Source organism: Megascapheus bottae, chromosome 14 (genome assembly GCF_031878675.1).
Source record: "Megascapheus bottae isolate mThoBot1 chromosome 14, mThoBot2.hap1, whole genome shotgun sequence".
Classification (NCBI taxonomy): Eukaryota; Metazoa; Chordata; class Mammalia; order Rodentia; family Geomyidae; genus Megascapheus; species Megascapheus bottae.
The window spans coordinates 35,826,298-35,898,386 of NC_143522.1; the positions used below are offsets into that span (position 1 = coordinate 35,826,298).

General features: G+C 35.0%; 1 pseudogene; it reads left to right on the forward strand.

Moving 5' to 3' along the window:
• The first annotated feature begins 24,534 nt into the window (after positions 1-24,534).
• LOC150055065 (heat shock protein HSP 90-alpha pseudogene) lies at positions 24,535-25,581 on the forward strand (annotated as a pseudogene).
• The last annotated feature ends 46,508 nt before the right edge of the window (positions 25,582-72,089 follow it).

Genomic DNA, 72,089 nt, shown 5'->3' on the forward strand with positions numbered 1-72,089 from the left:
ATGTCTTTGTTTCTGGATGATTGGGTAAATCCCAAGTAGTGGAATTGCTGGGTCCCTCAGTTGATGAACTTCTCGAAATGCCTCCCAATTTATACTGCTTTGTACAAAGAGTGACATGATGGGAAATGTTTTAGCACATTGTTCTGGGTGCTACATTGAGGACAAGGGAGGAAGGACAGAAGTAGTCACAGACCAATGTTGATTATTGTAGTCACCTAAGAAAGAAGTAGATGAGGACTTGGGGCTCATGATAGTGGCCATGGTGAACTTTGAAATGATTATTCAGGTATTTTGAAGGTGAGGCCAAGAAGACTGGCTGTAGATTTGTGAGGCAAAGATAAGAGTCCAAGGTAAGCCTGTACTCTTGGTCTGAGCAACAGCAAGGTTAAAATCCTTTCATTTTTATTATTTCTTTGGAACCTTAAAAGCTGTATAATGGGATTACAATTTAACATGTCCATTTAATTGTCCAGTGATTCTTGATTAGAGACATGTGTTCCGTCATTTACCTCCATCCCAATTTCCTAGAGTGGTTAAGTTACTATACCTGAGAGAGGATTTCAGAAGTGGGGTCAGTCAATAAAAGGCTGAGTAGACAAATGAAGAGAATCATAAAATTCAAAACATAACCTACACATTAAGAAAACTCAGAGAAAGGGTGAGGTTAGGAGGGATGATGGAGAATAATGAATGGAATAACATTGATCAAGATACAGGATATTAACTGCTTTGTTGAATGCCAAATCCTTTGTACGACTATGTAAAAATAATTTTAAAATAAAGTAAATAAAATAGAATAAAATAATAAATATGTAAATAAATAATATTGGGTCATAAATATCTGTGATTCTGAAATTTCATGTTGAACTGGTTGGGTAGTTTGCATATATTATTTTATATGTTACTCACAAGGATTCTATAAATTGTTTTTTTTCTGTTTCACAGAGAAAGAAACATTTCCACTCCTGTCCCAGGAAAAGGATGAAAATGCTAATGGCTCCCTTCATACTTGGACTAATGAAAATGAGAGAGTGCCTATATCATTCCCTGTGACAATTCCTTAAAGTAACAAAATGCTGCCTTTCCCTATTTGGTTGTGAGGGCACTTCTGTATATCCCAGTGTTGTGAAATGCTTTCTAGTATGTAAGATATCCTGGAAGAAAATGCCTGGAGTTTTACTGTCTTCCGTCTGCAGTTGGTAAAACACTGAAACATGCTTGCCATCACAAACCCTCCTTCTCCATTCAATATTACAGAACGATACTTATCTACTTCTGCTTTCCTTGCAATGTTTTTGATTGATTAGGTAATAACTTAATTTCTCATTTTGTCATCTGCAGATTTTTTGTGCTAATTGTATCTAATGGACTGTGAGCTACTGAAATATTTAGAGTTATGGCTAGTAAATGCAAAATATGCTTACGGATAGAAAGTAAAAATAAGCAACTGGTAAACCAATGAAGATGTACATTATCTGGGATCATTGAGCTTATAAAAGTTTAATGAAGGTTAGAAGAAATATAACATTACCATTCCATGATGCTAAAAATGTGGTTGGAGATTGATGCAGCAAACTAATATTTGAAGATGTTGAAAGTATCTTGTTACTCACTGGTAAGTTTTAAATTTATTACAGTGAAGATTAATATCTTCTCCTGGTTCATTGATTTTAAAACTCAAACTCATCAAACTTGACTATATCAGGAGCTAATTTTCTCTTGTGTTACTTTTCCTATCCTTTCAGGCATCTGTTCTGAATGTTTATTGGCATTATTATACATTACTTCTGTCCAAGTAGTGATTCTGATCATTTACCTTTGTCATTATGTATTTTAAATGTAAACAAAGCTACTTCAGTTCATTATTTTTGTTTAGTTGTTTTTTGAATGATTTAATTATCCTTAGGAGTTGTACAACGGAGTTGCCAGTTGACAAAGATTCTATGAATACTGATCACTGTCAACCTTTTCAATATTCTCACTCATCCTCCCCAACCCTCCACTTCCTTCATAATTCTTAATATTTTTCCGGTAGAACTTTCTAAATCAGAGTTCTCAAAGATATTTCATGTGAACTTACAAAAATTTATTCATTTATTTTTTATTTTTGGTGGGTCATGGGGCTTGAACTCTGGGCCTGGTTTCTGTCCCTGAGCTCCTCAACTCATGGCTACCATCCTACCCCTGGAGCCATAGCCCCACTTAAAGTTATTCATTTCTTTGTCTCCAATGTTTCTGTGTTTGTAGGACATAAAATAAAGAATGTAGGCAAATGAGGGATATATAAATATATATATAAATAAATGTCTACCTATCTAAATAGACTATACATCTACACATACACATATATAGATATGTATACATCCATATCAATAAATCTATTCATATAATACATATTTATTAAATTATATCAATAAAACAATCTAATACTACATAACAGAAAATAAAATTTCTCCATAAATAAGAATTAGAACTGCTTATTTATTGAGTATAACATTTTATTCAATAATATAATTATTTAAAATAATTTTGTGGGTTAAGTATAATTTCTTTGTTTTATAACCAAGTTATCAGTAGATACCTCACAGCACAAAGAGATGTGGGGGTTTTACTGAATCATCTGGAAGCATGTTGACTGGTTTTCATAGTACCCACTCTTGACTCTTTAAGTTGAAACAATTCATGCTGCCAAGACAGCTGGAAAGTAGGACATAAATGTTGGAGGCATTTGGATTAGGAAGTCACATGATCCTCAGGGTTTGAAGAGGGTTAATTTGCTCACAGTGCCCAGTTTGATATAGAGGTGAGGACAGAGGGAAAAAGCAGCTACATGATTGTTATTCCACTCTGCTCTACTGGAAGTTGATAATTACGTTAGATACAAGGCTCATAATGTAAATAGAGAGTAAGAATATATTGAGAGATATTTAAATGAAATAGAAACAGTACATAACAATTTTAAGGCATTGCTTCAAATTATCTGAATTCTATATTTTGATGGTTTTTAGGGAATTCTTGTTATAATTATACAATTATACAAACATATATACATATTCATGCATATATAAGGTCCCCCAAACTATAAGTGTCTTGTAGTATGACTTTAAAAATTTCCAAGGTATAAACAAAAATGAGATTGCCACCACTCCAGCAATGGTAGGTAGTGAGTAATTGGATATTTTGCTAAATCTCCCAAATTAAATACAACAAAGAAGATACTTCCCCAGTGTTCTCTTTCTTCATCGTGGAGACACAAAAAGTAAATTTATTTTACAGTCTAAAATAAAATTAATTCAACCAAAAATCTCTGAATTAAAATTAGAAACAATATTTCACATTCTATCTATATCTATTTGGTGAAGATAATAAATGATTATTTAATATTGGGCTTAATATTGATCAGAAATATTACATTAAAATTATACACATAGTTAAAATATTATCATATAAGGTTTTCAAGATTCTTATCTGTTAAAAATAAGTCCATATCACTGAACCACATGTGTTAATTTTCTAGGTGTGAAAGAGCCCCTAATTTAATTAACCCAATGCACTTTTGTGCCACTCCCGGGACTTGAATACAGGGGCTGAGCGTTGGATTTTCTCAAGGTTAAAGCTCTACCACTTGAACAACCGTACCACTTTTGGCTTTTTCTATGCATGGGTACAGAAGAATTGAACCCAGGTCTTCATGCACTCTACCATTGGGCAAAACTGCCCCGACCAGTACTTTTTTTAAAACAATGTTTACAGACACATTGGGAGGATGAGTAGTTGTAGATGAAGTTGTAAGGGCATACACTGGGAGAAACTTATTCTGAATTAAAATATTGATAGTGTAGGATTCAATAAGCCACAAGCTTCAAATGATGGATGGCATGCACTGGAGATGAGAAGCATGAGGCATCCTGTCCAGCTATTTACTAACTGAGAAAGGGCCTCTCCACTTTTTTACCCCCAGACTAGCCTCAAATCATGAGCCTCTGTGTTTTTAACCATGTACGTCTAAAAGGGGACTGTTAAACTTTGAACTAGTCTGCAAAACTATGACCTAAAGTAATTCTTTTCTTGTGAATGAAACTATATTCTACATTTTGCAATGATGGCTTGAGCTGACATTCACAAATGTCCATTAAAAGCTTTTGTTCTCTTTAAGCTATGCTTATATACCCAAGAAAATTTCAAAGAAAATTTATCCACTTAATTGTCTTATTTTTTAATGAATATCTAATTAGCTCTTATTTACCTCAAAGTCCAGATTCTCCTTAATTATGGTATTTACATGCAATAAACCTATCAGGGTTTGAAAATATTTTTTAAGTTAAAAGTGCATTGGATTTACCTAACCTTCTGAGCATCAGAACCTGGCAATAGACTAGACTATAGAGTACACATGAGGTATCATGACTGAAGGGTCAGGGCGGGAAGCATAGCCTAGTAGTAGAATGCTCACCTAGCATGCATAAATCCCTGGGATTGATCCCTCAGTACCACATACACAGAAAAAGACAGAAGTGGCACTGTGACTTAAGTGGCAGAGCACTAGCCTTGGGCAAAAAAAAAGTGACCAAGAGCAGAGGCCAGGCCCTGTGTTCAAGACCTAAGACTGTCAAAAAATGTACTATGTGAAGTTGTGAAATTATTAGTTTTCTTCTTTCCTCTCTATGGTTTATTCCCTATTGTCACTATATTTGATTCGTTACCCATTGTATACAAGGGGTACAACAAAATGGTGAGACAAAAGACAAAAGGCAAACCAATGCAACAGAGATACTCCCAAGACAATATGTTGGAAATGAATTTTACAACTTGTGGGGAAGGCTAGGGAGAGGGAAAGTGGGAGAAAAATGTGGGAAGGGGTAACAGTATTTGACAATAAATATACTCACTACCTTATGTATATAATTGTAGATCCTCTATAGTAACAATAAAATTAAATTTAAAAAGCTAATAAATGTTTTATAAAACATTGTACATTATCTCAAATATTAAATATTTCCTTAAAATGATCTTTTAATTTTTATTCTGTTATTAGACATATTTTGATTACTTTTCCATATAACTCATATTTTCATTTGTTATATTTGGTTAGAGTTGTTTTTTCCTACCTTTCTGTGATTAATCTCATCTTCATTGATGTTTAACTTTGGATATGGTATTTCCAGTGATCTGGCTTTGAACTGTGGTTCAAAGTGATTCAACAGTGGTGTGGATATAATATTTCTTTCTAGTGGGCTGGCTTTGAACCATAATCCTCAGATTTCAGCCTCCTGGGTAGCTAAGAATACAAGCATGAGCCACCTCACTTGTTTTTGACAGTTTTTTTTCTTTATAGCTTTTCTTACATTTTCTATTTCTTTAAATATTTGCATGCTGTTCCTTGTGTGTATTACATCTGATATTGGTAACATCTAAACCATTATTGACATTGGACTATAGTTTACTGTTTTATTTTTTTAAGTTTTGTAAATTTATCTTATTCTATTTTTTAATCTAAAGATGAGGAAGTCATCTTTAACTCAAGTCAAAGCTGAGGTTGTCCTTATCTACTACCATATGATTCTCTATCTGCAGACTCAGAAGTAAATTGAAAGCAGCTAACACACACTGGATAATTACCCATGCATCTGACATATCCTAAATAGTTTCTCTAAAAGTTTTTATTCTCTTTTAGTTGGCATGAGATATGAGAAGGGATGCAGATGACAGGAAAATGAACTTTACTCTTTAAGACAGATATACATTATCTTAATCCTTCTAAAGGAAAAGTGGATTACCAGAAACTTTCCCAAATTATGTGGTATAAGTGAGAATTTCCACTATTTTTGACAACTTCAGGAACCAAATTTTGGGATGGAATAATTGAGACTAAAGTAAATTTTTACTAAGAAAAGAGAAAGGAAAACAGAGAGGTAGGGCCAGTAGAGCTGCAATTCTTCTGAAGGGATATGTAGGAAATTCGTGATCTCCCAGTAATCTGAATTATAGTACATAATCTATCAACAGATGACATTACATTTGAAGAGATAAAAGGTACTTTAAAGAGATGAGCTGTTTACTCACTTAAAAAGCTTAAGTTCATTCATTTAGGAAAGCAAAAATTCAGAAGTTTCAAGTATTAATTAAAAATTGAATCTATTGAGAATAGTGGAAATGCATCGCAGAGTAATAACAGATAGCAGGGCTTTCAAAGAAATCTATGGAGGTAAGAACTGAGACAACAAAGAAATAAAAATATAGAAGAAATGATGCCACAGACTCAATATAAAACTGAAGTATTGTGAGAAGTTTCAACCAGATACATAAAAACTATTAAACTATTACTAGTGACTCTTGTGAAGGACCAAATAATCATCTAGGAAACAATAAAATTAGATTAATTTTTTAAAATATCATTTTAATGCAAATACTTTCATGATTGAATTTTATAACCAAGATGAATATTCAGGTAGAATATAATGTCAGTTAACTTTTAATATAGAAATAGAGTTCATTCCATTTTCTGCTGTAGCTGAGATTCTCTTTCGTTCTTTTCATAAAAAGGTTGAAGTAGTATCTATTGATTGTGTGACTATAATTGATCTGGCAGTGAAAGTGGAATTTTTCCAGTGGTGCAGTGATTAGAATTGATTTAGTAGTAGAACTCATACAAAGGTCAATAAAATATAAAGAATAAGGCAATGCCCTACTTTTGGAAAAGAATATAGTTCATTTACTTCAAACAGTTCATCCTACCTTGATTAATATAGTCAGCATGTAGTAAGGAGGGTGAAGTTGTTCTTTTATTTAGTTGGGCTGTTCAAAAATCAGTATAAACTTGTAAGAGGGCTTCTATAGTGTTTTGCAAGTCTGGTCACATATTTACTGTGTTTTTAAAGCTCATTTTCATCTTAGATATAGTCTCCTAAAAATAATAAGCCATATGTTTGCTATAAAAATTAGGACTTGTAAGCCAGGAACAGTGGCTCACGCCTGTAATCTTAGCTATTCAGGAAGCTAAAATCTGAGGATCAAGGTTCAAAGCCAGCCCAGGCACAAAAGGACCCGAGACTCTTCTCTCTAATTAACCTCTAGAAAACAGGAAGTGGGGCTTGACTTAGGGGGAGGGTGGTAATAGTGAGCTGAAGAGCTCAGGGACAGTACCCACACCCAGGGTTAGGATGGTAGCCTTGAGCTGAAGAGCTTAGGGACAGTACCCAGGCCAAGTTCAATCCCCATGACTTCCCCCCAAACCCCCCCAAAAAATAAAAAAATTTGTAAATATGCAAATATACTACAGTACACATTGTATGAAAGTTAATATTTATGAGGTTCTTCATAGTTATTTACAAATAATATCATATTTATACTTCACATATGTAAAATGCATGTTCCCAATATCTTACTGTTATGTCCAAAATTATAGGATCTATTTCATTTATTAACTTTCTTTGTGTTTCTTTTTATTTATATCTCTCCTTAATCTCTGTGGTTTTTTTTTTTACCAGTCCTCGGGCTCGAACTCAGGGCCTGAGCACTGACCGTGGGCTTTCTCACTTGAGGCACAATAGTACTTCTGGCTTTTTCTATGTATGTGGTACCCAGGAATCAAACCTGGGTTTTTGTGCGTGCTAGGCAAGCACTCTACCACTCGGCCAAACTCCTGACCCTCTTTCTGTAGTTTATATGTTCTTCTCTCTAACATTACTTCTTTTCCTTCATTACCTATTAATTCAATTTTCAATCTGATTACTTTTTTATTATCAATTATGACCTCAAAGATTTTGTATGTAGTTTGATTAGCTCTGTTTGCTTCTTAAATCATTTAGACCTCAGAAAAGTATATCATTTTCCATATGTATGAAATTATGTGATCAGAAACCAGTCCTTAATGGATTCTATAATTCTTTTCAACTCCTTTACTTGAAGTCGTACCAGCTTGTGGCATATACAGTTAAAGATACATGAATGTCACACAGCTTACAATGAAGTAAAATGAAAAGACATGTCCTGTCCCTAAGTACCTCTTGTTTGCAAATGCACACAATATCAGCATCTTTAGCTTTCCAAAACGTTACATTAATGTATCTCAAGACATTTCTGATATTGTTATTCATGGTGCATATAGTTTTGGTATATTTTAGTTTCCTGGAATAAAAATAGAAAATAGAGGGGCAAGGAGTGTGGCCTAGTGGTAGAGTGCTTGACTAGCATGCATATAGCCTTAGGTTCGATTCCTTAGAATCACATATGCAGAAAATGCCAGTAGTGTTGCTGTGGCTCAAGAGGCAGAGCGTTATCCTTGAGCAAAAAGTGCCCAAGACAGTGCGAGGCCCTGAGTTCAAGGCCCAGGACTGACAAAAAAAATAGAAACTAGGATTCTTGCTCTAATAGCCATTTTGGGTTCTTCTGCTCCCAATCTTAGTAGAACTTTTGTCATAACCTGAGTTTAAACTAATGATGAGTAAGCTTTACTGACATCAGCATGCTTAAACTACCCAGCCAGCAGCAGAGTAAGTTCCCAAAGAAAACCAATATAACTCTTCCTTCCTAGAAATAATCTTGCATGAATAAAGGAATAAAGGTAAAGCAAAATTTGTGCTTAAAAATTTATATTGTAGTTTGAAATGCTTATCTCTTCGCTAAACCAGAAACCCAAAACGTTAGTGAGACTATATCCCAACAAACAATGCTGGATATGGTGGCACATACCTGCAATCTCTCCTATGTGGGAAGTGTAAATAGAATGGCAGTGCATGCAAGCTAGTCCTGGCCAAAACATAAGATTTACCTGAAAAATAACAAAAGGCAGAAATGACTGGGATATGGCTCAAGTGGCAGAGCACTTGCCTGGAGAGTATACTGACCTCAGTTCAAACTATATGGCTACTAAATTAAAATAAGATAAAAAGTATAATAAAAGTAATTAAACAAATATAACCACAAAATGGTATGTGGTGTCATGTCTAACTTGCCATCAGTCATGAAAATTTAAGTTACTGCCCTTTTCTTCACAGAATAATTAACTAGGCTGATTATTCATATGGAAACTTGGAAGTGAATAAATGTATTAAAATATTATATGAATTCATTTATGTTTGTATCTATAGAAACTACGGGAATTTTTTTCAATTGTACTTTATTGTCAGGGTGATGTAAAGAGGGGTTACAGTTACATTTGTCAGGTAGTGAGTACAGTACTTCTTGAACACTGATACCAGTTCTAATGTTTGTGTCCAAGTTTCTCTCTCCCCACACCCTCCATATCATCTTGGTTTTCCTTGTCCTTTCCCTATTTCAAATAAATAAGTAAAAGCATATACAATAATATATCAGGTACCAAAGTCAGACCAAACTCAAAGGGGATGGGAATGAGAGAGAGAGAGAGAGAGAGAGAGAGAGAGAGAGAGAGAGAGAGAGAGAGAGAGAGACAGAGACAGAGACAGAGAGACAGAGAGAGAGACAGAGAGAGACAGAGAGAGAGAGACAGAGAGAGAGACAGAGAGAGACAGAGAGAGACAGAGAGAGAGACAGAGAGAGAGACAGAGAGAGAGAGACAGAGAGGAAGGGAGAGGGAGGGAGGGAGGGAGGGAGAGAGAGGAAGAAGAACAAGAAGAACAAGAAGTAGAAGAGTAAATAACCTCATACAGTAGGTTTTGAGCAGAAAACACAAAAATCAAGTTGTTGTTTCCATATCCTGGAGTACATTTCATTTATTCTCATCATGTATGGCCATATCCACATATTTTTTATAAGCTACTTTTATCTTTGAAAATTTCTTGCATTTTCTCTAACAAAACCCTTTTCAATAGAAAAGTAAAGTTTATTCTTTTCATGTATGAAAAAAGGCTATTGAAGACACTTATCCATTTGTTACATAATCTTCATAAAATTTTATATTTGCCATTAAATATTTGGCAAAGTTTAGAGTAATTATTCTTTCTTGGCTCAAGATAGAACTGCAGCTTAATTGATTATAAATTCAGGAAGAAAGAATACCTCAATAATAGGCAGCACTGAGTCAAACAGTGGAGGAGTTAATTCTAGATTTTAATTTCCCATGTAGCATAATTGTCTTCACCAGTCACCGAGCCTTTAACACAAAAGATGTCTCTGAAGTTTCAGAGTTAGAGGAGGGGAAAGTATTTTGGAAGGGGTGAGAATAATTAATATGCATCATAGGTATAACTGGACATGTGGAATCAAAATCTTCTTGTTCAACTATTTAAACACAATAAAAAAATAGAAAAACAAATTCCTGAAAGAGCTCCCCAAGAGCTTGTTACAATAAACACACAATGGTTGTTATTTAGATTAGGCCCTGCTTCTGACGACTATCCAGAAAATGTAGGGGTATATTTCAGAGATTCCTAAAATATGCTTCCTGAAAACATGTATGCATGGACAAATTATATATGCATGGAAATATATATAAATATATATATGTAGAGAGAGAGAGGGAGCTACATCTAAGTACACAGAGAATTTTATGGAGGTATAAAATAGTTGCAGTCTTAAGAGTGTTCAAATTATTTTACTTCATAGAGCTTCAATTAAGGGTAAAGTCGGGCACTGTGGCTCAATGCCTGTAATCCTAGCTACTCAGGAGGCTGACATCTGAGGATTGTGGTTCAAAGTCACCCACGGAACTAAAGTCCATAAGACTCTTCTCTCCGATTAACCACTAGAAAACAGGAAGAGCGGCTGTGGCTCAGGGGTAGGGCAGTGGCCTTGAACTGAAGAGCTCAGGTAGAAGGCCAGCTCCAGTGTTCAAGGCCCCAACTGAAAAAATATTAAGGATAAATAATTATGAATATTGAAGCAAGTGCTCTACATTGAAAAGATAGAGTTGATGCTTTAGAATCTAGACCAAAATTTTATACTGTATTTATCAAATCAGATAACTTGGATTAGTTAATAATGTGGTGTGATATTCTCAAAATTGATTATAGAGAAGACAAACTTTAGCAATTTTGTTGTTTATTCATATTCTACTTATATAAAGTAAAATATTTCAGAAACTTGCTATAAGTACTTTTGGTTATTAGCTTTAGAGACAGAAAATTAAAATCTCTATAATTCAACTTTGCCAGCAGAAATGAAAGAAAACATATACAGGATTAAAAATAATAATAATGAAATTACAAGTGTTTGATTTTTTTTCTACATAGAGTATAACAGAGGTTTGGCCTAGTGGTAGAGTGCTTGCGTAGCTTGCACGAAGACCTGGGTTTGATTCTTCAGTACCACATACATAGCAAAAAGCCAGAAGTGGTGCTGTGATTCAACTGGTAGAGCTCTAGCCTTGAGAAAGTCCAAGGACAGTACTCAGGCCCTGAGCTCAAGCCCAGGACTGCAAAAAATAAATAAGAAAAAAAATCATTTCTATAACTCAGTTATTGAAAATATTTTATAATTTAAGTTTATATAAGCTTATTATTGAATTGATTTTATAATTATTGAAATTACTTTATTATAATACATAATAAAATTTTCTAATAAAATTATTTATATTGTTTAATCATTAAATTGCATAACATGATTAAACTGAGTTTTATATGACATAATAAAATTAGATAATTATTTTAATAACATACATATAACTCAGTGAATTTTCATAAAATTCTTTTTTTTTGCTAGCCCTGGGCCTTGAACTCAGGGCATGGGCACTGTCCTTGAGCTTTCTCAAGGCTAGAGCCCTACCACTTGAGCACAGCACCACTTATGGCTTTTCTTCTATGTATATGGTTCCAAGGAATAGAACCAAGGTTTTCATTCATGCTAGGCAAGCACTCTACTACTATGCCAATCTCATGAGTGTATAACAATTCTTTATCACTTAATGCAACAAGTAATAAATTTTCTTGAAGATGTAGCTAATCCTATGGCTAACGTACAATATATGCTGATAATCTGGTAGCACCTTAGGTGTCAAAAGCAAAGTTCATAAATTAAGATCCTTTAAAAAGGTATAGGAAGTAGCATCATTTAAAAGTCCGAGTCACGTTGCCAAATGTATGAAGATTTATTCAGTGAAACATTAATGATTTTAGCTTATAAAAGCACATGAAAAGTGAAAAGTATGCAAGGACATAGTTAAGAAATAAATAATGAGAATATCTTGTTGAGACAAAAATAGATTTATTAATCTTTAAATTTTGTTACTTATGTACATATTTCCTACTAACTTTTTAGATCAGTGAAAAATACAGAAAGTAATCAATGCTAGAAGATAAATCAAAGATATTTTTCTCAATAGAAATTCAGTAAAATGTGATTTAATAGAAATCTCATATTATATTCAAATGACAATTATACAGCATCACAAATATCTTTAAAAGATTATCATATTATTATCATACTAACATAATATTAGAATGAAATATAAAAATGCATCAAATTCTGGAATGATATAAAATGTGAAATGATCATTTAAATTTCCATTAACATAGAAAAATTTCATATATTTTATCTTATGCCAATATCAAGGCTTGAACTCATAGTCTCAAACTCACAGCTGTTGCACCACTGTTTTTCTTTTTCTTTTTTTTGTTGTAATTAGTAAAAGGGTTACATGATATTTGCCAGATAGAAAGTGCATTAATTCACGTACATTGATACCCTTTCACTTGTCTTGGTACCCATTTCCCTCCCCCCCACAACCCCCCCCATCTTGGTTTTCCCCCCTTCCCTATCAAATCTCAAATAACCAAATACAAATAAATTCAATATATCAGATAACAAAGTGAGATACTATAACAATATGAGATACCCAAGGGACAGCAAAGGAGATGAGAGACAACATAGTACATTAAGGACAACAATCATTCATTATATGGCTTTTGTTTCACTATCCTGGAGGTCCTTTCAATTAGCTTTATACTATATGGACTTATGTATCAAGATTTTGCTTTATTGCAGATCTCTGCTAGTAGAGCCCAAGGTTTCTACTGATTATGACAAATGAGGGAAACCATTGAGCCTAAGTTCCTCTGAGTCTGGTTTACTTCACTTAATATGATTTTTTCTAAGTCTTTCCATTTCCTAACAAATGGGGCGATGTCATTCTTTCTGACAGCAGCATAGAATTCCATTGTGTACAAATACCACATCTTGTTGATCCACTCATCAACTGAGGGACATCTAGGTTGGTTCCATATCTTTGCTATGGTGAATAATGCTGCAATGAACATTGTTGTGCTAGTGGATTTAGTATGCCCTTGTTTCTGGATGGTTGGGTGAATGCCAAGTAGTGGAATTGCTGGGTCATAGGGGAGCTCTATGTTTAGCCTTTTGAGGCACTGCCACACTGCTTTCCACAGTGGTTGAATGAGCTTGCACTCCCACCAACAGTGTAGTAGTGATCCCTCCTGGCCACATCCCCTCCAGCATCTGTTGTTATTAGTTTTCTTGATCCAGGCCATTCTAACTGGAGTGAGGTGGAATCTTAGAGTTGTTTTGATTTGCATTTCTTTTATGACCAGAGATGTTAAGCATTTCTTCATGTGTCTATAGGCCATTTTTGTTTCTTCTTCAGAGAAGACTTTCTTTAAGTCTTTGGCCCATTTTTTAATGGGATGGTTGTTTCTTTGGAGATTAGTTTTGGAGTGATTCAATTTTTTGAGTTCTTGATATATTTTAGATATGAGGCCTTTGTCCGTTGTTTGGTTGGTGAAGATCTTCTCCCACTCTGTAGGCTTCCTAATTAATTTACTAGGTATGTCCTTTGCCATACAAAAGCTCTGCAGATTAATGCAGTCCCACTTATCCAGCCTTTCTCTGATTTGTTGTGATTCTTGGTCCTTATTAAGAAAGTTTCTACCTGTGCCAAGGAGGCCTAGTGTATCTCCTATTCCTTCTTGTAAAGTTTTCAGTGTGTCAGCTTTTACCTCCAGGTCTTTGATCCATTCGGGGTTAATTCTAGTGCAAGGTGACAAAGAAGGATCCAACTTTATTTTTCTGCAGGTGCTTAACCAGTTCTGCCAGCACAACTTGTTGAAGAGGCTATCTTTCTTCCATTCTATTTTTTTTTGGCTTCCTTGTCAAAGATTAGGTGGCCATAGGTCTGTGGTTTAATATCTGGGTCCTCAGTTCTATTCCATTGGTCTTCAGGCCTGTTCTTGTGCCAGTACCAAGGTGTTTTGATAATTATAGCTCTGTAATAGAGTCTAAAGTTTGGAATTGAAATTCCTCCGGCGCTGTTCTTTCTGCTAAGAAGTGTTTTTGCTATATGGGGTCTTTTATTATTCCATATGAAATTTTGAATTGCCTCTTCTATTTCTTCAAAGAATGCCATTGGAATATTGATGGGTATTGCGTTGAATTTGTAGATAGCTCTTGGCAAGATTGTCATTTTCACAATGTTGATTCTTCCAATCCAGGAGCATGGGAGGTTTTTCCATTTCCTTAGTTCTGCTTTAATTACCTTTTTTAGGGTTTTCAAGTTTTCATCAAAAAGGTCCTTTACATTGTTAGTTAAGCTAATTCCTAGGTACTTTATTTTCTTTGAGGCTATTGTGAAAGGAGTTTCTTTCCTGATTGTTGCCTCATTTCTCTCACTGTTGGCGTAAAGGAAGGCAGTTGATTTTTGAGGGTTGATTTTATAGCCTGCTACAAAGTTTTGAATCAGCTCAAGGAGCTTGGGAGTAGAGTCTATAGGATTCTTTAAATACAGAATCATGTCATCTGCAAAGAGGGAAAGTTTTACTTCCTCTTTCCCTACTTGGATCCCCTTTATGATTGCTTCTTGCCTTATTGCACTGGCTAGGAATTCTAGTACTGTGTTAAAGAGTAGTGCAGAGAGTGGGCATCTTTGTCTCCTTCCTGATTTTAGAGGGAATGGCTTTAGATTTTCACCCTTAAGTGTAATACTAGCAGTGGGTTTCTCATACACAGCCTTTATTACATTGAGGAATGTTCCATGGATTCCTAGTTTCTCCAGAGCTTTTAACACAAAGGGGTGTTGGATCTTGTCAAATGCCTTTTCTGCGTCTTTTGAGACAATCATGTGATTTTTGTCCTTGCTCCTGTTGATGTGTTGAATTATATTAATTGATTTGCGTATGTTGAACCAGCTTTGCCTCCCCGTGATGAATCCAGTTTGATCATAGTGTATAATTTTTTTGATGAGTTGTTGTAGATGGTTGGCCAGTATTTTGTTGAGAAGTTTTGCATCGATGTTCATCAAAGATATAGGTCTATAGTTCTCTTTCTTTGATGAATCTTTGTCTAGTTTGGGGATGAGGGTTATACTGGCTTCATAGAATGAGTTTGGTAAGGAAGCTTCATTTTCAATTTCGTTGAAGAGCTTGAGGAGTATTGGTGTGAGCTCTGCTTTGAAGACCTTATAGAATTCAGCTGTCAATCCATCTGGCCCTGGGCTTTTCTTAGGTGGAAGTTCTCTTATTGCCATTTCTATTTCAGAGCTTGAATTAGGCCTGTTGAGTTGGCTTAGTTCTTCTTGGTTCAGTGTGGGTATTTAATATTGGCTAGGAATTCATCCATTTCTTCTAGATTCTCAAATTTGTTGGCATAAAGGTTTGAGAAGTATTCCCTCATGATGTTCTGGATCTTGGTAATTTCTGTCGTGATATTACCATTTTCATCTGCGATTTTGTTTATTTCGATATGCTCTCTTCTTTTTTGGTAAGATTTGCTAAGGGCTTGTCAATTTTGTTAATTCTTTCAAGGAACCAACTCTTTGTTTTGTTGATTCTTTCTATAGTTTTTTTGGATTCCAAATCATTTAATTCTGCTTTGATTTTAATAATTTGCTTCCTTCTACTGGGATTAGGGTTGGTTTGTTGCTCTTTTTCCAGAAGCTTAAGGTGACACATTAACTTGTTGGTTTGCTATTTTCCCAACTTGTTGCTGTAGGCACTCAGCGTTATAAATTTTTCTCTGAGTACTGCCTTTGCTGTGTCCCAAAGGAGTTAGTATTTTGTGTGCTCCTTACTGTTAAATTTCATAAACTGTTCGATTTCTATTCTGATCTCTTCGATGACCCATTGGTGATTCAACAATGTGTTGTTCAGTCTCCATGAGTTACAGGGTTTTTGTTGGTGGAGATGTGTGTTCAGTTCCAGTTTGATGCCTTTGTGGTCTGAGAGTGTGCAGGGAACAATTTCAGTGTTTCTGAATCTGACCAGGTTTGTTTTATGGCCTAAGATGTGGTCTATTTTGGAAAATGTTCCATGTGCTGCTGAGAAAAACGTATATTGTGTTGTTGCTGGGTGGAATATTCTGCAGATGTCTGTTAGATCTAGTTGGTCTATATAGTTGTTCAATTCTAAGGTTTCTCTGTTGAGTTTTTGCCTTGTTGATCTGTCCATAGGTGAGAGTGGTGTGTTAAAGTCACCGACAATCACTGTATTTTGATCTATGTATGGTTTCAGTGTAAGTAAAGTTTGCTTTTGAAGTACGGAGCTCCGGGATTGGGTGTGTAAATATTTAGGATCGTTATGTCTTCCTGGAGGAAAGATCCCTTTAGTAGTATGTAGTATGTCTTTTCTCACTAATTTTAGTTTGAAGTCTATTTTATCTGATATGAGGATGGCAACTCCAGCCTGTTTATGGGGGCCGTTAGCATGATAGAGTTTATTCCAACCTCTCACTTTCAAAAGATGATTGTTTTTTTGGGTAAGATGTGTCTCTTGAAGACAGCAGAACGATGGCTCTTGCTTTTTGATCCAACTAGACAGCCTATGCCGTTTAATTGGAGAGCTAAGTCCATTGATATTGAGAGTTAGGATTGAGAGATATTTATTAGTTCCTACCATTTTTAAAAGCTTTTGTTAGGGCCTGTGTCTTGACAGTTCTTGTGGTCCTTAGGTGGTATGATGCTTAGGTGCCATTTCTTTCCCTATATTGCATTTATTTTGGTTTTCTATGTATAGAACATCTTTGAGAATTCTCTGTAGTGTTGGTTTTATTGCGACATATTGTTGCAGCTTTTCCCTGAAATGGAATGTTTTTCTTGTTCCCTCAGTTATGAATGAGAGCTTAGCTGGGTACAGTATTCTTGGTTGGTAGTTATTTGACTTAAGGGCATGACATATATGCTTCCAGTCACTTCTTGCTTGCATGGTCTCTGCTGAGAAATCTGGGGTTATTCTGATTGGTTTGCCTTTATAGGTGATTGATCCCTTCTCCCTGGCTGCCTTTAGGATCCTTATTTTGGTATCTATTGATCCAGTTCTAAGCTGCTATCAAAGCTATCTACTTTATTTTTCATCTCCCTTGCTTCTAATTGCTCATTTTTGATGCCTTGCATCTCTTCTTTTAGATCATGTATGGATTTCTTTAGCTCCTTGATTTCCATTTGAGTGGTTATCTCAGTAGCTTTATTTTCTTTGAACATTTGCTGGAGTTCGGTCACCTTTTTATTTGTGGATTCTATGAATTCATCCATCTTTCTTTGAAAAACCTTTATTATGGCCTCCTTTATGGCTTCTTCTTTTTCACTTATCACCTTGTTTATGGTTTCCTCTTGTTCAGCTATGGCTTCCTCCCTTATCTCTTTCTTTATATTTTCACATTTTTCATTAATGATGTTTATCAATTGCATTTGTATAGCACTTGGAAGACTCTCCTCTAGGTTTGCCAGTGACTGTTCCATTGTCTGTTTACATTGGGTGGGGGATGTTGTTTCTTGATTTGACATTTTTCTTGAGTTTCTTGTTCTGCCCATTTGAAAATGGGAGCAAGATTAATACTAAACACGATTATAGTTTTTCAGATATAACTAACCTAGATCTCTTTAGCTGGCAGACACTAGATGTTCACAAGTTTTGATTGGTGTTATCACTCTTTCTTTTTGTGCAGTTACCGACCAGTCTAATACATCCACTGATAAGCGATTTATACCCAAAACAATAAGCCTCTCAATCCAATCTCTATTGTCTTTAAGTCCCTCTGAGCCTAGAGAATAATTAAACACCTAGATATACAGTATTGCTCAACAGCCATCAAGTGTAGATCCATGCAGTATAAGGGTTGAAAGACGAATAGAGGTCCAGAGATAGAAAAATAGAATGAGAGAGGTCAGGGGAGGTACAAGAGGATTAACGTAGGAGTGTAAGAATATTGTAGTAATGAAGAATAGGAATAGCGTAAGGATAACTGACCTAAGTTGGTAAGCTGGTAGCGTATTTGAGTACAAAGTTTGAAAAGTATTAGAATAAATCTTATGTGTTGCTGCACGAGTAGCTCTTAGCCCATCCAGTGTCCTCACAGTGGACAATGGGATGGATCTGCGAGCTTCCGTCTGAGTGCCGTTGGCAGACGTTTGCCTGTGCTGCTTCCAGGGGCGGCCACAAGCCAAGAGTCTGGGGATTGAGAGTTTCAGGGGCTCTCAGCAGGTCCAGGAGGAGACCCCTCTGTTCCCAGGGGCGGGGCCCGTGCCTTTTTGATTCTCAGAAGGGGAGCTTGGCTGCTGGTTGGCCCTTCAGATCCCTGCTGTGTTTCCACTGCTTTGTCACAGTCTGGGACTGTGGGGGGGCCCCTCGGTGCTGTCTTGCTCAGGATTCCCAGCTGGAGGATGCCCCGCTAGAGAATTGAGGGGGGGCAGATGCTGGCTCCTATTTTCCCGCACCCCCTACCCACTGTTGTAAGGCAGGGTCCCAACGCCCTCCACTCTCCAGATCCAGTGGCCTGGGAGAGGACCCTGGTGGGCGGGTGGGAGCTGGGACAGCTCCACCTCCCCTGGTGGGGTGCTGAGTCTTAGGGTCCGCCCGCTCTTCAGTCTCCAGTCAGAGGGCTGGGGGTTGAGCCCGTTGGGCGGGTGGGAGTTGGGGCAGCCCCGCCTCCCTTGGTGGGGTGCTGGGTCTTATGGGTAGCCCGCCTGTCAATCTCCAGTCAATGGCCTGTGGGAGGGGGCTGTTGAGGGGAGGGACAGGATTCTAAATTCCTTGCCCCCCTGCTCCTGCCAGTCTTTCTCGGGCGGGGTGTTGGGGTCTGAGTTAAGTTCTATTGCTTGGCACCCGCTCCGCTTTCCCGATGTGTTTGGGGATGCGCTGTATTACTCACGCCTCTGCGTCTGTCTGTGGGTGCTCCACGGTGGTGGGGAGTCTTTCACTCCCCTCGGGTCTCCGCCGCCGCCTGTGTTCTGCGTCTGGGTTCTGCTGCTTGCTGTTCTGGTTCGGCGTCTGGGTTCTGCTGCTTCCGCCGTTCGCTGGCCAGGTTCTGTGCTGGTTTCTACAGCTGTTGGGCTCCCGGCCTGGCGCCCTCCACTGCCGCCGCTTTTCGTGGCTTGGAGCCGGCGCCCGCAGCCACTTTTCCTGGCTTTCCACGGCTTTCTCGGCTTGGATCCGGCGGCGAGAGGTGGGGGAGGGTCCTCATGTTCCGAATTCTTTGAGAAAGTTGGATGTGAGTTTTATCTGGATTTCTTTTCCGGTTTGAGTCCTTCTCCGTTGCTTTTTGTGTTTGTTGTTGTGGATTTCTTTAGGTAGTTGACTCGTGGGACTCCCTGGTTCTCTCTTTTTGTGAGAGAGAGCTAGGCAGTGTCCCTATTGTCTCGGTGCCATCTTCCTTTGACCCTCATGTAGACTTTTCTGTCTGGCCTGGCTTTGCACTATGCACCACTGTTTTTCTAACACGAGAGAGAGTTCTGTAGAATAGTTACCACAGAGAGACTGCACAGATGGAATTGCACTAGTGAATTTTTTTTGAGAGACTGCACTGTCATGAAGGGAAGTCTTAGAAGCTACAGATGCTATGTATTTTACTGTTGTTCCTATCTATGGAGATGAGTTTTCTCTATCAGTCTACTTTCTCTAATGGCCTTTTCCATCATGTGGTGATAGAAAAATTGCCCTCTGCCTCCCAAAGTCATTCTTCACCCGTCTTTTCAAGTAGAGTCTTATGATTATTTTAAACACCGGCTACTATTGTATGGTAGTAATTATGCTAGGAATAGCCAATTACTGTACACAGGCTAGTCAACAGAAGACTGATAGGGAATTTGCCCTGTCTTTTTGAGTTCAGATTTCCCCACAGTCCCTTACCGAAATGTTTTTGAAATTGTAACGTTCATTCAACATAGATCTTGAGGCATGGTGAACATTTGTAGTCCTAGCACTTAGGATGTGAAGGTGAAGGAGGAACCCTCTGAGCCACACAGAGGGCTGCACTGAGAGTTGCAGTAAGTCTGCTCTACATACATAGTACAATCATGTTTCCAAGGGAGGAAGAAAAAAGATAGATTTCCAATATAGAGGAAAATGTTTTACAGTGGACCCCTTGGCTTGTTCTAGTAGGAAAGCAGAATCTCTTACTATTTCAGTATAAATCAGTGTCTCTAAGTATAATTTGTAGGAAGTCTGGAGTTTCTGGCATTTTCATTCTTCTTTAATTTAATTAATAGTAAATTATATCATCTTTATTTGACTGTCTTCTGTTTAATTTCCACAAATTAACCAGCTAGTAATTAAATACATAGCCTATAAAAATAATCAACAGATGTCGACAATGTTTTAGATATAGTCTATTACTGAGAAAATAAAAACAAAAATAAAATTGAGAAACCATTATAAGCAAAAAATACGTAAGATTTAAGATAAATTAATCATAAGTATTGTTGGATGGGATACGGAGTGTTAGGAATTTTCCACACTACTAATAGGATGTATATTAATAATGCTGCTTATGAAAATTGATGCTCACTTTTAAAAATATTTTATTGCCATACATTATTTCTACAAAGGGTTTTATCTTGATTTTATTGCAAATGCGATGTACTAAGGGATTATAGTAACATAAGTAAGGAAGTGAGTATAATTCTTATTGAAGGAAACATTGCTACCTCCTCCGTCATTTTCTTCTACTTTCCTTCTCCCATACTCTCCCTCCTTCCCAAGATTCTGCATATAAGTGAAATCAGGCTTGGTTTGCCTTGCTTATGATGCTCTTCAGTTCCATTCATTTTTCTGCATAATATATAAATCCATATTTCTTTATGGTTATACTCAGTTGTATATATGAAATACATATTCTTGCCAAATCATTGATGGTTAATGTCTAAGCTGGTTTTGTTTCTTGGTTATTGTAATAATACTGCTGTAATCAAGAAATCAAGTATTTTTCTTATATGTTGGTTAACATTAGCTTAGATGGATACCCAAAAGTTGCATAGCAGGATCATACGATAGCTCTATTTACAATATTTTAAGTAATCTCCATCTGATTTCCTTAGTTGTTGAATTAATTTATGTTTCTACTAATGTATATAAGAGTTCATTTTTCTTTTATTATCATAGCCTTTGTTATTATTTTCTTAGTGATACCATAAATTAAAGAATAATCAAAATATCCATTATCCAGTATAGTGATGAATGAATTGTGATATATTTATGCAGTGGAGTATATACTTAGGATTAAAAAAGTATATACAGCAAAGACTAAATTGTAGATATTTATGTGGGTATCAAATTGTCACTGTCTCAATATAAATTTTGTTATTGGAAAAGACATGTATCTCTTTTTATGAGGGATAAATATAAGTTGGAAATATGTGTATAGACATGTTACTAATAGAACATACTGTCACACAAAATGGAGTTTAAATGTTAGAATGGTTCTGATATTTATTATTTTTGAATTTTTATTAAATACAGTCTCCATCCAACTGACCAAAACACAAATTATTCATTATACTTTTGCACACTGGTGACATTTGCATATAAATTATTTTTATTTAGTCATATTTATACATCTACAAAGCTACATTTGGCAGGAAGGACATTTATTCAAACACAAAATGGATGGCTAACGTAACAAATCATTCTCATTTTATTTTGTTTGGGACTTTTCAGCTGTTTTTTAGACAGAACAGAAATGATTTTGACAGGAATCTGATGGCTGGCAAGTTGGAGCACACACAACATATTTTATAGAGTATTTTCTGATTCCACAATAACAGATGTTTATTTCTCTGTTATTATTGCTGTGAGAAATCCATTGTGGTTTTTTTTTTCCCCCCAAACTCAACGCCTACGACAACAACAAAATTAGTAGCATTTCTGGTTGGTTTTAGAAGAATGCAAATTAACAAGGACTATCTCCATTGTAAATCTTGCTACAAAGATATTTGCAATTAAATATGAATGTTAGTTTGTAGTCTCTCAGTCATGGTCTTGATATATTTAGTCCATATGCTTTTTCTTTATTGCTGAAGACTTTTATCTAAAAAATTTTCTTTGCCCTAGTATCCATTCTTTATACCAATCATCTGCAGTGACTCTTAGGAATTGGTTCTTTTAATACTACAAGATTCCAGGAAATAAATATTGGCATTCTTAACCCATCTATTCTATTTACCTCTACATTATTTTTCAATCTATCTGTTATCTATAGATTATACATTACAAGTGAACTGGTGTTTATGTCTTCCTTCACTTTCTATTATATACTCAGTGAGAAATATGGTGGATAAAAGCAGTGCATTTTAATTTGGGCAATTTTATCTAGGCATATTTGATGGTCATGACTGGAGGAAATATTCTTCTATTAGTATCTAGTGGGCGGGTAACAAAGGCAGTGCTATATGTTATAAAGTCTGATGAAGAGTTTCACTTATATATCTGAAATCCCCATTACTTAAGAGGTAGATATAAAGAGAATCACAACTAAAGAGACAAAGTATGAAAGCTGACATGGAAAATAACTAGAAGCGAAATGTCTAGGGGCAGGGCTTAAATGGTAGTTGCAAGCACAAGGCCTAAATTCAAGGCCCCAAATATCTCTCCTAAAGTTTTCCTGTTAATCTATTTATTGCACAGCTCTCCACAAAAATAACTCTTGAGTCAAATACCTATAGTATGGCTTGAGGAACCCTAGTTTAGTCGTTTAAAAGTTAAACACAATTTGAACTACAGGCCAAGGTTTTTTCTCCTTGTACAAAAACTAGATCATCTTCAGTTTCTCTGCAATCCTCAGTTTGTCCTTTGGAAAGGGAATACTTGCAGTCCTCCACAGGAACTAGAGAGAGAAATTATTTTCTTACCACTTCATTTTTAACAAGATTTCTAAGCTCCAAACACTTCTCCCCTTTATGTGGCACCCAGAACAGCACAAACATACTGATTGATTTTATTATAGTTTTCTCAGTGAAATTTGTAGCTTTAAAGGGTATATTCTCCTCAGACATGGATCATGTCATACATGACACATTCTTGAAGACAGAAAATCTTAACCAACATGTGTTGTAATGTTACAGCTTGCTGAATATTTTTCTGCAATTTATTTATAAAGTCTTCAATAGCAGTATTGTATCATTTTTAACTCATTTTTATTGTCTCGGTGATGTACAGAGGGTTACATTTATATATGTAAGATAGTGAGTACATTATTGTTGAACATTTTTACCCCTCCCATTATTTTTCTGTATCACTTTTGTGGCCTAAATTATGTCAGTCAGTGATGTTGTGTTGATACTATCCTCTTTTAAACCTAGAAGTGATTTTTTAAATGTAATATTGAAGGATTGTATATAAGAGTGCATTTACAATTTATTTGGAGAGTTTAGGTCCCAGGATTCTTGCTGTGAAGTACTACTGTACTTAATCCAATTGCTTCTTCAAGTGTTTTATGAATTCTGTTCTCTTCTAACTCAGCTGCATGGTCAAATGAATTTCCTCCCAAAGACATGGGGATTCAATGAAAAATAAAATAAGGACAAATCTGACCTTTCCACTCAGTGATCACCTTAAAAGTGGGTGGGAGAATGTCTGACATTCATTCTAAGCAGGTGTCATGGATGGTAGAATCCTTTCTTATGAGAACCATTGACAAAAAAATAGTAATTGAAAAGCTTCATTTCAAAGTGTTGTCAAAACTGAAGATAAAAATAGAAAGAAGTAATACTAAAGCACAATGCTGTATTAAATGACTGAAATATGAGGAATGAGGAATCACAGTTTGGCAAAAAGTTACACTGACTTTTTTGTGTGCACCTCTAACAAATAGAAAATGATTCAGATCTTTAAAATATGATAGCAAGGATGAAAATAAGAACATAATAGACACTCTGGGTACAACCAGAAAAACATTTCACTTCTAAAAATTAATATATAGGACAAGAATTTTAAGATCAGTGATAACATTTTAATAGATTTTATTTAGCTTTTAGAAATGCTTTTTTAGATTTACAGAAAAAATGAGAAATGAATACAAACTTCCCACAAAACTTACACCAAATTTCCATTATTTCTACTATCTTACTATTTGAGCACAGTGCATTTGACAAATCAAGTAAGGCAAACTGGAAGAAAGTGAGGAAAGGGTGATGTTGTCCAAAAAGAAATGTACTCTTTTCCTGACTTATCTAACTGTAACCACTTTGTACACCACCTTTATGAACAATACAAAATTTTAAAAAGAAACTATGGTGGTAATATTTCTTATTTTATTATTAACAGTAATGTTCATACTTTACTGATGGTTTTTCCTAATCCAGAATGGCACCCAGAATACATTATATTTCTATGCTAAAAGTAGCGTCTTTTTATGAAAATTTCCAAGAAGTTTCTTTATTTGGACGATTTGGTACTTTTGACAACTATGGGTCAGGTTTTACTTTTTATTATCCTTGAAAATGTGTTAGCATACAAGAAAAAGAAGAAGATTAAGGAAAAGTACACTGACGAGGAAGAAGAACTCAAGAAGACAAAGCCCATTTGGACCAGAAGCCCTGACGATGTCACTAATGAAGAGTATGGAGAGTTCTAGCAGAGCCTGACCAACGATTGGGAAGATCACCTGGCAGAGAAACATTTTCCCGTTGAAGGACCATTGGAGTTCAGACTCTTCTTTCTGTCCCAAGAAGTGCTCCTGTTGATCTCTTTGAAAACAGAAAGAAAAGAACAACGTTAAGCTGTGTGTCTGCAGCGTTTTCATCGTGGATAACGGTGAGGAGCTGATCCCTGAATACCTGAACTGCATCCCGGGGGTGGTGGATTCTGAGGACCTCCCCCTGCACATTTCCAGTGACATGGTGCAACAAAGCAAAATTTTGAGGGTTATCAGAAAGAATTTGGTAAAAAACAACAACAACAAAAAAAACCAAACATGCCTAGAACTGTTCACTGAGTTGGCAGAAGGGAAAGAGAAAGAACTACAAGAAATGTGATGAACAGTTCTGTAAAAATAAGAAGGCTTGGGATCCATGAGGACTCAACAGCAGAAGAAGCTTTCGGAGCTCTTGCGCCTCTCCTACACATCTGCTTCTGGGGACGAGATGGTTTCTCCCAAGGACTTCTGCATCACCAGAAGCACATCGACTGCATCACAGGGGAAACCAAAGACCAGGTCGCCAACTCTGCCTTCGTGGAAAGCTTTGGAAGCACAGGATCTACACGATGAAGCCATAGACGAGTACTGTATCCAGCAACTCAAGGATTCGAGAGGAAGACAGTGTCAGTCACCAAAGAAGGCCTGGAGCTCCCAGAGGAGGAGGAGGAGGAGGAGGAGACCACGTTTGAGAATCTCTGCAAAGTCATGAAAGACATCTCGCAGAAAAAGGTTGTCATGTCCAACCGCTTGGGTGGACCACAGCCCTGGCCTTCACTCCCTCTGATGAGAAGTCCAGGATTCTGTTTATTTTTGTGAACATTTTTAAAACTCTGCATGGCATGACCCCTGCTTAAAGGGAGGCAAGATTTCTTTCTACTTTTAAGTGATACTGTGACACTACAGGCCAAGCAGAGGTTAGTAATGCTTTTTTCTAGTTTCACCTTGGTTTTGAACAGGTGGCGATGTTTGCTGTTAGCTGTAATGTGACCTATTGTTTATGGTCTGGAGTGTTAAGCTACGAAGCCAGATTCCTGAGTAAAACAAAGATTTTTGTCACTGATGTGTGTTCTGGCATATTTACCTTGACATTTAAAGAAAATTTTGCATTTCAACAGAATGGGTCCACTCCTGTAGTTAGTGTGTTAGGCAGACACAGCTTGACGGGAGGAACTCCACAGGGCTTGTTTTCCAGAGAAAAGTGTACTATTTAGAGAAATACAAGTAAACTCCCTAGATGTTATGTTGTAAAAACATTAAAGCCACTCAGCAGCAGAGCTTGTGTGTGGAGATGTAGTGTGCCCACAGTGTGCTTTAAAAGGTGGCAAATATAGATGAGTTTAAAAAATGTATTAGTATATACTAACTATCCAAAATGATGGGTTTTATTGTGATATGGTTATCATATATTAATGAATTTAGATCATATTCACCCTCTCCCCTTCCCCTTCCCGCTTTCCTCGTGCCTAATCGACTCTATTATTGGCTTTGTAATGAATTCTTTATTCTATTAATATTCCCCTAATTATTACTGTAAATATGTAAACTCGTTCAACCACTCTGGAAAGCAATATGGCAATTCCTCAAAAGACTAAACATAGAGCGCCCTATGACCCAGCAAACCCACTACTTGACATTTACTCAATGGTCCAGATACAAGAGCATACTAAATCCACAAGCACAATGATGTTCATTGCAGCACTATTTACCACAGCAAAGATATGGAACCAACCCACATGTCCCTCAGTTGATGAGTGGATCAACAAGATGTGGTATTTATACACAATGGAATTCTATGCTGCTGTCAGAAAGAATGACATCGCCCCATTTGTAAGGAAGTGGAAAGACTTGGAAAAAATCATATTAAGTGAAGTCAGCCAGACCCAAAGGAAGATAGGCTCAGTGGTTTCCCTCATTTATCATAATTAGCATAAATCTTGGACTCTCCTATCAGAAGATTACAATAGCTCAAACCCTAGATATGTAAAGCCATATAGGATGAGGCCAAATTAATGGACCTCCAAGACAGGGAAACAAGAGCTTAATTATGAGTGACTGTTGTTCTTAATGTACTATGTTTTTTTTTCTGTTCTCTTGTGTTGCCCTTTGGTTATTCTCATATTGTTACAGTATCTGACTTTGTTACCTGGTATATATATATATATATATATATATATATATTGAGAGAGAGATATGTTTATTTTCTTATTTGAAATAGGAAGGGGTTGGGGGAGGCAAATGGGGACAAAACATGAAAAGGGGTATCAAAGTGTGAGAAGTAATACACCTTCTATCTGGCGAATATAACTGTAACCTCTCTATACATTAAAATAAAATAAAAAATAAAATTGAAAAAATGTATTAGCATAGATTAATTATCCAAAGTATTGAAGCTCAGATCCACAAATTTGAGCCTCCCGAGTAGCCAGGATTACAGATGTGAGCCACTAGCCCCTGGCTTTTATCATCATATCACAGGACTAACTGCAATTATGATTTTTCATTGAGGATATTGTGAATGAAGATCTTATATGCTATTGCTATTCAGAGTTCTTTTTTCATGCTTGTTCTCCTGGAGGTGGGGGAACAGAGTAGGTAGAAAAAGCCTCCATCATCATCGCCGACAAGTTCACTCCTTCTGTATTCGTCCTTTCTGCAAAGTGAAATAGAGGGACAATGAAACGCATAATTTTACATTGACTTCCTGACACGAGCATGATATGCATTTATGACCCATTTCTTCCTTGGAGTTAATAGTTCCTTGTTGCTGAATAGCATTTTATTTTAAAGATGTACTATATTTAACTTAACCATTCATCTATGGAAACAAATGAGAATTTCTACTAATGCTTTTGGAGATTGTAAACAAAGCTAGTACAAATGCGGTAAATACATACAGAGACAGAAATTTTAAATCATGTAGACAGACACATCTAAGACTGGGCATGATAAATACAATGACATTGTATTTAACATTTTTAGTGCCTGGTTAGGTGAGTTGTTGATGAAAATCTCAGCACTTGATTTCCAGTGACTACACTCATTTTTGTCTTCCTGTCAGCAGCAAAGGATTCTCTGCACATTCATGTTTTTCTGAGCCACATAAGACATTCAGTAATTTACTATTAAGATCAAGGTTCCTGAAGGCAATATTCATGCCAACATTTATTGAGCTATAGCATTTCCTGGTTTGGTAGGAAGTTTCTTGGGTTCCTTCTCTTCTTGCTGTCCTGTTCTGGGGAGCCAAACTACTTGTTGGTCTCTTTTTGCATCCGCATACCATTACCTATTTTTCTTTAACTGCTGGTTACTTCTTCCTCTGGCAGTTTAATACTTCAAATTCCTTCTATGCTTTATAGGTTAAAATAAAATTCCTGTTATTTTTCTCCATCTCAAACACTCATATACTAAATATGATTTATTCCAAGTCCCATTTCCTTACAAATGGGGATCCAGGTTTAATTCCTCGGTACCACTCACGTAGAAAAAGGCAGAAGTGGGGCCAGGAGTTTGGCCTAGTGGTTAAAGTGCTTGTCTAGCATGCACGAAGACCCGGGTTCGATTCCTTGGTACCACATACATAGAAAAAAGCCGGAAGTGGTGCTGAGGCTCAAGTGGTAGAGCTCTAGCGTTGAGAAAGTCCAAGGACAGTGCTCAGGCCCTGAGCTCAAGCCCAGGACTGGCAAAAAAAAAAAAAGAAAAAGGCAGAAGTGGAGCTTGGCTCAAGTGGTAGAGCTCTATCCTCCAGAAAGCCCCAGGGCAGTGCAAAGGCCCTGAATTCAAGCCCCAGGAATGGCTAAAAAAAGAGAGAGAGAGAGAAAGATTTCTTAGTTTTCTATTTCTGTTTCTGTTTTTTCATTTTATTTTACTTTGTAAAGTTATTTCTTTTTCTTTCTTTCCCTTTCTCTTTGGTTTATTCCTGTTGTCACTGTTTTTGAGTTTGTACGCTTTGTCTTGTATGTATGTTTATTTGATTTGGGGAAGGAAAGGGGAATAACAAAATGGTGAGACAAAGGATAAAGGGTGAACCAATGCAACAGCAATCCTCACAAAGCAATATGATGGAAATGAACTTTACAACTAGGTAGAGACAGGAGTAAGGGAGAAGGGAAAGTGGTAGAAAACAAGAGAAGGGGTAAAAATATTTGACAAGAAAGGCACTCATTTACTTTACTTATGTAACTGTAACCTCTCTGTATATCATTCTTTTTTTAAATTTTTTTATTGTAATTAGTAAAAGGGTTACATGATATTTGCCAGATAGAAGGTGCATTAATTCACATACATTGATACCCTTTCACATGTCTTGGTACCCATTTCCCTCCCCCCCTCATTCTTATAAAAAAATAAAACTTGAAGTGGATCATAAAGTTGGGTATGTGTTGGAGAGGTATCTTGAGCATATAAATAAGGAACAAAGAAACTGAAAATATGGAAGTGTCATTGTGGCTCAAGTGGTAGAGCACTAGCCTTGAGCTGAAGAGCTCAGGGACAGAAGGAACAACAACAACAACAAAACCCTGAATGCGCTGTGGCTCACTCCTGTAATTGTAGCTACTCATGGAGGCTGAGATCTGAGGATAAAGGTTCAAAGCCAGCCCAGGCACAAAAGGACCTGAGACTCTTATCTCCAGTTAACTTAGAGAAAACGGGAAGTGGAGTTTGGCTCAAGGGTAGGGCAGTAAACTTATGCTGAAGAGCTCAGGAACAGTGCCCAGGCCAAGTTCAAGCCACATGTCCCACAAAAAAAAACACCCAAAAACCTGAAAATGAAATATTAATTAGAATGACAAAAAATCTGTGATTCTAAAATATTAGTTAATTTGATAAGCTTCTAGAAGGTCTGATATAAATATAAAATAGAAATTGCAATGAGAGAAGTTGTTACTAATGATCGTGAGTCCACTAAATTAGTTACTAATTTAGCTGCTGAAGAGGCTAACATCTGAAAATCCTGTTTCAAAACAAATCCATGTAGATAAATGTGAAAGACTTATCTCCAATTAACCAGTGAAAAAGCTGGAATTCAATATTTGACTCAAGTGGTAGAATGTTATCATTGAGAAAGCCAGCTAAGCAAAAGTGTGAGCCCAGCATAGACCAGTTGTCCCAAATCCCTAATCATTGGAGAATTTTAAATGAAAGCCACATTAACATCCTACACTGTGCAGAGTGGCTAAAGTGAAGAACGGTGATAGAAGACTAGGAGTCTGTAAATATCCTGTTCCCCACACACACATTGCTGCTGAAAATGTAATATGATCCAGCAGCTCTAAAATAGCTTACCAATTTTTCAGTGCATAAACCTACTCTTTACCTGTTCATTAAACTTCAAATGCGTTTTTCCATGTGTCACAGATAATGAATACTTACCAAGTGTGAATGGTTATAAAAGTTGTATTCACAATAGCCCAAACTGGACACAGCCTTAATATTTATTGACAGGTGAATAACATGACAAATATGACATACAACAAAATTACACAGCAATAAAATGGATAAATTACTGACCTGAAACAATCTAAATGGATTTTATGGGAATATGATGAAAGAAAAAAGGTAATGCCTAGTGAATACAAATACAGAGTTCATTTATATATTATTCTTTCAGTAATGAAATTATGCAGATGACTAGTTGCTATAGATTAGAAATGAGGAATAGGGGCAACTATTTCTATAGACTGGGGTTGGAGAACTTTTTCATTTTTACCAAGAACCATTTGGATAATACCATTTGACATGCCTACCTTATAGAATTTTCTTGGAAAAGTACTCTTAGATTTTTCAGTACTTTGAGTCCTCTGTGCAATTGTTTCAGCAAGGCCAGAACAAATGATTTTGCAGGCTTGTATGGCCCATGGCCTGAACATTCCCAACCGCTGTTATAGAGTTCAAGAAAGCCTGGAGTAGTCACATAAAATCCCATACACGAGATATAACTGTCCAGAACTGTCCACGAAGCATGCATCCCCCTCCCACGTGTATAATGTTAATTGAAATCAGAACACATTCCATTGGTGATTGCAATGTTAATTTTCTGTTCTCTGGGGTTGTGCTATGGTTATGCAAGTTGTTATTAATTTGGAAAAGTGGGAAAAGGGTGACGTGCATCACCCAGGACATTTTTTGTTTATCAATTTCCTTTTGAGTGTATAATCAGCATAATAGCTCAAAATAAAACAGATAAATTGCCTAAAAAAGTTATCAATGGCAACAAAAGCACCAGGACCTCCTATTATTCCTTGAACAACATTCACTGAACTAAAGTGATTAGAAAGTTTTAACCATAGGAGGAACAAGAAAATGATTCATAACCAATAATTTGTAAAGGCTCATTGTCAACCAACAGAAAAAAATTGTTTTTATGGTTTTCCTCATCAATTTTACTTACTAATTTTTTGTCTGAAAGATTTCTTCCTGTTGAGGCAGCTCTCTCCCTGTCAATATTTCTTTTGTATAATTCTTTTCACACAGTTTACAATGAAAACAAACCCCAGACTTGCAGATGACGTATCTTCCTTCCTGTCAGAATATTTAATAAAGTGGGAGGTATGCATCATAATTGAATTGACAGTTATTTAACCTATGGATTTTAATGAGTTCTGCTCAACAGACTGTCAAAAATGTTGAAATAATCAGTATTTCCTTGTAATTAATTTTGTGTCTTTTATGTATGAAATATATATATATACACAAAATACTGAAAGTCTGGGTTTTCATTGTTATGTTAATTCTCTTTCACTGAACATGACACCATAATTATATATAGATTTATAGGAGTTAAAATTATACTTACTAAATGAAGTGGTAAGCAACATTTTGGCTATTACAATTGTCTTTGTACTTTAGGCAGGCTCCCTTAAATAAGGCCCCAACTCCTGCTTTAGCATTTTAACTGTGTCTACTATATTACATATATTCTAAGAGAAAAAAAGCAAATCCCCAAATTTTAGTTTTAAATGAGTACCCATGAAATAAATGTAGACATTTGCTTTACTCATTCAATCATCAATGTGAATTTTGAATTAGACAAATTGGCTGACATTAACCACTTCCATGCAGAAATTCTCCTGGGAATTGGTGACTCATGTCTTCTGTAATCCTAGCTCCTTATGAGGCTCATATCTGAGCACAAAATTTATTTTTTTATGGCTGGCTTTTAAAATAAAGATCTCACATATATATGTCCAGGCCAGCTTGGAATCAGATATTCAGTCCAGACTGGCTTCTTCCTCCTCATAAATTAGGCTTGCAGGGAGGAGCCAACAGTCCTCAGCTTAGTTCTGTGACTTTGAAAAATATTTTTCTGCCCATTAAAATGATGAGTGAGTAAGCTATTTATGTATGCATGTGTATATGTATGATATAATTTTTGATGAAAAAATTGGTAAAATGTAATGACAAATACCCTTTAACTCACCAAGAATTTTTCAGAAGGTTGACAACAAAGCTTGTGCCAGCTTATAATAAATTTACTGTGATATTTTTCATATATATTTTGTTATTTTGAAATTAATATTACTGATATGAAAACCTAGCTGATAGTTCTCTCTGTAATACAAATCAGAATCTTTTATGTAAATTGTGTTTCCACTAGTTGTATGAATGTGATTAGGATTTTTGCTGATTTTACTTTCACCTTGGTATAAAGGAATTTAATTTTCTATGCTATTTGCAAAACCATACATACTTTGTGATCATTTATTTGAAGGACACCTTGATTGGATTAAGAAATGACGAGATGATTAGTAAAGCACAACTTTGGGTATATCTGGGAAGGACAGTAAGATAGACAGAGCTACGGTTTTGGAATTGTGGAAATGTTAGTAAAATCTTGATGATAGTTGAAATTGCAAAAGCATGGAGGATTTTGAGGAACATGGATCAGGGATTAAAGAGAATCAAGAAAAATCTTAAAATGAGAAGAAAATAGATATTTTCCCTTAGTGGCAAAAATGTTAGTAAGTGATTCTTGTGATTCTCGTGCTAATACAGGAGGTAGGAAGATATGGCTGATTTTGCAGCAGTGACTATATTCATAGAATGTAAAAGTTTCATGAATATTAGCATTCCATAGACAGATCATTAGAGACTAGTTTAAAAAAAACAAAAACAAAAGAGAAAATGCCAATTGTTTTTTAGTTTCTCAGGCTTTTGCGTATATATATATATATATATATATATATATATATATATATATATGGTCAGTAATAGGGCTTGAACTCAGCCTTTATGCTCAAGGCTAATGTTCTACCACTTTGAGCCATAGCTCCCTTTCTGGTGACTAACTGGAGATAGCAGTCTCATGGACTTTTCTACCTAGGCTGACTTTGAACAGCTACCTCCTCAGTAGATAGGATTACAGGCATGAGACACCAGTACTCAGCTTCTCAGACTTTTAAAATAATACATAATAGTAAAATCAAGAAATTATTTTAGTCAAACATTAAATTAAGGCCAATTTTAGAAAATCTACTCTAATATAAAACTGAGAGTTCATTATAAAATTATAACCAGAAAAATCAATAATGGCGCTTCAGAGACACTGCAATAAAAGAAAGTTTTGAGAGGTTTATTCCCAGACATTTTCTTATCAAACAGAAAAATTCAAATATGCTTATGGTCAATAGAATCTTTCAATTGAAAGCGTTTACCTGAAATATACGGTATACGGCTTTTATATAATTATTTCAATAGTATTTGCAAGCAATTTCCACAGTTCTTAAGGATATTACAATTGCAGGAAGACTACTAGATGGGGACCAAGACATGAGAAAGGGCATCAATGTTTGTGAAGTAATGCACCTTCTATCTGGTGAATATAATGTAACCATTCTGTTACTTACAATAAAAATATATGGAAAAAAAGAAGAAAAATTTAACCATTAATAATTCACAAGACATATTCCAGGTTTCTCCATTTGAAAATAAACCTAACTTGTGAAAAACAAAAATCACAGGGGTCAGTGAAAATGCAGAAATTAGAACTGTGGGCAGTAGGCAGTAAGTCCTACATCTCTCATTTTGACCAGACAATTCTCAACACCTGCCATGCTGAATTTCAGAATTGCTAGGAGCTTCTTTGTCTCTAATCATTTTCCTTTTTGAAAGCAAAATAAATACCTATAGCAGTTATCCTAAATGTGTAGCATTCATGTATGCTGGTAATTATGGTGACAATAATGTGTCTTTTCCTTTAGGTTTTATTTTATTTTTTTTCATTTTTTATTATCAAGGTAATGTATAGAGGGGTTACAATTACATTCTCCAGATGGTAGGTGTATTACTTCTCACACATTAATACCCCTTCTTATATTTTTGTCCCCATTTCCCTTCTCCCACCCCTCTCAATCATCTTGTTTTCCCCACTTCCCTTTCCTATTTCAAATGAACAAATAAAGGTACATACGATATACCACGTAACAAAATCAGGTATAGTAACAATATGAGAATAACCAAAGGGTAACAAAGGAGAAGGGAAATAACATAGTACATTAAGAACAACAATCACTCAAGATAAAGCTCTTGTTTCCATATCCTAGAGTTCATTTCATATGCGTGCGTGCGTGTGTGTGTGTGTGTGTGTGTGTGTGTGTGTGTGTGTGTGTGTGATATACAGAGGGCAGAGGCAGAGGGGTTACAGCCACAGAAGTCAAGTAATGAGTACAGTTGTTTTGGAACAGTTTCACCCCCTCCATCATTTTCTCCCTGTTCCCTCATTCTCTCCTTCCTCCCCAAGTTATATAATTCATTTTCAACACTGTTGAGTATCACTCAACTCAATTAATTCACCTTTTAGTTTATTAACTTAGTCTCCTTGTTAATGTCTTTCTACTTCCCCTCTTCAAATCAAATAAGCATATATTGATGACAAAGGATACAGTTTTTACAAAACTATAAACAACGAGTCAGTTCCATCAGAAAAAAATCGTATTAATCTATGGAAGATTCACATGAAAGATTTGCAGGGCTACTCTAAAGGCAGGGAATATTATGATGTATGCATGGACAGAGTGTAGGTGTTTTTCATTGGGGAAGAGATAAATTGTTTTTTCTTTCAAATTATTTATTTTCCAGTTTCAAGGATATCCAATTAACATTCAATATTATATCCCAAAGTATTGTCCACATAATGTAATTATAGCAACTGTCATATTGCCTTTTTAAAATTTCTTTATAGCTACTAGAAAGTTGATGGGCAGAGCTATTACATTACATAAATTAGACAGAGTGCATTTGTTTTTGAACAATTTCACCCCTTTCCTTGCCATCTCCAATTTTTTTCTCCTGTCCCCACCTACAAGTTGTGTAGTTCAGTTTCAACATATTGTCTAGTGAGTGGCATTACTGCATGTGTCACACTTTTTTTCCTTGCATCTCTGTGCTCTTCCCCCACCCTTCTAAAGATATATAAACAAAGCAGACAAAAGGAAAAGAAAACAAAAAATCCACACAGAGGAAAAAGATAAGCCTTCTTTCCAGTTCCTATAGTTCATTAGAAGGTTATTTTGTGTGACCAGATGCACATAGCTATTGTTTTTTTGAAATCTTTCCTAAGAATAACGTCCTTTTTGGTCCCACCGTGTGAATGCTCAGAGACATGTGAAATTTATCATGTCCCAATGTACTTTTACTGTCCACTGTTTTTACTTTTGGATTTATTAGAATAGTTTAGCTACATAAAGCAAAGGAAGCCAAGCAGCATGTTTCTTTGGGTCTGTCTTCTCTTAATATATTTTTTCCATTTCCTTATGAACGGTACAATTTCATCCTTTCTGATGGAAGCACAGAATCAAAATCTATCTATCTATCTATCTATCTATCTATCTATCTATCATCTATCTATCTAGAATTATTAGGCATGAGCTACTGGTACCAAAGTCTACCCTTTTCTTTTAAAAGTAAGACACTTGTGGTTTGTTTTGTTGAAATAGGGTTACCATTATTTCTAAGTGAAAACATGCCACTGTATATTCCTTAGGGCCCTGGCTCTTTTCTTTCTCTTTTTCAGGCACTGAAAAGAGAATCCTATGAGGATTCATGGGCTTCCTATTTATGTAAGAAATCAATTATTTTAGTTTTTCTAAAAACCTAAACCTAGTTTTCTTAAAAATAAAAGTAGATTGCATTTGAATACTAACGTTTTAAATTCCTCGTTGCTCTTACGTAGACATGATTGCTTGTAAGGAACTGATAAAATTGCCTGCATTATGCATCCATGGATACAGATAACGTCACACAACTGGTTTTAATCAGACAAGTCACAATAAACAGCTAAATGAATAGATTAGAAAGCATAAGGCCCGTTCACAATCAAAAGTAGCCAGAATAGAGGAATAGAGGAAGGGAAATAAAGCAAGGTGAGATGGTGCCTTCTTCCCTACTGTGTGCTGTAGGGGGAAAGGTTGCTCCTTTAGACTGCTGTGTGCTTCATTAATGTTACTTGATCGACTTCATAGACATTGGTAAAACTCACTGCTCCCCAGGCAGTGGCACAAGGTCTCTTCTCACTACGCATAGTTTACTTTTAAGATGTTTTTAAAGAAATTTGGCATCCACTAAATTGGGAGGAGGGAGTTTGGTGTAACATCAGTGTTTCATGCAGGTTAGGTCTTTATGTTTTGAATTAACATATTTTACAAATAATACCTTAAATCTAAATAGGGTTTGAAAAAGTTAGACCCCACTTTTTGGATATTTTCCCATTTATGATGCTATCTACAGGAGGCTATATCCTGAACATAATTGTCCTTTTCTTAACCATTTTGCATTTGTGTAGTGTTTACATATATGGGTACAGGATTTTCTTCTATTAGCTTTTACATTTCTTGTTAAACTGATACATTTTCCTCCACTTATAAATGGAGGTCCCATATGAAATATCATGAGTATGAATCAATGTTTCATAATTTCATGAAACTGTGACATGGAAGAGAATGAACTTTTGAGCAATTAAAATTTTGAATTGAGCCAGATGTTTAACTGCAGAAAGTTCAGGAATATATAAGTTAGTACAGGAATGCTCAAACTAGAATTATCTAAGCCTTCTTCAACATTCTCGTGTGTTACTAATTTTAAATGTGCTTAAATAAAAAATATGCACTAATTTTCCTATTCAGTGCTTTACAAATTTAAATTTTAATATAATGTAGTGGCATTATAATGTCTATGTGGCCATAAGACAAATTCTCATGATATAGGCACAATATAAAGGATTCTCAAGACATGCTATAAAGAAATAAAAAATATAATTGAATCTGTTACTCTTGATTTACATATATACATATTTTGAGGGCTCACAGCATTAGTCTGCTCTATAAATAAAAATGCATAATAAAATATCACAGTAATTTGTGAGAGACTGAACCAATAAGTAAATTCGCATTATTGTTCAATACACAAAGGTTTTCAGAGTAATTTTTAATAATTCTTTGGGAAGTTATTACTTTACATATATATGTAAATTATTTGTTAGTCATCTATAGTGTAATCTATACTTATATTTATACCTTTGTTCCCTCTGGAGAAAATAAGCAATTATTTTCAATTTTGGAAAAAATGTAATGTTAATATTTCTCAAATAAGTCTCATTTATGTTTTTCAGATTGTGGTATACAGTCTCCTAACTAAAGCCAGAGGCGGTTCATAGATTATGAAAAAAAATCACATATGTGATCAATATTTTATTACAATAGTTCATTGACAAAGTTGGGGCAATATTTATTCTTAATACTAAGAGAAATGAAATCCAATATGGATTGAGGATATTAAGATATTGAGGATATCTTAATTGAGGGGAGGGAAATGGGGACCAAAACATGAGAAAGGGTATCAATGTTTGTGAAGTAATGCACCTTTTATCTGGCGAATGTAACCCCCTATTAATTACAATAAAAATATATGAAAAAGTATATTAAGACTTGTCAGAAGGTGTTACAAAGAAGATCAGTATAGTGAATTCCATTAGACCTCTTGAAGAGTGGACTAATTGTTCCGGTATAAGAAGTCATTTGAAGTCAGTAGCCAGTGGCTCAAGGCCTCTAATCCAAGCTACTCAGGAAGCTGAGCTCTGAGGATCACAATTCAAAGTGAGCCCAAGCACTAAAGTCTGAGAGACTCTTATTTCCAATTAATCACTAGAAAACCATAAGTGGCACTGTGGCTCTAGTGGCAGAAAATTAGCCTTAAGCTAAACTGCTCAGGGACAGCACCCAAGCCCAGAGTTCAAGCCCCATGACCAATCCCCCTCCCCCCAAAAAGAGGTCATTTGGTTAAAACATTGGAGAAAAATATCATCCTACATACTACCTTAAAAATGCAGAAGGCATGAATTTAATCTAACTAAATGTTATTTTGCCAAAAATTAGAAAGTCTCCGTAATTTGCTCAATGTAGTTGTCATGCTGTGTTCTGGACTCTTACCTTGCCTGTTATTTTCAGATAACCTTGAGATTCTATCACTTCTTTGTGGCTTCACTTGAGTCCAAGAAAAAGACAGCACAAAAACATAGACATTTCAGATTTTAAGTGCCTAATACATATATGTATTGATGAATAGATGTGTTATCATCCAGAAAGACAGTTTACTTCAGACTGTTGAGTGTGTTAAAATCTATATGTGATTGCTGATAAAAAAAATTCTGAAAGTTTGTTCTAGGGCAACACTAACCAATGGCAATTTGTGCCATTCTAAAATGCTCTGAATCTCCTTTGCTCCGGATTTTATGCACTTGAATATTTCTAGTGTATGTAGTGGGACTGAGCAGCTAAACTTTATGTTTCGATTTCTTAGCATTTCATGCCAAATAAGCAATATGTCCTACCAACACAGCTGCATAAGAGCAAGAGCAAGTACAGTGCACTCTCTGTCTTTGCTTCCAATTCGAATGCATTTTGCATATTTTTGAGTGGTAAAGAACACAATCTGTTCACGGGGGCAAATTCTTCATCTGGAACAAATAGTTGATAGGAAAGCATGATACCAGATTTATTTTTAAACTGTCTCTCTTGTGTAAAATAACAAAATTAACCAATTTAAAACTGATCAAGACTTGCTTCACTGGATTAAAATGCAGTTCTACTGAATTGACTACAAATTTACTTTGAGTTTATTTTCATAGACTGAATTCTGAAAAGAATATTGTGGACCTAAATAAAAAGCATAGGAAACCAAATCAACTAACCCATTCTTATCTATTAATAAAGATAAAGTTACATCTTCATTGCCGAGGAGGGAACCAGTGGGCAACAAGAGTGACAAGCTATAAAAGGAAGTGGAAAATAAGTCGTCGGCATAAGTCTTTTTCTATTTTCCTTTTCTTTATGGTGACATTAAAGTTAGGTCTATATTGCACTATGATAAACACAATTCTAAAACTCAAATTAAAACCAATGAGGCTACCCCAATGTATTTACACATTAATTTAATTACGTTGTAATCCTTCTGAAAAATTTCTAACACATAGACACACACACACAAACTGTCACCACATGAAACTAACACGTCTGCTTTTAATTTGGGAATGACGCATTATGAATGTTGAGTCTTTATAGTGTACATATATCACAGAAATCAGAAGGAAACATTTTCCCAGACGTCTGAAATGTATTTTTCCTATTAAGACACGCCTTTGTGAAATCTAAACTATATTGTCACATTTACATAATGGAATAGTTCAGATAACATTAAGATGATTTTTATTATTTTAAATATCTGTGAGGGGGGCCAGGAGTTTGGCTTAATGGTAGAGTACTTGCCTAGCTTGCACGAAGGCCCAGGATCGGTTCCTTGGTACCACATACATAGAAAAAAGCCAGAAGTGGTGTTGAGGCTCAAGTGGTAGAGCTCTAGCCTTAAGAAAGTCCAAGGACAGTGCTTAGCCCCTGAGTAAATACAAGCCTCAGGACTGGCAAAAAAAAAGAAATATAAAATATCCCTGAGGTTATGAGCTAGAAATTTCATTTAACCTAAAAACCTTGAGTTTGATATCTTTTCCATTATTGCTTGTTTAAAAAGATGTTTAAGGAGTACTATCTGTAAACATAAGTAATATGGTAAATCAGAGAAAGAAGAAATATCATGTGGGAAATATATTTCTAGAGCATTTGTATTTTCTATGAGGTATTATATTTATGAAATATGTATATGTAAGAAGACAAACAGAGATCTGAGTACTTATAAAATTGTGATAATTAATGTTCGTATTAAAACATAAAATTCAAGATATAATTATAAAATTTAAAAAATCCAATAATTTTGTTGACCATGAGATATGTGTCAATCTGCATTAAATGTTTTTGTGAACATTTTCATTTCTATTATAACAATTTTCCATGACTCAAATAAAATGAAATATTCTGAAAAGATTGATTAAAATCTGGTGATAGAGGCAATAGGAGACATTCCCTGACATACATGCCAATTCTAATAATATATGTTTCAGTCAACATAAATATGACTTTTTGTGAGCTTAGTATTATTAACTTCTGATAGGAGCATTGAAAATAGATAACAAAACACAGAAAAAAGCATCATGAATTCTAGATTGGATTACATGGAAATTAAAACTTTTGTTATTTGATAGAAATGCAATAAGCACTTCACCTCTTTCTTTAATTATAACTACATAAACTACCAAAGTCATATGCAGTCACAAATACAATGGTTGTAAATGTTTCTAAAAGGCATTTTATGTAATAGAAAATGAAATGCGTTGTGCATTAAACATCTTAAGCTAATTGCTTTCTGTTTTCTTTTTATTTTAGCAGCTTTCTGTTATTTACAAATAAAATATTTTTATCCAGTTTGACAAAAAATGCACTAGTTTTTAAAATGATCAGTCTTTAATTAAATATTTTTTTCATATATATTTATTGTAATTAATAGAAGGGTTACATTATATTTACCTTTTCTCATGTCTTGGTCCCCATTTCCCTTCCCCTAACCCCCACCCCTCATCTTGTTTTCCCCCTTCCCTATCCAATTTCAAATAACCAAATACAAATATATCCAATATATCAGGTAACAAAGTGAGATACTGTAACAATATGAGATAACCAAGGGACAGCAAAAGAGATGAGAGATAACATAGTACATTAAGGACAACAATCACTCATTATATGGCTTTTGTTTCTATATGCTAGGTCCTTTCATTTCTAACACTCTATCCTTATTTTCTTATCATTTCTGTAAATTTATTTCATGACAACTGTCATTACAGATCTGAGACATTGACATTTTTTCTTATTGAAACTTCCCTGTTCTTAGAACAAAAATTATTGTTTTCTTACAAGACAATTGCTAAATAACATAGACATATAGGTTATGATGTAGCTGACAGATGAGCACAAGAGCAGGAACCTAGGTTCTTCATGTAGGAAACAACAGTTTAGGAGGAAAAGATGTTACCCACCTGAAGATATTCACACTGAATCTGTAGACATTATCTGGTATACACATTAATAAAAATGTGTTTCTGCAAACTAAAAAGACCAAGGATATGTGTACCTCTTGTAAGTTCATTACGAGGCCTAACTACAAGTGTTAGCAAACACATTGCTTCTAACATTAATCTTCCCATCTTTGAAATCCATATTAGGACCAGGGTGTACATTGATGCAGGCAAAACTGTAACCAGAGAAATAAAACAAGATCACTGGGAGGATTTGTTTACTGAAGCACTCCTATGATTTTGTGTGTCAAGAATGAAAAGATGGCCAAGCACCAGTGCTCGTACAGCTCATACCTGTAACCGTAGCGACTCTGGAGGCTCAGATCTGAAGATCCCATTTCAAAGCCAGCCTGGGCAGGAAATTCCCTAAGGAACTTATCTCTATTTCACTACTAAAGAAGCTGGACATGGAGCTGTGGGTCAAGTGGTAGAATACTGTCCTTGATTTTAAAGAAGTTCAATGATGCTGCTCAGTGCCTGAGTTCAAGCCATAGAACCAGAAAAAGAAAAAAAAAATAAGAAAACAAACAAAAATAAGAAAGGCATTTCTACTCAGTCAGCAGCTGTTACATTTGGTTGGAAGGGTGTTGAGTCGATTTAAGTTATATAAAAAATTGTACTTTCATTTGAAAAGATGGCTCTATTTGATTTCTCTGCTGGTGTATCTAGTCAAACACTCAGTTTGAAGCGAAGGCAATAAAAACTATTTCTAATGTCTTTTTAAAAAGCTAACATGTTTACCCAATCGTCCAGAAACAAGCCCAATAATCCCACTAGCACAACGATGTTCATTGCAGCGCTATTTACCAAAGCCAAGATATGGAATCAACCCAGATGCCCCTCAGTTGATGATTAGATCAACCAGATGTGATATTTATTCTCAATGGTATTCTATGCTGCCATCAGAAAGAATGACTTCACCCCATTTGTAAGGAAATGGAAAGACTTGGAAAAAATCATACTAAGTGAAGTCAGCCAGACCCAAAGGAAGAGAGGCCCAATGGTTTCCCTCATTTGTAATAATTAGTATAAACCTTGGACTCTCCTAGCAAAGGATTACAATAGCTCAAAACCTAGATACATAAGCCCATATACTATGAGGCTAAATGAAAGGACCTCCAGGGTATGTAAACTAGTCATATAATGGGTGACTAATGTTCTTAATGTGCTATGTTATTTCTCATCTCTTTTGTTGTCCTTTGGTTATTCTCATATTGTTACAGTATCTTACCTTGTTATCTGGTATATTGTATATATGATTATTTGTTTATTTGAAATAGGAAAAGGAAGGGGGAAACAAGATGAGAGGAGTGGGTGGGTGGAGGGAAATAGGGACAAAAACATGAGAAGGGGTATTAATGTCTGCGAAGTAATATACCTACTATCTGGCAAATATCACTGTGACCCTTCTATTAATTACAATAAAAATAACACATTAAAAACACAACTAAACTAATGTGAACAAATACAGATCAAGTTTTATCTATGTAATAATTGTAAATATCCAGCAGTAGTCAAAAGCAATCTTTGCTTTCACAGTGGTGGCAAACATTGCAACGGAATGGTGGTTATAGTAAATAAAGAAAATATTGGGGAATCTAAAACAAATCTGATCAGGACATGCCAAAGCAAATTTGGAGTCCATTAGTGGGTAAGTTGCCAGACTTGGAATACAGGTTCAAATCTCTTCACTCTGAAGATCCGAGTTAGAATGCAAAGCTGGATTCAGATTACTTATGAACTATCCTGTGAGGCACAGGGGAAATCACACAGTGAAAGAATTCATGATCAGACCAAGAAAGAAGTGTTCTGGAGATTACATTATCAAGGGTCTGTCCAAGTGGCAAACTGAGAACACCATTATCAATTCAGTTTATACCACAGATACCTTAAATGGAACTTCAAGAGACATCTGATATTTTATGATATAGAGTTAGAGAGGCAAGCCAGCTCTGTCGGACTTGCGAATGACTGTGCTAAAAATGTCACTGAAGACCTTTGGAAAGCCGCCCAGGGGGTGCCTGAAAATGAAATTCATAGTACCTGCTTTCAGGAACCATTACTTGGAGCTCAGTTCAACATGATGTGATTTTTATTGTTGTTATTAATGTGCTTACTTATTTTTAATTTTTGTTCATTTGCATTCAGTTTCTAAAATGATGTTGAAGGGGTTGTATAAAGAAGTTTCAGTTCATAATTGCCATTTATGTGTACAATGCATCATTATCGATGTTACCTTTTATCACAACCCATCCCAAACCTACCCATCCCCTCAATTCATGATATCCATTCTAATATGTCCACAAATCTGATTTCTGTCTACCTCTTAAAATGTATTTAAAAGGCTCTGAACAAAGATAAAACAGAAACATTAGTACAGAATAGTGTATTTTATATACAAAGTATTAGTATAGAAGGAGTTAATATACATATAGAATTATACCATTTAGTCTGCTGCTAAATTGTCTTAAATCCTAGCTTTATAACTTATAGCAAGGGAAAACTTTCAAATTACTTGTTTATTTGTTTACATATATTGATTCTTCTTTAAAATAACAACTAAATTTTAACAAGTGAAATATATATATACATATATATATATATAAACTCCTTTGAAGAATTCCTATCACATAAGTGAGTTCTATTAAGTGATTTTCATTCTCTTTCCAATTTCTTTTTCTAATGCTATTTTTGATACTCTTCACACTCTTCAAAGTGAATTATTTATGAAAATATGAAGGTCGTTTGCTGAATCAAAATGTCTCATAGAAAAGCCATATTTGGTAATCATCTTGTTTTTCAGAAGAATATGCTCATGATTAGATGAATTTATATATTTATATATACATCTCTCCCTACTACTGGAAAACTATTCAAAATATCAAAAATTTACTATGCATATACAACTGCTTTCACGTTATTTCCTCTCTTGCCAAGATAACTTCCTTAGCAAAATTCAAATTTGAAGAGTTTGGCACTTGGATTATAAGTCAACGTAAGAAAAGAAAATTGGTTCAATTACTTATAGCACTTTTAGTGCTATAAGCACTTTTAGGATGGGCTTTAATAAATTCAGTAGAAAATAAAAAAAATTCAGCCATCTGATCAAGTTTGAAGCTCATAAGTTTTTTGTCAAATTGACTATATATTTGAATGACAAGGAATAAAATTTGCATCTTAAAAACCTGATCTGGAAACTTAGATATGACATCAAACTTAATTATCTTTAATCTCATTTTTAATATGAATCAGATGATAATAATTCCTAGGATATGTCAATTATGTATTAAATATTATCTTTTACAAATTCTTCTTTAAACACTCAGTAACAAACAGTATAAATTAGTCAAATAATGGAGGGGGAAGATCCAAACACTACCACTGTAAAATTTCTGAAAATATATAAAACTTCCCAATCATTTGGGTACCCAATATTATGGATGGTCTTGGAGATTTAAACATAACTACATAGATACAAAAATCTATGATGGGCTATATACTCTATGGACATAATGTCATTACATAGATTAATATGTATCTATGACATACAAACCCTCAGCTTAATTTTAATTATGTTCTAAAACCTAAGTGTCAGTGATTGTATATAGACATTCCCTTCCTGAATACTTGTTTGTTAAACATGACATTTGAAATACGATGTAAAAAATCAATGTTAATAAATTCTTTAATAAAGAATTAAAAGTAAAAAAATTCTCAATCATATAGATTTTCTAAAGTAATATCTTTTAAGAAAGATTCCTATAAACTGTCACTAGTTGAGAATGGTGTTAACTTAATGAACTAGTCTCTAGAACTCATTCAATTGACATTTAAAACTCATCTTAAAAGTCTACAAATACCTGGTATACTTATATATGTGTATTTGTTTATTTGATATAGGAAAGGGAAGGGGGGAAACAAAGATGATTGGGAGGTGGTGGGGAGAGGGAAATGGGGACAAAAACATGAAAAAGGGTGTCAATGCTGGAGAAGTAATACACCTACTGCTTGCTAAAGGTAACAATAACCCTTCTATACAGTATCCCGACAATAAAATAGTCTACAAACAATCTGTTCAATGTAAATGAAATCATATATGGTAACCTTTTTCTTACAGCACCATTTAAAAATCTAACAAACAAATATGATTAATATTAATTATATATAGTTACATTAATAATATCTAAACTACCATTTCTATATTCTCAATTGTGAGAAACAGTTAAAAAATACTTGTTTTCTAATTTGCTTTTATACTATTGCTTTGAAATCCAGTGTGTATTGTTTACTTACAATAAAGATCAGTTTTGACTGGACATATTTGAATTGATCAATGCCCACTAGGATGAAGAACTATTATATTGACCATTGTAGGTGATGGCAGAATAAGAGGACTTAGGTGAAATCTGTATAAACAGTTGCTATGTGTTTTTGTTTTTAACTATAATGAAGGCAGACACAGTAATGTAACTAACTGTTGGAAGAGATTATTCTAGCCCTTAAATATCCTTGTCAAGAAAAGAAATATTTTTGAGATCTTGACCTTTTCTCTTTCTCTGAAATATACACATCTCTGTCTTTGATACATATCATATATTCACAAATTTATGACATTCCAGATTTCTTTATATTTAAAATTTTCAAAATGTTAGGTAACATTTAATTAGGAAAGCAAAAATCAAATCAGAAGTTATTAAATGAATTAAGGGATATCTTACTTTGGGAAATGTAGAATTTGTCTCCAGGAAATCTGGAGCTTCATAGTAAGGTACTCCAGCTAAGCAGAGAGATTCATGAAGCTTTATCACCTTGAGCATTATAGGTTTTCATGATGGTGGGGGTGGAGAAGTGGAATGTAGTATGCCCTAAAAAACTTTGCCCTGAAATGTGCTTGGTGTCATAATTTTGACAGAGTACATACACCACACATAAAATTTTAACCCAGGTGTGATTCACCCCAAATTATGCAACCTCTCAAACTGATATTTAGTATAGCAAAAAGTTGTGCAAGAAACAGAGTGAAGCTCTTGTTCCACTGCTTCATGACTAATTTACTTATGCAACAATGGACAATAATAATGTTTAATATTTAAATGGAGGAAAGAGGATAACATGTGATGAAATAATTTATTTTGCAAACTGCCAAGTCTTAATTGATGGATAGAAAATGAATTATTTTTACTTTTTGTTCCAGAGAAAGTCGGTCTAGTAAGGTAATGCAATAAAATGAGCTGAAACAAGCACATATACAGAGTACAATTAGTTTGCTAACAATGAAAATATTTCTTTAGTTTTAGTAAATATAAAAGTAGTACATTTACCTGATTATAGAAAATGAATTATGTAACTATAAATAATTTTGGAAATAACAGTAAAAACTCTACACTGTGCTGTTTACTTTTGTTACTATTTGCCAATCTCTTTTCTGTTCTCTTACTTATTTACAGTAAATAGACAATATGTACCATAACAAATATCCAATAAAAGCTCTTAATCGTTCATCTACCTTTTCCTTGAGTAGGTGAGGAATACCAGAACATACAAAAAAATGAATAGGAAAGCAAGGAAAAGAATATTGACTAAAGCTGATTAGGCTGAAAGATGACCAAAATGCTTTCTTATAATGTTTTACTATTTCTTTTCTGTTTCTAATCTTCCTTCACCTTCTCATTGATATGGACCAAATCTCATTTCAGGATATCACTGGATTGATTAAAATAGATAGTCTTCAAACTAAATTTACAGTCCATACATTTTTATAGTGTTGGGAAATATAGAAAAATTTTAATACCTGGACCTTTCATTAGATTTACTACATCAAGAAAGGGAAACTTTTTTTTTTTTTGGTGGGTTCTGGGGCTTGAACTCTGGGTCTGGGTGCTATCCTGAGCTCTTCAGCTCAAGGCTACAGCCCTACCCCCTGAACAACAGTGTCACTTCCGGTTTTCCAGTGGTTAATTCGAGAGAAGAGTCGCATGGTCTTTCGTGCCCGGGCTGGCTTTGAACCAGGATCCTCAGATCTCAGACTCCTGATTAGCTAGGATTACAGGAGTGAACCATTACACCCGCCTAGAGAGGGAAAATTCTTAAAAAAATATAGTTTTAAGTGATCAATCAATACCATATCTGTTTTAAAAAGATATGTTTTAATTAATTTTTATTTTCTAAAATTAATTTTACAAATGATTTTTATTGTGATATGTTTAGTTCAAAAATCACTCCAAACTCTAGGATATGGAAACAAGAGCTTTATCTTGTGTAATTATTATTCTTAATGTACTATGTCATTTCTTTTCTCTTTTTTCCCCTTATGGTTGGTTACTTTGATTACTGTATTTGATCTTATTATCTTGTATATTGTATATATGTTTATTTGTTTAGTTGAAATAGGAAAGGGAATGGGGGAAAACAAGATGATTGGGAGGAGGTGGGGGGAGGGAAATGGGAACAAAACTATGAGAGGGGGAAACAATGTGTGAGAAGTAATGCACCAACTACCTCAGGACCATAACTGTAACCCCTCTGTACTACCCAGACAATTAAAAGATCACTCCAAAAGTGTGGTGTTACTCGCTCTAAATCATCCTCCTTTCTGCCTCATTTTAGAAATTTTCATAGATTTCGTTGTGCTTTTTTCATAAACACGCATATATTTTGTATACATATGATGTATATATGTTTATGTGTATGTATATATATAATATATCTATGATATACTCTCTATCAGTCAACCAGCTATATAGACACAGGTAGCACACAACATTTCTGATGTTCCAAATTAGTGTGTGTAGATATCATTCATATTTTATTTTATATGAGATACAAGCTTATACATTATATTCCTTGGAAAAAATGTCAGGGTACATAAAAGTGATTGATCTATTTTATTTTCAGCCTGGAGCTTTAAAAATTAGACATCACAGACAGTTTTCAGAGGGATAAACTGAAGTTCAAGCTAAATAAAATATACATAATTTTATTTTAAAGCCAGACGTCAAATTATTATCTCCAATATGTACAATGAATTCATTTTTTATTTTTTTTTATTATTTTACCCCTTCAAGAGTAGTGGCATTGACATCAATGCTTTTCCTTAGCACTTTGGCTTAGCATTACAATAACTAAATTTGAAATGAAAAGAGAGCCATCTATCTGTTATCAGCATGGCTTATGTGTTTTCTTCAGTTCACTATCTGTCCAATTTCATCCAAAACCATTCAGAGCTTTTTCCTTTCTTTCTTTCTAAGGCATTATTACTTAGATGGGCTCTTATCATTTAGCTGAATAAGAACACAGATTTTCAATTCTTTAGAGAAATTCAAAGCTATCTATGGCTGTTATCTTTATTATTCCTTTAGAGTCTTCTATGATACCATCTGCTAAATTTCAAAGGCCAAAAATTTTCAATTCAGATATGTTTTCTGATTCTGAGATAAAAGTCATACCTGAAAGATATAAGTGTATGTGTGTGGGAAGGAATAAAAGAATAGAATCTAGAAAAGATATTCACTCAATTTCAAGATTAAGATTGTATTTTATTATGGAATTTTTTCTTAGTGAAGTATGTAATTTAAAAACACACATTACCAAATACATAGCTTTTTTATTCTGAATATTTTTCTATGTGTTTCTGTGAATCAGTTCTTATCTTCTTTTAGGGTATCTGTCACAGCTCTGTTTTTCACAATTAGACTTTCTCTCTTTTACCCTTCTCTTAATTTTTTCCTTTCATTTTCCCTGTCAGTTATTAATGTAAAAAACCAGAGACCATTGATGACACTCTCTCTCTCCTGTCACTTTCATCAGAGAAATGGAGTTCCAATATGTTGCATCCAGTTGCTTAGCAACAATGTTTTCAGCCTCCCTACAAGCAAAAAGACTGTGAGTCTCTGTCTGCTAATGTGGCTGCAGAAGTGGGGGCAGGGGAAGAGCAGATTTTGACCGAAAATAGGAAAAATGAACACTGAGAAACAATGAATGCAGGATACAATGACTGCAGAAAATGATAATTTTTTTCATCGGGAATTCTCATTTTACCACAGAATAAATCACTTACAGAAAAGGAATTCTCCTAGCAACATCTAAGAATTACATGACCAAAAATTTCAAGCAGTACTCTTACTCTACATCAAGCTAAATGCATGGGACAATTGGTCTATTTTTCTGAATGTTTACTTATAATCCCATAAATAAGTAGCTTTACTTTAGACATCTTCTGCACAGATATTTTCCAAAACTTGCTATCATAATTTGGTTTAATGAACAAGAATTAATGGCTTTAATGACTAAGTCTGTAAATGCTATGTTTTATGGCTTAATTTTGATCATGATATTTTTCTATGTAATAGAAATCTGTATTTATTCACATTGAATTATTGACTTTTTTAACCAGTCCCAGGGCTAGTACTCAGGGCCTGAACACTGTCGCTGGGTTTTCTCAAGGCTAGAGGTCTACCACATGAGCCACAGCACCACTTCTGGCTTCTTTTCTACGCATGTGGTACCGAGAAATCAAACTCAGGTCTTTGTGCATGCTAGGCAAACATTCTACCACTAGGCCAAACTTCCAGCCCACGTTGAATTATTATTCTTTTTAATTTTTTCTTTTTATTACAATTAATAGAAGTGTTACATTATATTCACTAGATACTCCTTCTCATGGTTTTGTCCCCATTTCCCTCCCCTATCCCTCCCCTCATGTTGTTTTCCACCCTTCCCTTTCCTATTTCAAAAAAACAAATAAACATATATATAATATATGAGATAACCAGGTAAGATACTGTAACAATATGAGCTAACCAAGGGACAACAAAAGACATGAGAAATAATATAGTACATTAAGAACAACAATCTCACATTATATGGCTCTTGGTTCCATATCCTAGAGGTATTTTCATTTAGTCTCATCTTATATGAACTTGAATTGTTTTTATTTTTATTTTTGCCAGTCCTGGGCTTGGGCTCAGGGCCTGAGCAAATCCAGGGACACCTGGATTTTCTTAAGGCTAGGGCTCTACTACTTGAGCCACAGCACCATTTCTGGCTTTTTTCTATGTATGTGGTACCAAGAAATCGAACCCAGGTCTTTGTGCATGATAGGCAAGCACTCTACTCCTAGGCCAAACTCCCGGCCCCGACCTTGAATTATTTTTTGTAATAAGGAAGAGGAGTGACTCACTCTTATGAGGATGGTTTGAAATACTGAGCCCTGTCTTCAGCCTTGTTTCTGTACTTTCTACACTGTCACTTGCCTGAGCCATGAGCGGCCTATGTTGTAGATTTCCTCTTGTCGGATCACAGTCAAATGCTCTCATATACAGATTTCCTTCATAGACTTTTCTGCTTGGGCTGGCAGCATTGAAATCTTTACACCCTCAGACTGCTAAGAGGCCAAAATTACAGAATGAGCCACCATGACCATTTTATACTTACCTAACTGTCGAGTAAAAAATTTGTTTTCTTGTTTCATAATTTATATTACTTATTAATATACATTTAGTGATGGATAGAATATAGACTGGCAACTAAAATTCAGTTGATATTGGAAGTGGAGCTCTAATTCCAAGTGGTAGAATGCTAGCCTTGCGTGAACGAGCTCAGCCCCTGAGGTTAAGCCCACGACCAACCAACTTCCCCCACTCCCACATACATAAAAAGGAATTTCACATATTTTCTAAGCTGGGAATGTGGCCTCGTGGTATAGTACTTCCTTATTGTGCACAAAGCCCTGGGTTTGATTCCTCCGTACCACATATACAGAAAAGGCCAGAAGTGGAGCTGTGGCTCAAGTGGTAGAGTGCTGGCCTTGAGAAAGCTCAGGGATAGTGCCCAAACCCCCACAAGAATGGCAAAAAAAATAGTTGATATGACTACCTACACATTTCTTGTTTTCAAGAAAATCGAAAGAGCTAAATACCTCTTTGTGTTTCATTTATTTAAAAGCACATTGAGTAGTCAGTTAAAATTCTGTTACATGTTATATTTATATACTTTTTTTTGGTACCAGTCCTGGAGCTTAAACTCAAGGCCTGAGCTTCTGTGTCCACAGCTACTGCCCTACCACTTGAGGCACTGGTTCATTTCTCATAGCCTTTCATGCTTAGACTGGCTTTAAACCATGATCTTCAGTTGTAAGCCTTCTCAGTAGTTAAGATTACACACCTGTAATCTTAATCTTACATCTGGCTATGTTCCATTTTTTAATAAGCAAAGTATAAATTTATTTAAACTTACTGTAAGTGACTCATTTCAATATAATGTGGTGTTAATGCTGCTCTCAGGATATGTGACAGAAACTCCTATCCAACCTCTATGTTTCCTATGAATTTTAAATGTTTGGAAACCTACAAAACATTTGTAAATGTACCAAAACCCCCCTCAGTTTTTACATCTTTAAATGAGAATAATAATGCTTAATTTTAGTTCTTCTGCAGAAACCAAGATGAGATAAAGAAAAAGTGAATGATGAAGTACGCCTGATATGCAAAAAGTCATCAGTAATTCTGAATTTATTGTTGCTTGGAACTTTTCTTAAAATAGAATTTCTAGACCATATTTATTTCACAGACTTGTTCCTCTTTCTTCATGCAAATATATGTAACATTTATGTATATGCTATATATCATATATATGGTCCATTAAGCTATACATAGAGAGGTACTACTCCTGATATTACTTCAGGCAAAGGCAAATTGTGGAAGTACTTGCTATACAAATAATTTAAAATTTCAATAATAACCATTATATAGTCTCTAAATATCAATATTGATTAATATTTTTGCTGAACCTGTAAGTAGCCGAGTGCGTAAAGTGCAAGCTTTTTATTTCGATCCTGTTTCTTTTGTACAGACAAGTCTTCCATTTTTGACAGCAACAATTTTCTGCATGTCTACAATTGCAGAAGATTCTTTATATTAAAATCTTTTTCAGCAGTATGTGTTTTAAATGACAGAAGCTTATGAATGGTGAGAAGGACAGATAAACCAGTGACAGATATACCGTCGCAAATAATTATTAGCTGAAACATTGCTGAGGAATCACAGCCGACACTGGGATCTGAGTCGAATTTCTTTGGTTCCCAAACCAAAAATTTAGGAAATAGTGTATTATAAATATGCCCATATTATTTTATGTATACTTATGAAATGATCTCTAGCTCCAAGTTCCTTTGACTATGTATTTATACTGTCCTATTTTTTGAGTCTGCTACCTCATAGATCATTCTAATCACTTTCTGTTTATTGTGTTTGTGGACCACTTTGAGTAGTAAGAAACCTGGCTTCCACTGATGCTATCTACTTGAAATGAATTGTTCAGTTTCAGAATATCTATTGCGGTGGTTTGAACCTGAAATATGCTCAAATCTCGTTTTTGGAAGTTGGTCTCCAGTGAACCAATGATCAGAGATGTGTTAATTGGGAGGCAAGTTAAACTTGAGGAATTTAAATTAGTATTCATTGCTTGGTGGTTTTAGAGGAAGGGAGGTTGTTACAAAAAAGAGCCCTATCTCTGATTCCTGGCTACCCCGAAGTGAGAAGCTTTGCTCCACGCCTTGCTCCCTGGCTTGAAATTCTGCCCAGCTACGAACCAGACCAAAATGAATCCAGGTAATCTTGGATTAAAAATCTCTAGAATTATAAGCCAAAAGAAATCCTCTTTTAAGTTGGTTTTCTTAAGTATTATGTAGCAGTATGGAAAGCAGATTAGCACAGGTCAAAGAGCTCATAGCTATTAATTCTTGCTCTGAATAGGAGCAATTTTCTTTTTATCAGCTAAAACACATTTCTGATGTTAGATCCAAATTTACTTAGGTCAACTTCCCCACTTAGCTCAAGGAGGAACTGCATTCTCTAGGAAAACAACAATACTTTCTCGCAGTCCCTCTTCCATCCTGGGGATTCTAAGTCTCTTAACTGATTTTCAGGTCTGACTTGTATATACTGTTCCACTGCTTGTGTTGCAACTCTCTTCTCCATTCTGTTATATATCCATCATTATGTATTATGTAGAATAGTTTTACTGCATTCACAATTTCTTTCTGCTGTACCTGTTCAATTATATTTAAATATAAGAGTACCATGACCCACATGAAAATCTCTAGCTCATGTCAGTCTTGCATTATACCACTGGGAATAAGTACCAAGTTAAACCAAAGGGGTAAAAGTATTTTAATATAGTGATTCTGGTAACTCATCTGGTGGCTGGACACTGAGTACTCAGGCCTTTTAATATCCATACCTACTAATATCTAAGCCTATAAAGAAGTCATTGTAACCAGATTACAGTTAGTTGGTGTCCATAACTCCCAGTGATGCCTTTTAGTCTTATAATGTACTTTTCATAGTCTTATATATGTACTTTTTTGTTTTAAGAAAGACTTTTGTCATTGTACCTGGTCTTGAAACAGTGTAGAAACCCCTAGCAGTGAGGGTATGCAAAATGAACTTCTCCTGATAGGTTGAACTCCTTAATAGAAAGTTGAAAATATATCATTAAATTCACATGGGAAAAGAGAGAAGGCCTGCATCTTTCAGTTATGAACTAAGTCAGGACTGTGGATATATGTATGCCATGTAAGAGTGATGGTCACAAGAACCCATGACTAATTTAGTTCATTACTTCCATAACAGCACACAAGAGAGAATCTTACAGTATTTACTTTTAAAGGTAAATACACATGGAATAATTTTTACTGAGATTTACCGGGGGCAGTGGCTCATGCCTGTAATGCTAGCTACTCAGGAGGTTGAGATCTGAGGATCACTGTTCAAAGCCATCCCACGCAATATAAGAACATGAGACTTTTATCTTCAATTAACCTATAAAAATTGGGAAGTGGGGCTGAGGCATAAAGGGTAAGGTGGTAGCCTTGAGCTGAAGAGCTCAGGGACAGCACTCAGGCAAGAGTCCAAGCCCCACGACCCCCCCACACACACACACACAAAAGATGAGGGTACATTTTGAAAACCTTAGTGTTTTACTTTGCAGCCTTACATTCCAATTGAGATGCCAAACCATGTCTAACGGTACTCCTCTCACTTTCAAAATTGTGTGGCTTCCATTGGGCCTATGCAGAATTCAATGAAATCAACCATAAACATCAGTATTTAAGAGGAGAAGATAAATTACCTAATGTGTACCAGGAGAAGTATTTACTACCATAACCCAGATCTTTTTTATTAGATCATGAAACATGAAAGAGGATTCAGTAACACAAAAGATACTCTGAACACCAGACTGATATTTGCCCATTTTTCTGCTACTCAAAGCAGCTAATTCTACCTTAACTAGCTTGGCGAGTGCTTTTTATATTGGCCATTTTTCAGTTCAGAAAGATCAGATATTTATCACTTAGAATAAAGATAGCTCAGACTTCCGTGCCTTGTATCTAAAAATAAAATACTGTGTCATTGGCACAACCATTCTAAGATTTTCTTACTACTTTTGTTCAAGATATTATTTCTGAACAAAAATAAATCCAATAATTTTGAAGATAAGTAGCAGACACCTGTAAACCTTTCTATTCCTCCAGCACCAGAAACCACAGACAACAGTGTTAGATTAGCACATTGCATAAGAGCCCCAGGAGAAGATCTTGAGTAATTGGGATAAAACTATTGTCAGGAACAATGACCAGTGTCTATTTATTTTTAACTTAAATATATACCTGTGTTCCATAAAATAAGAGGCAAAAATAGGTGTGGATATTTTGCCTCAGAAATTCTAAACACAGAATATTTCTGACAAGCACTTCTAAAAGACTTTGGGCTTTACTTTGTAGGTGCTAGAATCCAAAAGGATTACTTCCACTAGAAGCTATAGAAAGGATGACATATTGTAATTACTGAGGAATAAGCCTCATTTGCTCACAGCAACCCCAAGCAGGGAGAAATTGTATTGGGTTCACTAATGGGGGTGCAAGTAGCATCAGATAAAAACAATAACGTATTTATGAAAACCAAAGGAAACACTGGGAACATTTTAGAATTATACGATTTCCTCAACCTCTCCAGTGAGTCCTAAAAATATTGATCTTTACTAAAGGCCATGTAGGATGAGACTAAATGAAAGGACCTCCAGGATATGGAAACAAGAGCCATTTAATGTGTGATTGTTGTCCTTAATGTACTATGTTATTTCTCATCTGGGTTATCTCATATTGTTACAATATCTTACCTTGTTATCTGGTATATTGTATATATGTTTATTTGTTTATTTGAAATAGGATAGGGAAGGGGGAACAAGATGAAGGGAGGGGGAGGGGAGAGAAATGGAGACAAAATCATGAGAAAGGGTATCAATGTTTGTGAAGTAATGCACCTTCTATCTAGTGAATATAATGTAACCCTTCTATTAATTGCAATATAATATATTAAAATATTTATATTTCTTATAATTTTAAACTAATATTTTATTCTCATTTTTGAGAGATCACATATTTATGCAGTCAATATAGTAAAATATTGAAATACACAAAATATACCAACATAAAGGAAGGAGTAAATTAATTTTGCTATTATTATTAAAACATTCTTCACATAAAATTTAAATGTGCAATGGTAAAATAACAGCTTGCAATTTACAATGTGTGTATACTGTGAATAAGATATATTTAGTAGACTGCAAACATTTCGATGTTTGCTTTCCAATAACTAAACTTCTATATAATGGTATTAAAACTACATAACTAAACTTCCATAAAATGGTATGTAAAAATTTGAATGTATTAAAATATGTGTAGAAACAAATGTCTTTGTTTATTTCAAAATTTAAATTACTGAACTATCCCAACACTGGTTGCAGAATGATATTCTTCTGTGAATTATTTATAAGATTGTGACATTCACAGTGGAATTAAATGCCATCTCAAGATGGACAGTGTATTTGCGTGTTTATACATTAGTTTGGAAAGATCCTTCAGTTAATTTTATGATGGCAAAATGTTTTTCACTCTATTGTTTCTTTGAGGCAAATCAAGAAAAATTATAGCCGCTGAAGGCAAGACAAACAACATATGAAGAACACATAAACAATGAAATGAAAAATAAAGTTAGGAACAATAGCAACAAAGTATTAAACATATAAAAATAGTTTCCAGTGTATCTTAGTTAAGTAGTCTGTAGAGGGCAGTCTAGGTCTTCTTCAGTGGGAACACCAGCTGAAGACAGTGGGTACCTTCCTTTTTCATTTCTGCAAAGGGTCCACTAAATATTTCTTTACCTTTTTCCTTAGAGTAACTTAGTGAAAACTTAATTTAATTTACTTCTCTGATTTTCTTAAAACATACAAGAAAGATTCATCTAGCATTTGTTACTTTTTGAAAATAAATCCCAAAGAGCAATTTTTATTTAGATTTTTATTTCTTTAGAAAGGTTAGCGGTATTGTTACAAAACATATTGTTTTGCACTATTACATTTCAGTCAAAACACCAAACAAAGTCAGACTCTATTTGTTTAGTACTCAAAATGGTGATGCTTCCACTGGGCCCATATCCAGATAAGGGCAAATATAAATATCTCTAGGCAAACTTTTGTCATGCAGCATTGTGGTAAAATCTAGTCTTTTGTTTGTTTCATTAGTAACAAAACATGAGACAAGCATCATATCCTGACATAGAGTTTTAAATTTTAAGTGATAGGCCTTTATAATTATTTCATGCTTCTCTATGAGTTTTAATTTGCATCTAAATTCACATCTTTTTCTACTTTATTTGTCTATTGTGGCTGAAGGCCACAATATTTGTTACAATTGCTGTAACAAATAGCGTAGGCAAGGTTTCTTAAATCAGACAAATTTATTGCTCATTTTTTTTGTAGGTTAGGAGGAGAAATGCATTTTGCCTTTGTTCATGTGAGAGAGAGATTGTGTAAGAGGAGTGTGTGTGTGTGGGAGAGAGAGAGAGAGAGAGAGAGAGAGAGAGAGAGAGAGAGAGAGAGAGAGAGAGAGAGAGAGAGAGAGAGAATATCTATGGGCAAAAAACCTTCACTCTTCTGATGTCATTTAGACAAAATGATCTCCCTTGCGAAAGTCCTGTTTCCAAACAGTCTCAAGGGCTCTAGGTGGGTCTCTAGTCTCAAGGGCTTTCATTATAAGAATTTTAGGTGGCTTTGAGACGATTATGTTCAGTCCAGAAAATCTGTAACAAATCAAGAATAAATTATAATTAAGTCTACTCTTCTGTTGGCATTTTATAAATGGGAACTTAGTTATGTATTTGTTAATTTTTTCATTTGATTTTTTTTGTCGGTCTGGAACCTGGATGCTGTCTTTGAGATCTTCAGCTCATAGCTAATACTCTACCACTTGAACCACAGTGCCACTTCCCATTTTTCTTGTGGATAATCAAGATAAGAGACTCAAAGACTTTAATTCCCACACTGGCTTTGAACTGCAACCCTCAGATCTCAGCCTCCTGAGTAGCAAGGATTACAGGTGTGAGCCTGTAATCCTTTTTAACAATGATCACACTCTATTTATCCCCAAAACATTTGTACATGAAAGGCAAAGGATATTAAATTTATAGAATATTTCCATCTGCTAAACAATTGTACAATGAATGAGAATGATCAGTACCTTGAAATAAACAACAATTTGTCATTACTGCTTTCCATAGATTTCTTTTTCAGATACATTCTGTGATTTATTCATTTAGTTATTTATTTAGTTAGTTGTTTTGTTGGGATAATGTATAGAGGGGTTACAGTTACATTTGTCAGGTAGTAGGTGCATTACTTCTCACACATTGACACCTCTTCTCATGTATTTGTCTCCATTTCCCTCCCTCTAGCCCCTCCCAGTCATCTTGTTTCCTCCCTTCCCTTGATAAATTTTGAGAGAGCTCTTTGCCGTGGTTTGAATATCCCCATCAAAGGCATGTTGAATATAACACCTAGTGTGAAATTGAGAGGTAAGACCAGGTGAGACCAAATAAAACCCTCATGAACAATTTTGAGTCACCATAAAAAAAGAGTTGAATCAGAGGATTTTTAGGTCTACCTTCTCTATCTATCTATCTATCTATCTATCTATCTATCTATCTATCGATCGATCTATCCATCTTCTGTCTATGTGTCTATCTTGATTGTTCTCATTGTGTCTGGGATTTCCCTCCTTTCAAAACCTAATGCCTTTCAGGAAGTTTTCATCTAAAAAGATAATCACCAGGTGCAGCCTTGGATTGCCCAACCTTCAGACTTGCAGAAATAAATTTAATTTCCTTATGCATTACTTAGTGCCAACCATTTCCAATAATAAAGAAAAAATGCACTGAGACATTCTTCATGTAGGTCAACTGAAAGTAAGGAAAATTAGAAAATAAATCTGGAAGCAAAAGGATATAATATTTTGAATCCCTTTTCCAACATCTTGAGAAAATGTGAAATAAATAGATTTTTAGTAATATATTACTGGCTGCTGTATATCATGGTTACATTCCAGTTGACATGGAGTTAAGAGATAAGAAGATTTTTTTTCTATGCCAGTTCTGAGATTTAAACTCAAGGGCTGGACACTGTCCTTGAGCTTTTTGTGTTCAAGTTTAGTGTGCTCTACCACTTGAGCCATAATTCTACTTCTGGATTTTTGGTGATGGATTGGAGACAACAATCTTTCCTGCCAGAGTTGGCTTTGAATCACACTCCTCATAACTGAGTCTACCAAGTAGTTAGGATTACAAGTAGGAAACATTTGTCAAGAGCAAATAGTTTCATTAAACATATACTTGAAAATGACATCATGACCATATAGAGCCCAGAAGTGCATAAAAATTCTGTGCCATGTTAGAGTGGCACTTACTACATGTTCAAATTTCTTTTCACTCTAAAAATTTTATTCAAGTTCTATAGGTACACTCAGTATGCAGAATAAATCTTCTTACCTGAATATTTAAACATATCCTCAATCTAAAATTAGCATGTCATGAATGTCATTTTTTTTTACCATAACCTCTTTTGGGAATCTACCCTTATCTACTGTCAACACCTCCCTCCTAGAAATCTGATTTAAAAAATAAGAGTAGTTAAGATTTTTAACAAATAACTACTGTCAAAACATTTATATAGCCAAGTGCCAGTGGCTCATGCCTGTATCCTAGCTACTGAGGAGACTGAGATATGATGATTGAAGTTCAAAGCCAGCCTGAGCAAGAAAGACCATAAGATTCTTATCTTCAACCTACCACCAGGAAACCAGAAGTGATATTATGGCTCAAGTGGTAGAGCACTAGTCTTGAGCTGAAGAGCTCAGGAACAGAGCCCAGACCCCAGATTTCAAGCCCTATGACTGAATTATAAATACAAAAAGTATATATTGGCAGAAGACATTAAGTATCCTTCCCACTATGTAAGTTAGAAAAACTGCAATTGGTGAATTAATTAAGATCAAGCTTCATTATAACCAGAAAGATGTAATCTTCTTAACTTATTGTAGTGGTTCTTTATCTTAGTTGAGAAGAATGGAATTAGATGTTCCAATCTAGTGTCTTAAGTTCTCCATATTGGTAGTAATGAGTCCTAGTAAATGCCAACTTTTGCTGTACATTCTGAGCTTATAGCTTCTCTTCTTACAGTTGCTTGATAATAGCATGGGGTTTAGATATCACCTGTGTTGAAGAGATAAATGGAAAGAATGCAGAGACACAGTCAGATAGAGTTCACCAGCCTCTTTTTGCTTTTGTACTTGCTTTTGGTTTTAAAGCACACAGAGAATAATGCCTTTACAAATTCTATTGACTTTTAATTGGATGTATCCTAAACAAAGGAAAAGGAGCCTGCTGTAAAGATTTTCTATTGGAATAGTTGTATCTGCTAAAAAATGTATCCTTATTAAGAAGTGAGAGATTCTATCATCTTCAGCGAAGTTTTCCTTCATTGACTAAACTTTTCCCCACTTTCTGAAGTAAATTAAAAGAAAAAATATATAATATCACAAAAAGTTGATTGATTTTTCACCTTAGTCTCTCTTCTGTATTCCTTATTTCAATCAAGGTATTTTATTTGAGGCCCTTTCCTTCCCTGAATCTTTCTTTCTTCCTTTCTGAAAGATAAACATACCGATTGGAAGAAATAGGGAAAAATATTCTAGACTAGAGATCTACATTTGTAAAATCATGAAAAATGAAAACAAAGTTTAAGTGTTCTTTTACATTTGAAAAATTGAAACTGAGATTTGATTTCAGGATCTGGTTCAGTTGACATTCTTCCACTTAAATCAAACCTCCAGCCAAGATTTTATCTCTTTATTTATGTGCTATATTGTTTGCTTATTTAAGCCAAGATTCTCCATGAATAACTAGTTAGGCTTTTATTTAAGCATGAGCCATTAGTATCTGAAGCTCTTTTAGCTTCTTCAATGTGGATATTCACATATATCTTGTAATATCAGAACAATGAAAAAACATGTAACAGAATGATTAAATAGGATTTTAGGCCTGAAGTAATAACAACTTCAGAATATATTTTTATTCTAGCAAGCCCCAGGGTGAACTGGTGTAGCTAAACATTCACACAGCTCATTTTGTTCTTTTCTTCCTCTTAACTAGTCATTTTTTTTCTCAGAATTTTCTAATCCAAATTTTAGACTGATTTATCAAATTATCAATATTCCTTTGAGTAGAACTTTGTATCCAGGTCTCTATATAAAACATCAGCATTCTTCCTCACAAGAGATCAGTATAAGAAAGTGAAAATCCATACAAAAGAAATTATAATTGATTAGTACAATAGAAGGTTTGCCTATTTATCTGCACATATAAAGTACTTTTGCAGTCAGTGTTTGAAGAATGTATATGAGCTTTAGAAATTTTTTTTTCATGGTCATGTGGGTGCTTAGTAATTTGTTCTTAATGTACTAGAAAAAAATGATTTATGATTTTTTCAAAAAAGAAATGAGAAAGGAAAAGAATATGTATAACTTTATGTTTAATTTTATATGTAAATTTACCACCCTGTATTCTGAAATTATTCCTGATAGGCCATGACAGTACATTTTAAATTTATGTAAATATGTGCATGTTTAAGCTATTTTACGGACAATAGCTGAGAGACTGCTTAGACTATTTCTAAGGAGTATCAATTTGGAACCATTACACTTTACATTAATCATGTTTGAGAACACTTTAGATTTTTTTTAATGTAGAAAATTGGAAGACTATTTTTGTGGTGGTGTCATTCATTTTGATTTAAATATCTGTTTACTCTAATCTGTTTACTAGTGAATGCTGTGTCTTTTCTGTCTTTTTGTTCCTCAGTAGTGGGTCTTGATCTCTGTGCTTGGTAGCAGCTATTCCTAAGCTCTTTAGCTCAAGGGTAGATTTCTACCACTTGAGCTACAGTGCCACTTCAGGTTTTCTGGTGGTTAATTGAAGATAAGAGTCTCAGGGATTTTTATGCGCATGCTGGCTTTGAACCTCAGTCATCAGATCTCAGCTTCTTGAGTAGCTAGGATTACAGATGTAAGCCACTGGCACCCAGCATGAATGCTGTGTATTTTCAGAAAATATGTGTGTTTTTTTTTAAATTGCTTTGTTTTGTTTCGTCTCTTTAAGACATTTTAACAGTGAACAAGATATTATTGACAGTTTCTACTGATGTTGTACTATATTATGAAAAAAATATCATAGAACTCAAACAAAATCATTGTATAATTTTTCCATCATGTACTTTTGTACAAATGTACTTAAGTCATAGATATGTTCTGAGGAGTATGTATTTATTAACTGATTCATGGTCTGAGCTTACTCAGACTTGAAATACAGAGATGTTTTTGTTCTGTCCCTATTATTATTTTACAAATGAAAACATACAATAGTGAATTTGATTACTTATTGGTTCCAAAATGAATCACATTTTAACGAAGCAGCAAGAGACTTTGTTGTGCTATTTTTTTCCCTTTTCATCAGTTTAGGGAAAGAAAAAACATGAATGCTTTGAAGCATACATGTGTTCCATGAGATTAAATGAAATGTAGTTTTAGATAATGATCACAGCACCCAAATGGGACCAGAACTGAACTTGGCTGAGATTTGATTAGGTGATACAATAGAGATGAAATGATTGTGTTAATACTGATTCGTTTGCAAGAAACTCTTGCAAATATCCAGGATGAGTCAGGGAAGAGAATAAAATCAAATCTCCACTTGCTATTCACTTCACTTTGTTATCTATCACCAGCAGGAAAAAATATACAAGCTCCTGAGTCTTGCATTTCTTCTATAAAATGATGTAGCATACTTTCCTTCCCGGCTAGTTACGAGCCAGGCTTTTAGGTAAGTAGCAGAGAGATTCAGGCTCTACTGTGTGAGATCTTAAGATTAAAGTTGTTTTCCAACTACAACATTGAATCAAAAGTACAAAATAAAAAGTGAACTAAGCGCATTCTATTTGTGGTTCATTGTGCACATCAAAATTGCCATTAACAATCTTAGATTTTATTTCAATATAAAAATATGATGCTGTGCATTAAGCCTGTGGATTGGTATTTTATACTTCAGGTATTTGCAAGGGAATTACAAATTCGCTGTCTGAGAAGCTTTCGATCAACCTTTGTGTTACTTACCAAATGGATTTACAAAGGAGCGTGCAAGACGTGGTGCACAAATGTGGTTGAACCCTAAATGGATACAAGGAGGGATAGGTGCTCATAGAACGCGGTGAACGTAAAGCTGTCCATAAACCACAGACAGTGGAGTGAAAGACACTCCTCCTCTGCAGCCTCTGGAAAGCTTCGTGAGATGAGCCCAAGCCTCGCTGGGCTTCCTGACAGCTCTTAGGAAGCCACGAGAGGGACAGGCCCAGATGGCTGAATTTCATCCCTCAGGCTCACACCTGCTTTCGGAATTGTGTTTACTGCTCGTGGCTGCTGCACAAGACACAAGACACAGGGTAGCCTTCCCCTCATCTCGCCTAAGGATTTCACAATAGCTCCTTCCTCTGAATAGAAGACAAAATAAGAATTGCTAGAGAGCTGAACCTCCGGCTGTTATCAAAGGAACAGCTCAAGCTTCTTGAGTGCTGGAGGAGCGGGTTGAGGGAAGGGTACCTGGGGCTCTACCAGCATGTCCAGAGGTGCTTATCGACCAGGGTAGGGCAGGAGCATAGGCCAGCTCGGCCTGGGCCCTGCCTCAGGCACCGGTGTCTTCTTGTGGCCACAAGCACTATGGTGGTTACTTGTTTGCAGGTGGTGGTGTGCAATGACACAGGAGCTCTCTGGGCTTTTGTTCGCATTTCAGTCATTAACTCGTCCTGTAATGTGCCTGTCTGTTACCTACGAAAATTGAAAACCATGAATAGTGAAGGAAATACTAATAATTATTTTTTATGTTACCAGACATTCAAATTTGGAGTTGGGACCAAGTTTAGTGTGTGTGTGTGTGTGTGTGTGTGTGTGTGTGTGTGTGTGTGTGTGTGTGTGTGCTTCCTACTGAGACTTAAAGTCAGGGCTTTATGCTTTTTCTTACTTTTAAACTCAAGATTTGCCACTGTATCACTTCAACCATGTTTGTACTTCTAGCTTTTTTTCTGGTTAGCTGGACATAAAAGTCTCCTGGGTTTATCTGCCTGCGCTAACTCCCAGCCTTGCCCCTCAGCTCTCAGTCCCAAAGGTAGCTAGGACTACAGGCCTGAGGCCCTGGTGCCCAAATAATCTCACGCGCTCATGCGCTAGATCTGATCATGCTTTAAAAAGAGCCTCCAAAAAGTTGTTTTTATGCCAAATAGAAATATATTAATGACTTTCCACAGAAATATATTGATCTCGATTTCAAAAATCTCTGAGATTATTTTTTCTTTTTATCTATTAAAAATTAGTACTCTAATTGTCCTTGGATCTCAGGTCTCTTTTCCATACTGCTTTCAAGTTTCATATATGGTCAACATTATATTTGAAGTTACTGTTTTCCCCCAAATCCTAAAAATGATCCCAGACAAGTCATTCCCATCCCGAAGGATAATACTTAAAACATGCACAATTTCTAAGTCAAAATAAGGAAAAAACACCAGTAGGGTGGTACACACCTGTAATTCCTGTTTATGAAGGCTGAGACAGAAAAATCAAGAGTTTGAAGCCAGTTTAAGCTACTTAAAAAAGACAAAGGGAAAAAGGAGAAAAAAGAGGGTAAAAACCCAAAAGACAGTAAAATAAACATTGTATAGAACTTGAACTTAATAAATCCTACATTAGATAATAAATTGGGCTTTCATGAAAACTACAGAAAACATGTACATATGAAAAGATTACATTTGATCACACAAAGAAATTGGACTGACCATTCTTTAGAATGATTCATTAAAGCAATTATTCAATGATAATCTATAAGTTTTGTTGATATTTCATCATTTTTTCATAGGCTTAAATAGATACTTAAATTGCTTTCAAAATCTCACTCTTCATTTAGGAATAGATAATGTAACAAGGTCAAATGGCTCTTCAAGTAGCCTGCTTTCTCCACTTCCATTACCAAACTCTCATTTGGACTTCAGTAGGATCCCAGTTCTTGTCTGCATTAAATATAGCTCTTAAGAGAGCCGGTCAATGGACATAGGATTGTGCCATGCTTTCTGTGATAGAAACACTTCAATTGGTTATATAGCTCCTGGGAGGAAAAGACAAACCTTTAACCCAGTATTCACAGCTTTATGGGACCTAGCCCCTTCCCCTTAACAGCTTTGTTCTTTAAACATCCATTTTTCAACTTCAGTGCCATTATCTAGGTAATTCCTTGTCTGGAGTGTTTACTCTTTCTTTACTGAATGGATTTTTTGACTCTTCCACTGTAACTTGTCATCTCATGTTAGATGAATGTTCTTCAAGTTTATATAATCACAACTTTCAAATTACAGCTTCTCTTTACTTTTTTTCTGCAATTCTAAGTAACCGAAGATAACTTTCCATTGTATTTCAAATACAAATACACTGATAAATACTTATTTGTTTCCCTTTTCTTTAGAAATAGAGCTGTACAATTATTTTCTCGTTCTTTAGTTTTACAATAAATCAATTGTACTACCATGATTAGAAAAGAATGATTTCCTGGGACACTTGTATGTGCTGCCACTGGTTTGCTTGTGCTCAAGTTTCATCAGGTTGTATGAATGTAAAGTTCTTGCCATGAAAATTAAGTGTCTATGAAAAAGAATGAGTTCAGTTCTTGATATAAAGTATTTCTTCAATTTTTTTCTTTTTTTCAAACCCTTTTTTCTGTTCTCTGATAATGTTTCAAATTTAAGATTCTTCAAGATTTAGCAAAGGTATGTTTATGGATCATTTGAAACATAAATATCTAAAATTGTCAACTCAGGTCAAGTAATCCTGGTGAGATTGTGTTAAGATCTCTCTCTTTCTTTCTTTCTTTCTTTCTTTCTTTCTTTCTTTCTTTCTTTCTTTCTTTCTTTCTTTCTTTCTTGGTGTAGTGGCTCACAGTAATATAGATAACTTGTAACTGATATTTACAGGGTAGGAGGTTACAGTAGCTCTGCCTGTTTATTCTTCTCTGACCTTATATGATCTGAGATTACACAGGTTTAAATTCTCCCAAAGCTACCCCATACCGACTCATTTACTTAGTCACCATTCACGTACTCCCTTATTAATATTATTATCACATATTTGCAACTCAGGGGTTTCAATTGAGTATGTCAACCTATGTGACCTTCATCAATATCCTCCTTCATTGTTTACTCTCTCACCACCCATCCCCAACCATCTCCTCAAGTTTCCTAGTTCAGTTTACAAATATGTACATTGAGGAAAATGCCTGCATTCACTCACCGTTCCTCTTTCCATTCATCATGTCTCCTTTTTCAGCCCCATTCCCCCCAAGACATGTTTCAGGCTTCTGATATTCAATTTGTTAAACTCCTTGATAATTTTTCAAAGGGATCACACCCTGAAGTTGGCATATCTTGGCCATACGAAAGAGTTTTATTATGGTCTTTTTATATATGCATTCAATGGTATCCTTTCTGACATCCTTTATCTCTTTATAAAACACTTTCAATAGGTTTCATTTATCTATTTTCAAAATGCATATAACGTACTCTGCCATATTCATCCTTTCTCAATGCCATGTCTTTTTGCTTATTTCCTTTCTTGCTGGTATCTATTCCTAACAACTTCAGTCATTCATTTTTAATGGCCTAGACACGTACAGTTATGGTTTCTTTCATAATAACCAATCCTTATATATCATATAACTTTGCTTTCCACAAGGTACATTTAAAGTATATTCAATTGACTTTTATGAGAACTGAAGGTAAATACCAGTTTCTTTCAAATGCAAAAAATGTTTGAACAGATACCTTTGAAGGGTTGTTTCTGCACCTGCCAGAATTTTGTTTTGTAGAAATACTTTTAAGTCACTGAATTGTAGTTTTGGACGTTACTTGACAGCAATATATTTTTCCAAGAAATTTTCAGTCAATTCCTAGTCTCTCAGGTACAGAAATACATTGGTGGTTGTGGGTAGACCCTTGTGGCTTATTATAGCACAATGGATGAGTAATAATTTCTAATGGTATTTGAACAGAAAGATGTGATTTCTTTTTGGTTATTAATGTATTTTCCCAACATCTCAACAGTGTGACAGGAACAGAAATGCTGAAAAATTGGAAATAATTGTTCTGGGTTATAAAACTACATATTTGTCTCTATAAAATCAATCTGGCAATTTTAGCTCCAATCACCTTGAACTATACATTCTCTCTTGCCAAATAAACCTATTAAATGGACAAAATACAGAAAGAATCCTTTTAGACACGAGACAGGTAGACCAGGGATATAATCGTTAAGAGAGAGACAAATACAGTCTTTTTTCCACTCAAATTTTCTCTCTGATGGAGGAGAGTAGAATTCAGCATGTGGCAATGAGGACCAGAGGGAAATGGTAGAGGCTATCTTAGAAATCATAAAGCAGAGCAGAGCAGAGCTGCTCATCCTTGGCCAGGGGAGGAAAAGGCGAGAGAGGGATAAAGGACCATGCTACAGGCAAAACCATAATGATCTAATTTCTTCCTTCTAGGTTCTAACTTCCAAAAAAAGTACCACTTCCCAATAGGCCCCACACATTGGGATAAAGCCTAGCTTGTGTTGATGTGTTAACACCCCAAGCTATGACAAATGAAAACTCTGTTGCCTGTAGAACAGTATTTGACTCTTTGTGTACTTGAGAGTCCCAGGAGAAGGAAGACAGAGAACAGGACAAGAAACAATGTTAAAAATATGGTTAGAAATGGGCCTAAATTAAAAACAAATAACCTACTATCTGAAAATGACCATGGAAGACTAAGCAAGCATTCTTACTCCTACCTGATGTCAAATAGTTGAAGGTGGAAGCATTTCAATACAATGAATCCATTTATATTAGTCTTTCTGGTTATGTTTGACTTCTTGCATTAATAATATTGAGTTGAAGGTTACAAATGGCCTACTGTTAAATTGAGAAAGATTTTCTGATGATTGACAGTTCTTATTTTGGATTGCCATTATAAAATAACTGGCCATGCACTTTTACTACAGTGATATAGGAGGCAAAATAACAGCATTTGGAATGTGTATTTCTTCAATGTTCCTAGCACCAGGAATTTTGTGGGGTTTTTTTTATTCCTTACTTTAAATATATAATACAGGATAACTTCATGAGATGCAAGACAAATCCTTGTCAGATCATACTGTCCATATTTCTGCATGGATGTATTTTCATTGTTTCTTTGTATCTTTATCATTCTTGCCCAAATCTTTTTTTTGGCCATTTTGTATTCCTATATCCTTCATGTTATCTCTTAGTAGCATCTTCTATTTCTCTCTTCCCAGAAGAGTTTTAACATATTGTTAAGAAGTTCTACCATGAAGGAAAAAGTTCAAATAATTGTAAGAGATCACTAGGTCTAATGCTGTAGTCTATAATTTCAGCACTAGGAAATCTGAGTTAAGAAATGACCAGCTTCACGATAGTCTGATATAAAAAATGTTTTCTTTTTAGTCTCAGAAAATAAGAAGAAAGGAAAAAATACATGATTGGAGGTTAATGAATCTGAAATCTATAAAAAAAATTGATGCAAAGCTTCCTAAATAAATTTTCACCTACTCCTTATGCCCTTAAAGTTTATGAATATTCCCTATTGGCCTAGCATCACTTTAATTTCTTACTTTAAAAATGGGACTTCATGTAGTGAAATACACCTGCAATCCCATCGACTTGGGAGGTAGAGATTGAGAGGATTATGGCTCAAGGCCAGCCTGGGCAGAAACTGGTTGAAAGTTCATTTCAGCATAAGCAAGGTAGGCCTGTAGGAACACACCCGTATCTTCAGGTATACAAGAGGCATGGACAGAAGAATAAGTGCCTTCTTTAGGGTCTTTGGACAAAAATTCTATTCACCTAATGATTAAGTTTGAATAAACCAAGGCTGGGGTATAGATTAACTAACAGGCCACCTACTTGGCAGTCTTGAGGCTCTGAGGTTTCCTCCAATATCACACACAGATACACAGAGTAGAGTGAGTCACATATCTCCTTAAATTTGCATGTAATTTTTTCCAACTTGTTTTACCCCATCAATGGGGTAACATTTCTTAATTTCATTGTTAACATTTCTTTTCTATTTTTTGGATCTCTTTAGCTAGAATTCCTTCTCCATGATTTGAGAAGTTGGTAGATGGATTCCCTATGTCTTCATAGGGAAGTTTCATAGTTCAAAACGAATACACAGAATATTAGTGATATTCACAGGGAAGAATATTTGATCCAGAATTTTATCACTAACATACAAGCAATCTAAGTGCTATCTCCTGCTGTCTTTTGAATTGGACTTCAATGGTTAGCCAGACCCTAACAATTTATCCTATTTAAATAGAAAGACTAAAACTGTATCTAGATATACTGATTCAGTGTGAAAGCCACATCAGAACTATCTGCCAGAAGTCATTTAGTGACTGCCATATCTGTACTACTCTATGGAAAATGCGTCAAATCATGTCATTAACCACGTTCTTGTCCAGATGTCGGGCTGACTGACTTCAGACTTGAAGTGAAAGCCAAACACAAGCTACAGCCACCTCTCTAGATTTGACAAGAGGAAAATCCTTAGCCATATGACTCTGGACTTCTGCCAGAAGCAATCTTATATAAATAACTCTGAACTCAGGCTACAGGAGCACATTGAAATTCAAATGAGGGCTTGAGAGCTTCCAGGCTCATTTAAACACCTCAGCATGGAATTATTCAGAACTGCTTCCAGACCTGAAGCACAGATTCTTTTGAGCCACTGCCTGTCCATATTTAATTTAACCCCAAAGTAACTAACTTTGCTAATCCTTTATGGTCATATTCTATAGATTTACAAAACATTTTAAAGGAAAGCAATAAGTGATTTAATGATAGCATAAAATGTTCTGTTGATAGCAGAGAATATTCTATAGTACAAAGACATAAGAAATTTATTTTCCTTAGTTAATAATGTGTCCTTATTTCATATTGCCTGTGTGTGTGTGTGTATTCTTGAACTATTGGGGCTTGAACTCTGCCAGAGGTGCTGTCCTTGAGCTTTTTCATTTAAGGCTGGTGGTTTACCACTTGAACCACAGCTACACTTTTGACTTTTTTCTGATTAGTCAGATAGACATCTCGTGGACTTTTTACCCAGGCTGGCTTCAAACTATAACCCTCAGCTCTCTGCCTCCTTAATAGCTAAGATTATAGACATGAACCACTGGCTTATTTCATATTTCTACTGGCCAGTGACTTTTAGTATTCATTAATAGCAAAAAGTAAAAATGAATTGTCAAGTCAGAAGCATTGGAGACTAATAAGAATTGCTTTAGAATAACTCATAAACTAGCATTTTCTCAAGAAACTCAAGGCAGTCACTGTCAATATAGATATATGGTAATCTAATTGGCTCTCATTTTGTTCTTTTGTTTTTATTGTGTTTTTATATATTTTATTGTAATTAATAGAAGGGTTACATTATATGCACCAGACAGAAGGTGCATTACTTCACAAACATTGATACCCTTTCTCATGTCTTGGTCCCCATTTCCCTCCCTCAACCTTTGGCTCTCATTTTGAAACAACAAATGTTACTGTGATGAACTATACAAATAATTCTCCTGCCTTCATAAGTAGTTAAGAATGTTTTTTTTTTTTTAATTATAACTCTAGCCAGGCTCTGTGTCTCACAGTTGTAATCCTAGCTACTCAGGAGGCGGAGATCTGAGGATCAAGGTTCTAAGCCAGCCCAGGCACAAAAGGATCTGAGACTCTTATCTCCAAGTAACCTCTAGAAAATGGGAAGTGGGACTTGGCTCAAGGGTAGGGTGGTAGCCTTGAGCTGAAGAGCTCAGGGACAGAGCCCAGGCTTGTTCAAGCCCATGACTCACAAAAAATTTTATAAATCTATGTTATTTGTAGTGATTCAACTTTATGAAATTGTTTTAACTTTTTCTCATTTACTGTGGCAATTTTTTTGTTTCAAAAGTTAATCATCTATTTGAATTTCATCCAAATAATGAAGACAAAGATCATGTACAAAAAAGTTTAACAAGAATTCAAATCACTTTATTTTCATGGAGTTTATAATTTTATTCAGAGAGCATAATCATTTCTTTCAAACTGATTTCCAATATTAAGTGTACATCATTACTATTATGATTATTAATGTGCTTAATATTCCAGTATTTCACTGGTGATTTGTATTTAATGTAATAGATGCATTTATTTTCAATCTCTCACACTTCCTATAAGTATTTAGGGGTTTATGTTCATTGGTAATATCTATTTGGCTGCTACAGATCTGAAAAAGTAGTGCATAGAGTAAACCTTTAACAGGAAGTGTCCTAAGGCTCCTGCCCATATAACCTGAGAATGGAACCAAAACAAAATTGTTTTGTATATCTTCTTTATCCTAGTCAATATACATTATTCAAGATTACTTGAAATGATGAGTGTACTCAGATTCAGAGATGTTTTATTTTAAATCCTAAATGAGAAAACAATGCTAGTTCTATATATAGAAGATAAGATGTGAAGTAGACAAATGCTTTTAATTACTATTGTTATCACAGCTAATACATATATAGTACCCTCAAATCTCACAGACATCATGATTTTATTAATAAGATTTTATTTAGTCAATATTATAGCCCATTGTGAATCTACTTGTCACTTGCAAAGTAGAGGGTGTTGTAGGTCCAATTACATAACTTTCCACTGTTCTTTGTTAGTTTCAACATTAGTTTCAGGGACATAATTTGTAAGACAGAAACCTCACTTATTTTATGAACCCTGAAATTTCTACTTCACTAACCCATGCCTGTTTCAAGGCATCATCTTAATTCATTTTAAACTTAAATCATTTTGCTTTGTGGTCATTGATCTTGCTCATAAGATGTGTTTCATGCTTCTTCATCTGTCTGAAAGTTTTCTTTAAATTATCACATTATTCTCAACACCCTTCTTTTATTTGAGATCAATCTAAATGTAAGGAAAAACAATTTATATTCATGAATAAGTCCAAATTAAAAAAGTCTCCAGACTGAGAAGAATTTACCATTTCTCATTCTAAATATGAGGAGACTGAATTTTTGCTCAACTGTTCTATGATTCAAATCAAGATGTGACTTTAAATGAAACATTCTGGGGACAAAAAAAGCATTACTTCATATGTGTTGGACAGTATCAAAAGTAGTTTTAAGTGCAATTTTTGTGATTAAATATACTTTTAGTTCATCTGTTCTCTCAAGTATGTTTCTAAGAAATTCATGAACTCTGTAATAAGTTTTTATTTTCTTTCCTTTTTTATTAAAGAATTTATTAACATTGATTTTTACATCATATTTCAAATAACATATTTAACAAACAACTATTCAAGAAGAAAATCTCTATAT